The sequence below is a fragment of the Ranitomeya imitator genome, chromosome 1 (genome assembly GCF_032444005.1).
Source record: "Ranitomeya imitator isolate aRanImi1 chromosome 1, aRanImi1.pri, whole genome shotgun sequence".
Classification (NCBI taxonomy): domain Eukaryota; kingdom Metazoa; phylum Chordata; class Amphibia; order Anura; family Dendrobatidae; genus Ranitomeya; species Ranitomeya imitator.
The window spans coordinates 608,416,035-608,488,123 of record NC_091282.1 but is presented as its reverse complement, the minus strand read 5'-3'; positions in this window follow the sequence as shown (position 1 = coordinate 608,488,123).

Below are 72,089 nucleotides of genomic sequence, written 5' to 3'. Positions count from 1 at the left end.
GGCGTTGCGGAACCCCACTGACACATCAGCGAGTGTTTTTTCTGTGTAGACAACACTTCCAGGTGACAACTGACAGTGTTGAAACCCAGGGAATCAAAGAGGAGCAAAGTGTAGGCCGAAGCCTGCACTGGAGGCAGGAAAATGTCTGTTATTGTGCCAGCGTGGCTTGTGCTGGACACGTTGCCGGTTACACAGCAGAGGAACAGCTGGCGTTGCTGAACCCCACTGACACATTGGCGGGTGTTTTTCTCTGTGCAGCTAGCACTTCCGGGCAACAACTGGCGGTGTTAGAGCCCAGGGTCTGCAGTAGGAGCAGAGTGTAAGCCGAAGCCTGCAGTGGAGCAAGTTGAAAGGTAACCTTAACCCCCCCCCAGGCATTTGCTGAAAGAGCCATCTTGTACAGCAATAATACTGCACATGGAAAATGGTGGCTCTTAAAATTATGCTCCTTGAAAACACTGAAGTACACACTCATATAATGTGTCCCCTCACACCGTTAAACCGTCCTGGAGGTGGGACTTTCCTTTGTAATGTGACACAGCACAGCCGTAATTCCAACCCCCTTGGTGCCGTGCGCCACCTCCTCAACGTTGTTAGCGGTGCCCGTCTTCTGACATCATTTAGGTGTCAGGCTGGCAGTGCCTGTGCGTCCAAGCTGCCCGAGATCCAACCTCGCAGTGTCATCTAATGTAATCCCACTGCAGGCCTGGGATCCATGGGCATGCGCAGTGCATATCATCGCCTCTCACTCCCCTCCTTCCTGCTTCTTCAGACTGTGCGGCGTCACGGCCGTGGCATGCTATTAGGGATCAGCTGACGGCGCACAGTCTGAAGAAGGCGGAGGGAGATGAGCGAGAGCCCGAGGGGAAGATATGCACTGCGCATGCCCATGGATCCCAGGTTCGCAGTGTGAATCAAGCAGAAGACACTGCAAGGCGGGATCTCGGGCAGCGCGGGCGCACAGGCGCAGCCAGCCTGACACCAAATTATGTCAGAAGACAGTCAGCGCAAATTGGGCATGGACAAGGGATAACAGAACAGCGCATGGTCCGTGACAGCTTAAAACAATGCTGAGGAGGCAGCGCACGGCACCAAGGGGGTAGGAATGATGGCTGTGCTGCGCCACATTACGAAGGAAAGTCCCAGCTCTGGGACGGTATAACAGTATCAGTGAACACATTTTATAAGTGTTAAGTTCTGCGTGTGCTAGGAGCTAAACTAAACGAGCTACCTTTTCCTTGTGCAGCATTACTGCTGCACAAGGTGGCTCTTTCAGTAACAAACGCCAGGGGGGGGGGACAGGTTCCCTTACATTTATTTAGGTTGTTGTGCCAGCGTGGCGGTCGCAGGACACATTGCCGGCTACACAGCTGGTGATCAGCTGACGTTACTGAAACCCAATAACACTGGGTCGTATGTTTTGACTGTGCAGCCTGCACTTCTGAGCCACAACTGGCGGTTTTGGAGCCCAGGAATAGCAGTTCAGGTGGTAGAAAGATGAACACATCAGGAGACCTGGATGACACCCAATTACTTAATCAGGCAGAGGAGTGGCAAATTCCTGCGAGATCCAGGCCTGGTTCATTTTCAGGAAAGTAAGCCGGTCAACGTTATCGGAGAATAGTCGCATGCGACGGTCTGTTAGTACATCAACTGCGGCACTAAAGACACGTTCCGATAAGACACTAGCCGCAGGGCAAGCCAGCACCTCCAATGCATACTGGCTTAGCTCTGGCCATGTATCCAGCTTAGAGACCCAAAACTTGAACGGGGAAGAGCCGTCTGGGAGTACAGTAAGAGGGCAAGACATGTAGTCTGTCACCATCTGACCGAACCGTTGCCTCCTGCTGACTGGAGCCGCCGGTGATGGTGTAGACATTTGGGGCGGGCACACAAAAGTTTGCCACAGTTGTGCCATACTGGTCTTGCCTTGGGCAGAGGCACTGCTTCTGCTCCCTCTTTGTGCAGAGCCTCCTCCACTGCCTCGACGCACTGAGCTGCTTTGTAAAGCACTAGCAGCACTCCTCTCAGTTGGACTGGAGAAGATGATGGACTTCACCAGTGTGTCGTGGTACTCCCGCATTTTACGCTTCCGGGTCAAAGCTGGGATGAGGTTTTGGACGTTGTCCCGGTAGCGAGGATCGAGGAAGGTGAACACCCAATAATCAGGCATGTTGAGAATGTGGTCGATGCGACGGTCGTTTCTCAGGCACTGCAGCATGAATTCAACCATGTGCTGCAGACTGCCAACTGGCCCAGAAACGCTGTCCCCTGCTTGAGACATGATCTCTGCCCGCTCGTCATCACCCCACCCTCGCTGTACACACTGACCACTGGACAATTGTCTAACTCCCTCCTCTGGACGGAGCTCTTCCTCCTCCATTGACTCCTCCTCATCCTCCTCACAAAGTGGCCCCTGCGTAGCCCTTTGTGAGGAACCACGTGGCGCTGACTCTCCAGAAGCTGATGGAAAAGGTGACTCCTCATCCTCCACCTCTTCCACAACATCATCCCTTAACGCTTGCAAAGTTTGTTGAAGCAGGCAGATAATGGGGACAGTCATGCTGACCAGTGCATCATCTGCACTTGCCATCCGCGTGGAATAATCGAAAGGACGCAAAACCTGGCAGACGTCTTTCATAGTGGCCCACTCTGTGGTTGTGAAGTCTGATCGGTGCTGACTGCGACTTTTTTGCGCCTGATGCAGCTGGTACTCCATTACTGCTTGCTGCTGCTCACACAACCGCTCCAACATATGTAACGTGGAATTCCACCTGGTAGGTAGGTCACATATGATGCGGTGTTCCGGAAGGCGGAATCGGCGCTGCAGAGCAGCAATGCGGGATCTTGCCAAGCTGGAACGCCGCAAGTGAGCACACTCTAGGCGGACCTTGTGCAGCAGTGCATCAAGATCCGGATAGTCCCTCAGAAAACTCTGCACAACCAAATTGAGCACATGTGCCAGACATGGGATGTGAGTGAGGTTGCCAATGGCCAAAGCTGCCACCAGATTTCGGCCATTGTCGCACACTACCATGCCTGGCTGGAGATTCGCTGGCACAAACCACACATCGCTCTCCTGCTTGATGGCATTCCAGAGCTCCTGCGCTGTGTGGCTTCGATTCCCCAAAGAAACAAGTTTCAAGACGGCCTGTTGACGTTTGGCCACGGCTGTGTTCATGTCGGTCGTAACAGGTAAATGTTCACGGGTCCATGTGGAGGTGGACTGTGACGGCTCCTGCAGCGATGATTCTGAGGAACTTGTGTATGAGGAGGAGTCAATGCGTACAGACTGGATTCCTGTAATCCTTGGAGTGGGCAGGACACGTCCTGCGCCACTCGCACGATCTGTACCTGGCTCAACAACATTTACCCAATGGGCAGTGAGGGAAATGTATCGCCCCTGTCCATGTTGACTGGTCCACGCATCGGTGGTGAGGTGGACCTTGCTACTGACGGCGTTCAGTAGCGCGTGTTTTATGTGTCCCTCCACATGCTTGTGCAGGGCAGGGACCGCTTGCCTGCTGAAGTAAAAGCGGCTGGGTACCTTGTACTGTGGGACTGCCAATGCCATCAAGTCACGGAAGCTGTCAGTCTCCACCAGCCTGAATGAGAGCATTTCCAGTGACAGAAGTTTGGCAATGCCTGCATTCAGAGCCTGTGCTCGGGGGTGGTTGGCCGAGAATGCCCGCCTTTTCTCCCATGCCTGTACTACCGATGGCTGTAGAGTAGACTGGGAGTGTGAGGATGACTGGGAATGTGGTGCTGTGGGTGGAATTACACTAGGTCTCTGGACAACAGTGCCAGAGGTTCTTCCATGGCGATCCTGGGAGGAAGCCGAACCAGCTGTGCGTGAGCTGGAGGAAGAGGCAACACGAGCTGAAGAGGTGGTAGCTGCCGCTGTTGGTTGGCCTAGGTCTTCAGTGTGTTTTTGTAACTCCACCGCGTGCCTGGTCCGCACATGTTTCCACATATTTGTGGTATTGAGGTTGCTGACACTTTTACCTCTTTTGACTTTCTGATGACACAGCTTGCATTTGACAAAACAAATGTCATCTGCAACTGTGTAAAAAAATGACCAGGCACTGCAAGTCTTGGGAGCGCCCTTTTTGGCTTTTGAAAGAGACAGGCTCCTAACGGGTGCCAAAGTGGAGGCTACAGGCTCCGCAGTCTTCCCCCTCCCTCTCCCTCTTTGACCCGTTAGGGGAATCTCTTCCTCAGAGCTGCTCCCACCACCTTCCTGTTCCTCACGCCACGATGGGTCAAGGACCTCATCATCTCCACTACCCTCTGCCACCAACTGCTCCTCCTGGGTAGTCTCGGCAGCACAGTACGCACCAGAAAGCGGCACCTGAGTTTCATCATCAGATGCGTACTGCGCTGTGGTCACCGCAGGCACTGGCCCACCCGCCTCTTCAGAGTCAGAGAGACAAAGCTGTTGGGCATCACTGCACACTGCCTCTTCTTCCATTTCTCCAATGCTGCTTGGCTGGCCCCCTGTTTCCAAGCCAAGAGATTCAGAGAACAGAAGTAGAGACGGCTCCTGTCCTGGGCTCTCTGACTGCCTTGCCAATTTGGCAGGTGGTGAAGAGACAGATGGCTGCTCTCCAGTGGTCTGTGCCTGAGAGGATGTGGCACTAATTGAAGTCGATGCCGATGCGTTAGCTGCCATCCATCCGACAACAGCTTCAATTTGATCTTCACGCAGCAGCGGTGCACGGCACTCTCCGACAAAGCTGCGCATGAAGGACTGTTCCCTGCTGAAACTGAGTGATGATGAGTCACCGGTGCCCGCAGCAGGCACAGAATCACCACGTCCTCTCCCTGCTCCTCTCCCTGCTCCGTGCCCACGCCCACGTGCCTTACTCCCTTCCCTCTTCATCTTGGTTGACAGATAAAAATAAGCAGAAAAGTACTAAGGCCTTAGCGTGCTTATTCCTGAAATGCTCCTCCTAACAGGTGTAAGAAACACTAATGTTGTAAAGTGTGGACTAGACTCTATTATTTATAAAATGTGGCCTACACAAGTGTTAAGTGGTGTTTGGTGAACTTTACTTTTTTTTTTTTCTGCAGATCGGGCTACAGAGCGAGTCTAACTCACACGGGGACCATGCAGACAGCCGTAAACGGCGCTGCAAGGCCCAAAAACACTCCTCTAGGTTATCCTATGTAGTGTTTTTCCACAATTTAGCTGGAGACGGGTGGAAAAACACTAATAGGAAATTTTAGAAAAAATGTGCAGCAGGCTGCACTATGAGCAAAAAAGGACAATGGATAGAACTGTATGAGGCAGTGTGAACCCCCCCTGAGCTGGATACAACCGGGTATATGACTGCACACAGACTACAGAGTGAGCTGCACACACACACACACACACACACACACACACAGAGACCTTGCAGAACGCTGTTAAAACAGCGCTGCAAGGCAAGAGCAAGGTGAACACACAGCGTTTGCTAAATTAGCCTTGGAAAAGCAAAATAAAGCAATTAGCTATCTCAACTGGCCCTCAGTTAGAACACAGCGTCCTGTCCCTAACTGAAATCACAGCAGAGTGAGCGCAACATGGCGGCAGCGTTTTTTATAGTGCAGAGTGACATTATTTCAGCAGCCAATCACAGCCTTGCCAGTACTTACATGCCCACCATGCTAAACAGGATGTGCCCACACTTCCATTCATTCCTCATTGGCTGCTGCGTGCAGTTTGAATTCTGGGAACTTCCGATTCCGGTATCCGATACGCGGGAAATATCGGAATTCGGTATCGGAATTTCGATACCGCAAATATCGGACGATACCCGATACTTGCGGTATCGGAATGCTCAACACTACTGCTGACGTGCAGACACTGCTCCTAGGCCCAAAACTATTAACTGGATTAGATGCAGTAAAAATTGAGATACACAGGCGGTGTAGTTAGTTTCACAGGCGGGCTACTCTGCTGACATGCAGACACTGCTCCTAGGCCCAAAACTATTAACTTGATTAGATGCAGTAAAAATTGAGATACACAGGCGGTGTAGCTAGCTTCACAGGCGGGCTACTCAGATGACTATCAGACAATGCTACTAGCCCAAAAGGATTGGCTGAGCTAGATTACACCAAATGCTGTGACAAACACTTGCACAGCACTGGCATAGACCTGCCTGTCAAACAGTGCTATGAACTGCTGTAACCTACCCTGAAAAGGGCTGATATTTCAACTAGTTCCGACTCCTCCCGACTCCCTAAACCTATCTCTCTGAAAATTTGCTCCAAAAAAACACTCTTAGACTGTATAGCGCCCACAGCAGCAGCGGTGCCGTCTAACACTAAGCTGCAGCAGTGAGGAAATGGTGGCTATGGGGCAAATGGCTGGTTCTTATAGGGCAAGGACATGATGTGACATACACAGCCAATGACACTGCACCGCCCCACTGTAAATGCGGGAAAGAAAAAAAAATGGAGATCGGTGTTATTTCAGCACAGATCTATCCCCTGACCCCCCTCCCGCCCACTATACACTGAAACAGTCTATTAACAATGATAAACAGTTTTAATGTGCAAATCAAGTTAGGCTTTTGTTGAACGAACGGTTATCAAACAGAAACTTGAACAGCCGAATTTTAAGCAAATTGTTCGAGTTTGTCAAACGACTCGAACACCGCCCAAAACAGCTCGAATTTGAAATTGGTGAACAGTTCAACTCAAACACCGCTCATGTCTAGTTCTGACCCATATTAACACACTTTTCCAGGATGTCAACCAACGCCTTAACCATCTGGAAGCCGACCTCCAGAGACCAGCACACCATTTTTTTTTAATAAGATAGAGAATGGCATGTCGGAACACCTTACGCCTGAACTCCAGCTCAACGTGATGCAGGCTTGCAATGCTGCTTACTTTCAGTCTATGCAGCAGAGTCAGTACTTCCACCAGCCACAGGTGGTATTTCCACCTGTGCCACCAATTCCACACTTAACATCAATACTGAGTTCTGCTGCATACCACTGTGTGGCCACCACCATGTCCACTTCCTGTCGCACACCACACTGCCACCACCATGCCGGGTGCTGCTGAAATCCACTCCACCATCACCACCATGCCAAGTCCTGCTCCTGCACCGCTGACCACCACCTCCAGCAGTAGGCCGCCTACAGATCCTGCATGGCTGCCCACCGCCGCCACCACTAGACTGCCTGAAAAACCTGCACGGCTGTCCACCGCCACCACCAGTAGGCTGCCTGAAGAACCTGCACAGCTGTCCACCGCCACCACCACTAGGCCGCCTGAAGAACATGCATGGCTGTCCACCGCCACCACCAGGCCAGGTCCAGTTCATACATGCCCTGCTGACCCCACCACTCCCACCCTCCCAAGGAGACACAAAAAAAGGAGGATGAAGCATAAAACTGGACAGAAAGCTAAAAGGACTAAAGGCAGCAGAGGTGTCGTACTACCTCCACCCTCACCTCCCAATGTGTCTGTGTTGTCCTGTTTTTCTCTACCTTCCAATGTGTTTCTCCCGTCCCATGCTTCCACTATTACATTTCATGTTATTCCATAACATTTCCCCCTCATTGGTTCGTAGAAGTTATACTGTATATATATTTTTTGTTGCAAATAAATTTGTGTTTTGTTCCCCCAATCACTGCTTGATCTTTGTCTTTTTCATCGCCGGGAACACACACCGTGCATTGTCAACACACATGTTCCCGTGTATACACACTGTGGTTTTGCCACCTCATAGCTCCATGATACACAATCAGCTGCTCCTCTTTTTTATTTGCCTTACACAGCAGCTTTGCTTCTTGTGTGGTTAACACATAGAGGACTCAAAATCCTCCAAAAATATATATTAATACAGCAAAAAAGGTCTGGGGTCAACAATGCTCACCTGCCCTGGTGTCAGCAATAGTGCACTCAGGATGCAGTGTTTTCTGCATCCTGAGTGCACTAGTTCTGACACATGGGCAGGTGACTAAAGATATGAGGTGGATTAGCTCCATCATCTCTTCAGTCTGCATTAATATATAGAAATATAGAAATGCAGACTGAAGAGACGATGGAGCTAATCCAATGTCACCTACCATAACACTGACCTCAGAGAGTAGAGGTGTAGTGTAAAGCATGGGTTACATAACCCAATTTGGTTATAATCCAATCCCTGTCTCATGCAATCTGCATGATACAGCGAGTGGATTATATAAAAACTGTAGTTGTGAACAGGTGATCACCTTATTAAACTTTAAAAAAAAATTCTAATATAGAAGGCACTTGGAACATGTGTTTAACTAGAGGTGTTTTATTGTCAGCAAACATTAAAGTACATTTTAATAATTACAGGTACGTAAAATTACAAAACATTACAAGAACACTAAACCATGTAATCTTGCCAGGATAGACGTCCACTCTCAGAAACAAAGTAAGATGCAAATGTATCCCTCATTTGGGCAACTTCAACTGTTGTCCTGAGAGGCTGATTATGGTAATCTGGCAAAGGGTTACAAACAGGTTCATCAAGTTCAATGTTGGGTCGCTCTTTAGCCATTATATAGTTTTGCAGAACCACACACGCCTTGACCACCTCATCGACTTTCTCAATTTTCAGATTAATGGCTGTCCCTAAAATGTGCTATTTGGAGACAAGGATACCAAAGGCACACTCAACCGTTCTTCGTGCCTTGGCCAGTCTGTAATTAAAAATCCTTTTTGTGTGGTTCAAGTCCCGACTGGAGTATGGTTTCAGGAGGTTTCCACACATCTGAAGGGCCTCATCCCCAACCACAACAAATGGCATTGGCGGGCCTTCAGTGTTGGGACGAGGTTGTGGCAGGGGGAAATTAAAATGATTCCCATACAACCGTTGGCCCTTGTCCGAGTTTTTAAATGTCTTGGAGTCATTACCACAGCCAAAGGATCCAATGTCCACAATGACAAACCTACAGTCCGCAACTGCAATTGCCTTGAGCACTATGGAAAAATATTTTTTATAATTAAAGTACTCGGATCCAGTTCCAGCCGGTTTGGTAATCCGGATATGTTTTCCATCCACTACTCCCAAACAGTTGGGGAAATTATAAACTTCCAAAAGCTTTTCTGCAGTTTGCTGCCAGATTTTCGTGGTGGGTAGGGGGATAAATTCCGCATGGAGAAGATCCCACAAAGCTCGGCAGGTGTCTGTGACAATCCCAGATAGTGTTGAAATTCCTATCCGGATCAGGAAATGGAGCGATGATAGGATCTCTCCGGTAGCCTGGAATCTGCCGAAAAAAGAAAGAAAAAAATAAATCAGAACAATAATATTTATGAATGGGTTTTTGCAAAACAGAGAAAAAAAAGAAAAAAAGAGAAAGAACATGGCTTTTATAACAATATTATTTAGGACAGTATTTTAGCAAAACAAAAAAGGGAAAAATATTAAGTACATTGCAGAACAATAATAATTATGACAGGCGTTAATGTTTAAATATTATGTATCTTAGTGTCCCCAGCAGACGTTCCTCAGCATGAATTGCTCTACGGAGCTGGGTGTCCTGCCTCCTGATGGCTCCTTGTACACAGTCCAGCAATTCCATAAAGCTGTCTTTACACATCCTCGTATACTCTAAATATTTCTCTGGGTTTTCACGGAGCTCACTGAATAAGGAGTGGTAGGCTCCACGACTCTGTCGGAGTTTAAGAATCCGGTGCTGCCAAAAGTGCCGACGCCGTCTTCTCTGTTTTTCTCTTTTCCATTCTTGCTCACAAGCAAATGCAAAGGAAAGAAATAAGTTGACATCCAAATCCAGATTCCGATACAAACTCTCCATGCAAAGATCCATCTTGACACAGGATACAGGAGCAAAATGTGAGGATTTCATCTGTACAAGGGTTTATATAGAGAAATCCCATGAGCCACGCCCATTTGTTTCAAGGAAATTCTCCTTGAAAACATTTTTTCCTATCAATCGCATGCGCATAAAAAATGTGAACGCATGCAAACGTTGCGTTTTTTATCCGTCATGCGTAAGTTGATGTGGATAAAAAATGCAGCATTATCATACGTTTGGATGCATTTTGCCATGTGTTTGCGGTTGCGGACGCTACGCTGCAGACTCAAGTACAAATGTAAACCTAGCCTAATAGTAGAGGAAAGAAAAGGACTGAAATAAGTTGTGTACAGGGATAATCTTCCTCAGCAAACCCCCCTCCCTCCTCCATTACACTGTGCTGGAAGGAATGCTGTATACTCCTGGGCTTTTGTAAAGAGTCTTGATCTGTGCTGAACTGGGCTATCTAAAAAGACTGTTAGTCAATATGCCTCTAAGAAGCAGCTGTACTCTTTATGAAGCCTGTGCTTAAGAGACTTGAATTGTACTGAATGTGCTGTGAGTGATATTAAACTAAACTGTTCATCTGTTCATGAGGACTCAATCAATTGTATCTATGTGAGCAAGTGGATCCATCTTGTGCCTGAGGAAGCTGCAGTACATGGTAGCCCTGAGTAACGGTTCCCCCAGAGTTCCAAAGAATTCATGAGACCTGTTCTGCCCCTAACTAAACCTAGCTCGTACATGTAACATATGGATTCTGTGCATATCCCCAGAGTTGCATATAAAGGAATTTCTCCAATGTGTGGCCCACGTCTATGACCATCATGAGTGAACATCACCAGTGAATGCTGCCACTTTCCTGTTGCTATCTTGTCATGCGGTGACCTCTGTGGTGACCTTGAATAATCCTTTCACGCCAAAGAGTTTTGCATGACTTTTGGATATGGGATGGACCCACTCCTTCTTAAAACCACCATAACTACTGTAAACCTAGGTACTAAAATAAATACACAAAACACATTATTTTGGTTACAGCTTTTATTCAAATCACAGGATTAAATAATCACAGTAGGAGTCAGCTGGAGTGCTAGTACATTGGGATTCACAAATACTGCAATATCCCCAGCTGTTTGACATACAGCACCAGACAGTCATAAAGGGACAGCACTCACTGGCTTGCCATTCAAGCAGAGCCAGTAAATCCCTCCCTGCTCAGCCCCACTCATTCCAAGCATGATCACACTAGCCAGGCATTATAATTAGCAGCTCCAGTCCACTCACACTGGTCTGCTGCTTACATTGCCGCCGGCACCCAGGCTGTGTTCGGCTGTTACGTACCTCAAACTAGAAGTGAGTCCCCTCTCTCTCCCTCTCTGAACAGTGACGCTGGGAGACTCAGGAACATGGGGAAGGGGCGTGGCCTAACAAAAAAGGGGGTGTGACGGAGTTCTCCTGCTGTCTCCCGGGATGAGAGCGTCCTGCGCTGGACAGCGGGGCAAAGAATCAAATCCGGTGTAACAGGCCAGATTATACCCCCAGGCCAGACTATACCCGGGGTTAAAGTGGCCTAGGCTATTTTACACCCCGGGGTATAGTTTGGCCTAGGCCATTTTATGCCCGGGTATAGTTTGGCCTAGGCCAGTTTATACCCCGGGGTATACTCTGGCCTAGGCCAAATTATACCCGGGGTTAATCTGGGACGGGGTTACTTTGGCCTGTTACACCGGGACAATCCCGCACAATGAGGGACGGTTGGGAGCTATGTATATACCATCCCGTTACTGCTCCCTCTCACCAGTGACTAGTCCCTGTAACTGCCCAGCTCCACGCTAGCAATAGCAGACACTGTATGTGTCAATGCTCTGACCCATCATACAGATACCCAAAACTCATGAAGACTCTGTATAATACAGCAGAAATGTGACACAACAGCCATATATGTAAGGAGGTCACACAGGAGCTGTCTCTGCAGTGTGTGAGGCAACTTGTAACAGACCCATGAGCGAATATGGCGGCTACATGAATCTCTGAGGTAACATTGCTCCCAAATAAGATGTAAGAGCTGAGACTACACTAATATATGATGAATGTGGAGTAGTATATCAGCCATGTCTGCAGGGAGGTACACATGAGGGAACATGTGTACCCTAACCATGACGTACAAAGCCATCCACAACCTGTCTCTTCCATACATGTGTGACCTCGTCTCCCGCTACTTACCTACACGCAACCTCCGATCCTCACAAGATCTCCTTCTCTACTCCCCTCTTATCTCCTCTTCCCACAATCGTATACAAGATTTCTTTATCACCCCTACTCTGGAACCCTCTACCACAACACATCAGACTCTCGCCTACCATCGAAACCTTCAAAAAGAACCTGAAGACCCACCTCTTCCGACAAGCCTACAACCTGCAATAACCACCGATCGACCAAACCGCTGCATAACCAGCTCTATCCTCACCTACTGTATTCTAACCCATCCCTTGTAGATTGTGAGCCTTCGCGGGCAGGGTCCTCACTCCTCCTGTACCAGTTATGACTTGTATTGTTTAAGATTATTGTACTTGTTTTCATTATGTATACCCCTCCTCACATGTAAAGCGCCATGGAATAAATGGCGCTATAAAAATAAATAATAATAATAATAACATGGCGGCTACATGAATTTCTGAGGTAAAATTGATCCCATATATGATGTAGGAGCTGATACTACACGAATACATGATGTGTTAGGTGAATGTACTCCTATCAGCTATAATGTGAGGTGATAACCCCAGTATAATACTCCCTGAAACTGCAGACATGTTTCCTACTGTCAGGGGTGAACCTAGCCTCTCTGCTGCCTGAGGCGAACAGAAAAATGGCGCCCCCCCACAGTCCCTGCCTCACTGCCTGTGCACACACATCCCTCCACTGGACCCGGTAATCGCCGCTCGCAGTGGCATACCGGCAGAGGTGTATCTAGGGTTTCTGTCACCAGGGACAAGCAATCATTTTGGTGCCCCCCCTCCACCAAGGACATATGCGATTTGCACACTTAGTCATGTACCCACGAGCTCCTCTCCCTAATGCTCTCAATGTTCAGTGAAAAACTGAGAGAAGCAGAAGAGAAGCTCGTTGTCACAGGACCATAAGTATGAAAATCGCATATGAGTGAAGTGTCCATGTGACGACTACTGGAACCTGCAGAGCTGAATCCTGACATCGCAGCTTCTGAATTCTCACAACTAATGCACCGCACACTACTAGAATTCTCCCTTGCCGGTGGACGGTCATGTCAGCACAAGCATGTGGTTTGTATACTTCTGACCACATTCCGCCTAGACGTGCCCGGCCTCACTTAGTTCATTTTGAATGACGGAGGCTACACATGTCTAGTCAGCACGTGACCGCGTGTATGTAAATCACCAGCACGAGAGAATCCTGACAGCGAGCAGTTCGCACTGTGAGAAGTCAGAAGTCTGCAGTCACAAAGAATGACTGCAGACTCATTACAAACCTGGACATCCCCTTTAAAGCTCCTAACATAAATAAAAACATGAGAATTAGTTAGTATCACAAATAACATTTACATCCAGGTACCTTATAGATGGCGTTGACTCTGGAGCCGTTCTTCTTTTCTTCATCTTGTCCAGACCCCATGATGAGTTTTCTCAGCCACAGCCACAGCCGTCTCTGCAGACTTCCATCTTTTCTGCTCTTTTGCAGAAAATCTCCACAAGACGCCCTTTTAAAGATACAAGTGTCATTATAATGCTCCGGAATAAAAAATTGCCCCTCACTATATTGTCTGCACAAAATATGACCCCCACACTGTCCCTCTTATGGTACATGCTCTTCACACTGACCTCTCCTTTCTATACCGGCCCCCTCTTCACACTGTCCTCTCACACTGTGTCCCCCCTATAGGGCCTAGTATTTATACTCCATATTTATACTCCATCCTCCCACCCTGTGTGCATGGCTCCCCCATCCTTCTTCCCGGCATGCATGGCTCCTCTATCCTCCCACCCTGCGTGCATGGCTCCCCCATCCTTCTCCCCTGCGTGCATGGCTCCCCCATCCTTCTCCCCTGCGTTCATAGCTCCCCCATCCTTCTCCCCTGCGTTCATGGCTCCCCCATCCTTCTCCCCTGCGTTCATGGCTCCCCCATCCTTCTCCCCTGCGTTCATGGCTCCCCCATCCTTCTCCCCTGCGTACATGGCTCCCCTATCCTTCTCCCCTGCGTTCACGGCTCCCCCATCCTTCTCCCCTGCGTTCATGGCTCCCCTATCCTTCTCCCCTGCATTCACAGCTCCCCCATCCTTCTCCCCTGCGTGCATGGGTCCCCCATCCTTCTCCCCTGCGTTCACGGCTCCCCATCCTTCTCCCCTGCATTCATTGCTCCCCCATCCTTCTGCCCTGCGTGCTTGGCTCCCCTATCCTTCTCCCCTGCGTGCATGGCTCCCCATCCTTTTTCCCTGTCATACTCACCTCTCAACACGCGGCACAGAACAGAACTTCCTGGCATCTCTTCTGCAGCGTCTTCCTTCCTGTCTTCAGCGGTCACATGATATTAATTAAGGTCATGATTATGCGCATATTCATGACCTTAAATGAGCGGTACCATGTGACCACTGAAGACAGGACGCGCTGCCGGCGCTGAGACACAGTTGCAGCCACCGCTGGAGGAAGGTGAGTATTACGTCTTCAGGGAGGGCGGGCGGGAATGGGGGAGGGAGGAGGGGAGGCGGGCACTTGACCCCGGAGTTTTATTAAAAAAAAAACAAAAAAAAACTAGCAGCGCAAATCCAGTTCCTACGGAATCTGCCGCCTCCTCTCTTCTGCCGCCTGAGCCAAATGGCTCAAATTGCCTAATGGAAGCAGCGTCCCTGCCTCCTGTCCATCCTGTGAGAGAAAGAGGGAGAGCCAGAGTTGCCTCCCCTATATAAGCCCAACCCTCCTCACAGTAATACACCAGGCACAAACATCTAAACTTCCTATTAAAGCAACAACTTTCTTGTTTAAAATCTACACCGCAATACAAACAAAAGCTGCAGGAGTTCTCAGTCCACCCATCCCCAAGTCATGTCCACCTCTGTCTAGTCTCTGGTGGTTTCTAAGACTCCGAATCCAGTTGAAACAGGACATTTCATAGCTAGATCAATCCAAGCGATTGAGGTTGTGAAAATGTTCCAGTGATGGGACCTTCCTGACACACAGCTACCGGGAAAATGAGAATGTGTCTGTGCGCAGAACTGGTGTGCAGGAAGGCTGGCGCTTGCCACATATGCCGTCGACTTCAGCATTAAATCAGCAGTTTAATTTCATGCAACGCGGCCCGACAGAGCTTTCCTTGTACCGCTCACAGTTTTTTAAATTAAAATGGGTTCATCGCCCCTGCTGACTGCAGACAGGAGCAAATGGAGGATGTAAGTGTGTTCTGTACATTTTATGAGTGGCTAGGCTTTGTTCTGGAGTCATTCTTCTTGCAGCTCGGCTCGCTGACAGTGGTATACATGAATCCATTGCCAGGGTTGAGTGATAGATAAGCAGATTTTAAATCTCTGATTCTCTGTAAAGCGCTGATCGAGGGCCGCTTCAAGAAAATTTCAGATGTCTTGCCAGTCAGAGCTCTGTGATTTCATCATTGGAAGGGACATCATACAATTCAATTAGGCCAAAGTGCAGCTTCTTTCTCTTGCTGTACGTTAGACTATCAGGCGAGGAAGAATGGTAATGAATTTAAGTTGGGTCAGTCTGCTGCTAAGTGAAATAAATCTATGTGGCCTGTGTACATTGAGAAACTGTTGTGAGCTGGTTTGAGATGATCTCACTAAGTAGAACGTACTCATCTCAAGGCTGACCACTTTGGTATGATCCTTATCTCCAGGCACCGGATAGAGCAGGGTTCCCCAACCTGTAGCTCGGGAGCCACATGTGGCTCGCGGTCCCATGAATTGTGGCTCGCGACTGTCTGCCAACTTGTTGCATTACAAAAATAGGGAAAAAGGAAAAAATGGGAAGAAAATAAGTCAGCTCACCAATCCCTCAACAGTGCAATGATGTCCATGCACGGAGCCGCCTTGGTCAAGGGCGTAGTCCAGAGCCAGCAATGAAAAAGAAAAAATAATCTCCAGCATGGATCTTCTAAAAAGTCAATTTATTGGAAACACTTTAAAATGCAAACATTTGCAAAAAAGTGCCATGACTAAGACCTGATGGTCGAAACGCGTCGGCGTTGACCACCTGGGACCCCTGTTGTGAATTCTGTTATCGAACTCCCTCCTGTGGTCATGAATGGTACTTCGGCGAGTTCTGTCCATGGACTCCCTCTGGTGGCTGTGAGTGGAGCTGCTGGTTCTGAGGTTCCTTCCACAGGTGACCTAGTTTAGTCTTAGGCTGGCTGCTCTATTTAACTCCACTCTGATCGTTACTCCATGCCAGCTGTCAATGTTATTGTACTTGTTCAGTTCGCTCTTGGATCTTTCTGGTGACCTGTCTACTCCAGCAGAAGCTAAGTCCCTGCTAGTTATTTATTTGTTCAAATTTGTTTCCTTGTCCAGCTTGCTATCATGATTTTTCCTTGCTAGCTGGAAGCTCTGGGATGCAGAGTGGCACCTCCGCACCGTGAGTCGGTGCGGAGGTCTTTTTTGCACACTCTGCGTAGTCTTTTTGTAGTTTTTTGTGCTGACCGCAAAGATACCTTTCCTATCCTCGGTCTGTTAGTAAGTCTGGCCTCCCTTTGCTGAAACCTGTTTCATTTCTGTGTTTGTGACTTTCATCTTTACTCACAGTCAATATATGTGGGGGGCTGCCTTTTCCTTTGGGGAATTTCTCTGAGGCAAGGTAGGCTTTATTTTCTATCTCTAGGGCTAGTTAGCTCTTAGGCTGTGAAGAGGCGTCTAGGCCGAGTTAGGTACGCTCCACGGCTATTTCTAGTTGTGTGATAGGATTAGGGGTTGCGGTCAGCAGAGCTCCCACTTCCCAGAGCTTGTCCTGTGTGAGTTTAACCATCAGGTCGTTCCGGCTGCTCCTAACCACCAGGTCCATAACAGACCCCTATCTCTTTTTTGCAACTTGTTGCATTAGGTCCAGGTCAAACAAACAGGTATGTAGAGTACATCTCAAAATGGTGAATTTTGTGAGTAGCCCTGCACAGAAGTGCAGATCTGGATGCACATTTACTGGTCTTTGGGGTTTAGAGATGCTTTAGGGATGGTACGCTGGAGGTTGGTACTACATGTTAGAGGAAGTGCTCAAAGCTGGATGTGACAGTGTGTTGGGAGTCCTTGCTGGGAGAATACTGAATGGGGGTATTGTGGGAACCTCTAGATCTCAGTCTACTGCTTTGGAGTGATTTCGGTGGAAAAGCTTCGGTTATCATTATACCCGTAAGGGGGCATTGGTTGACCCTACTTTGAAGGGGGTGGGAGCTGGATGTGGCTCACGACCCTCTCTCAGTGCTGAATGTGGCTCGCGACCCTCTCTCTTAGCTGAATGTGGCTCTTAAGGTCAGAAAGGTTGGGGACCACTGGGATAGAGGCATAGTCAATGTGAACCAAGTTCAGGAGATGTGATCTCCCAATGAGGAACATTTTCAACTTAGGATCTGATCTCCCTGGTGTGACCCTTATCTCCATTTACTTGATGGAGGACCAGCAGATGGGAACCAGAAGAAGAAGACATGTTCTCAGCAGAGAGAATGTCCTCACATGAGGACTCTTGTGTGACCCTTATTATTGATGGGAACCAGAGAAAAAAACATATGATCTCTACAGGGAGAACAGCCTCACCTGTGACTTTGGCTGCTCTGCTGTGACACTTATCTCCATACACTTAGTAGATGCCCAGCAGCTAGGTACCAGAGGTAGAAGATCTGATCTCACCAAGAAGAAAGTCTACAGCCCAAGACCCAGGCAGCTCTGAATTGAACCTTATCTTCAGGCACTTGTTATCTCAGGGTAAAAGGGTGAAGCTGCCTCATAGTGTTGCCTGTTGTGGCATACTTGGTCCAGTCCTAAGAGGAGTCTGCACTGATTTCCACCTGTTCAAGCCACCACTCATAATCTCTGTTCTAGTAGATCTTAACTGATGCAGCAGCCTTAAGAGAAACAGCCCTGCAAATTTTTTAAGCCTTGGATGCAATCTTTTTTTATATATATGAGCGCTGATGTGTTTAGATGACCATTTTAGAGGCCATATAGAGGAGGGGACTTGTGCCATGTGAGTCTTGTCCTACAAATGTCCTTGTGGTGGCCCTCACAGTGCCCTGTGTTCTCCTGTCCATGATGGATGAGGCAGGTGTAGGATGGTAGCAGGTGCGTAGGATGCAGTGACATACAGGAGGCAGAGCAAGGGTTAACAGGTATTTTATGTATAGAAACTGTAATGGTACAAGCAGGGGGGTAAAGGATATGATAGGAGGATGGGGGAAAGTCAAATGCACAAGAATATAACAGGTTAACTTATCAGTCTCTGTGTGCTGGAGGAAGGTGACTGGAAGATCCCTCGCGGCGCCTCAGATGACATGAGATGTCTCCTATCCGGTCCTGCAGATAAGCGAAGCACTTTCTCCTTGCAACGACGAATCCTCCGGGTTCTTCGACATGCAATCTCCTGACCTGTGCACATGGTGAGGCAGAGGTGATGGTCGGCAGCACAGAAGAAGCAGAAAGTTCAATGAGCAATGTGGCAGTGGGATCACACAGTCCAGCGGACACAGCTACAGGCAAGGGCCGGTCCTCAGCAGACATCGCAAGGAAGAGACTAAGCGGTGCCTCCATGATGGTGAGCGGAGCAAAGGTCCGTACTCTATCCTGGTCACTACCCGCTGAGGAAGTCTCTCTGGCCTGAGGGTAGGAGATGTCGGCAGTTTGGCTAGCTGGGGGTATAGGCACAGTTAGTGGGCATGGGTCCATGAAGAGGGAGTTAACCATCTTACTACTCAAAAGCTCTGTCCCCACCAAATGTCCCATCTTCCCGCTCAAACTGCTATTTATGTCGGAGCCCCCCCCCCTTCAGTCAGGTACCCTGAACTGCTCCAGTCCACAATCTCTTCCCCCTGAAACACTGGTGACAACGCCGATGGTTCCAGCCCAGATATGCAGGAGAGACTGTTAGCTTGGCTCTCCACCGTACACTCCCCGCTCTTTTTCCTCGCCATCCCACGGGCGAGATTTTTCGAGAAGTGTGTTACCGTCTTCTCTTTTTCTGTACAAATTGTTGCCAGATTAAATTCTTTTGGTCATAGCAATTGGGGGGCTTGCCAGCTGTTGTTCGCTTGGAGCGTCGCAGTTGAGAAGAAGTAGTGGAGCCCTCTTGTGGGGCAGAATCCAGCTGTGGCGGTAGAGCCATGGGGGAGCTTGAATCTTCTGGTTCTAACCTCTCAGAGCTTAATCCTTCACCCCCTTCTTCGTCTTCTGCTTCTACCGGCATATGGACCATCTCAGGAGCCTCGAGCTCCTCTTCTACTCGAACAGGGTTCTTAGACAAGCAGGGTCAGAGCCAGGGCCGTATTTAGAGTTTCTGCTGCCCTAGGCACTTTTAGTGCTGCCTCCCCCATTGGTGAGTATGACACTATCTGCAGTGACTTTGGCAAGAATCGCTGATGTGAAAGTCGCCTTTTGCAGCAGATGGGGCAGTTTTTCTGCATCTGCCGCATAACAGATCACTTACGGCAACACTGTATTTGGTTTCATTCATTCCCTATGGGATTTGCGGTACTTGCTGTGATCTGGGAAATGCGGTACCATACCCCCCAACTTTTGAAGAAGGGAAAAAGGTGCAAATTTTGGGCCACGCCTCTGACCACACCCATTTCACAACTAATCACACCCATATCCAAGTCCCAACCACACCCATTCAGCACTGCTGATCACACTGTTTCATATAAAATAATTAAAACAAAAAAAATATGGCCACGCAGTGCTCCATACTGTATAATGGCTACGCAGTGCTCCACATACTGTATAATGGCCCTACATGATGCTCCATACTGTATAATGACCTCACATGATGCTCAATACTGTATAATGACCACACTTGATGCTCAATACTGTATAATGGCCACACATGATGCTCAATACTGTATAATGACCGCACATGATGCTCCATACTGTATAATGACCCCACATGATGCTCAATACTGTATAATGGCCACACATGATGCTCAATACTGTATAATGACCGCACATGATGCTCCATACTGTATAATGACCCCACATGATGCTCCATACTGTATAATGACCCCACATGATGCTCCATACTGTATAATGGCCACACATGATGATCCATACTGTATAATGACCGCACATGATGCTCCATACTGTATAATGGCCGCACATGATGCTCCATACTGTATAATGGCCACACATGATGCTCCATACTGTATAATGGCCACACATGATGCTCCATACTGTATAATGGCCCCACATGATGCTCAATACTGTATAATGACCGCACATGATGCTCCATACTGTATAATGACCCCACATGATGCTCCATACTGTATAATGGCCGCACATGATGCTCCATACTGTATAATGACCGCACATGATGCTCAATACTGTATAATGACCACACATGATGCCCCATACTGTATAATGGCCGCACATGATGCCCAATACTGTATAATGACTGCACATGATGCTCCATACTGTATAATGGCCGCACATAATGCTGCATACTGTATAATGGCACACATGATGATCCATACTGTATAATGACCTCACATGATGCTCCATATTGTATAATGGCCATGGCTCATATCCCCCTCCCCTCCTCCTGTATGCATGGCTCATAATTCCCCCCCCCCCTATGCATGGCTGATGGCTGATGGCTCATAATTCCCCCCCCTATGCATGGCTGATGGCTCATAATTCCCCCCCCTCCCTCCCTATACATGGCTGATGGCGGTCATAATTCCCCCCCCTCCCTATGCATGGCTGATGGCGCTCATAATTCCCCCCCTCCCTATGCATGGCTGATGGCGCTCATAATTCCCCCCCCCCATGCATGGCTGATGGCACTCATAATTCCCCCCCCCATGCATGGCTGATGGCGCTCATAATTCCCCCTCCCCCCCTATGCATGGCTCATCTCTCCACACCCTCCCCGCTCCTTCTCCCGGGCCATCTTGCATGGCGCGGGTGGCTTCCCATCCTCCCCCCGCCCCCCGTCCTTCATACTCACCTGTCAGCTGCCTGTCTGTCTCACACGCCGCGCCGACATCCCTCCGGCTCCGGCTCTGTCCCGCGGCGCCGCAGCGCCTTCTTCCTGAGTGAGCGGTCATGTGGTACCGCTAATTAAGGTCATGAATATGGGCATATTCATGACCTTAATTAGCTGTGCCACGTGACCGCTCACTCAGGACGCGCTACAGACGGAGACTGGGAGGTGGGTGGGACTCGGAGACTTGGAGGTGGGGGGACTCGGAGGTGGGGGCCTGGGGGGACTCGGAGGCGGGGGGCGGGCGGGGCCGTCGGGCGCGTTTTTGACCCGGGCCGGGACTTATAAAAAAAAACAAAAAACAAAAAAACACACACCCTGTTCAGGTGCCGCCCCCCACAATGTCGCCGCCCTAGGCACGTGCCCTCGCGTGCCTAGTGGCAAATACGGCCCTGGTCAGAGCATATTCTGAAGAATTTGAATGGGGGCATCTTCTTTTCCTTCAAGTTGAACTTCGTAGACAGGTCCTTCTGGACTAACTCTTCTCTTCACCCGATACGGGCCTTTCTCCCACCGCTTTTCCAGCTTGTCTTGAGGGCGCTTCTCCCATACTAAGACACAGTCTCCAGCTCGAAACTCTGTTGCTCCAGATGAGGTCCTCTCTGTATATTCTAGCTCCTGTAACCTGGTCTGGACCAACCGGTGTAAGGTCTGCAGGCGGTGTCGATGTTCTGGAACCCAAGAGGACACCCCCGTCCGTGGGAAGTCCTCTTCTGGGTCCAACGCCACCTCGGCGATCCCTTTTCCGTCTTCGCTGAACAGAAAGGAGTAAGGTGTATATCCCGTGGTTCGGTGTATTCGATTATTATACACCCACACCAGTTCAGAAGTGTACTCTTGCCACTGGGCCTTCCGATCTTCCACTAGAGTCCTTAATATCTGAATCAGTGTACGGTTGAATCGTTCACATGCACCATTACCTTGAGGGTGTTATGGTGTCGTGCAGGATTTTTCAATCCGGAACAGATGGTGCAATTCATCCATTACTTTTCTCAAGAAACAAGCTCCCTGATCGGAGTGATTTCTCTTCGGACACCCATAGGGTTGAATGAAGTTATTACATATTGCATACACAGCGGACTCTACAGTCTGATCCCATGTTGGAGTCACCATAGTGAATTTTGTAAAATGATCCACCATTACCAGGCAATAATCGTAGCCCTGATGGGCTGGGCCGATGGTTAGATAGTCTATTGTCAACAGTTCCAGAGGAGCGAAGGTTATAATTGACTGAACGGTAGCCTTCTGTTCTGGCGGCTTAGCCAGCTCACATGTCTGGCACTATCAATAAGTCTCGTCCACTTTCGCCTTCAACTGAGGATGGAAGATGAACCGTTGTAGCCATTGGAAGGTCTTCTCTGAACCAAAATGGGCTCCTTGCTCGTGTGCAGCGACAGCAATTTCAGATAATGACGTTGTTGGAATGAGGACTTGTCGGATCACATTCAGCTCAGTCTGCAGTTGCGCTTTTTGATATAATAAGTAGTGATGAGCGAATATACTCGTTACTCGAGATTTCTTGAGCATGCTCGGGGGTCCTCCGAGTATTTTTTAATGCTTGGAGAATTAGTTTTTCTTGCCGCAGCTGAATGATTTACATCTGTTAGCCAGCATAAGTACATGTGGGGGTTGCCTGGTTGCTAGGGAATCCCCACATGTACTTATGCTGGCTAACAGATGTAAATCATTTAGCTGCGGCAAGAAAAACTAAATCTCCGAGCACTAAAAAATACTCGGAGGACCCCGAGCATGCTCGAGAAATCTCGAGTAATGAGTATATTCACTCATCACTAATAATAAGCCATTTTTCATCCATAGTTTTTCCCACTGTCGTAGGATCCGCAACAAATCCTGGGACAAGGCCCCCTTTTCTGACGAGCTTGGTAGTCTCTGAGAAGCCACACATCGTCTTAACAAAGTGAGTTCGCAATCTTCATGTTGAAGCTGAACCCACTCATCTTGAGTTCGTCCCAGTATGTCGTCTTGGACTGGGGTATGTATCTGTCCCTGCGTTGCCACCACCATCCTGGTGGATCTAGGGACCTCTTCATCCTCTAGCTCTTCATCTCTGTCCCGCTCAGGTCTGGTACTCTTCCTCAGGGACAGGGCATCAGCATGGGTATTTTCTGCCCCCGTTCTGTAGGTGATGTTATAATGGAATTTCACCTTTCTGGCTACCCACTGCTGTTGTAAGGCCCCCAGTCTCACATTCTCCAGGTGCGCAAGCGGGTTGTTATCTGTGCGCACTAATACTTCAGAGCCAGACAGATATTCCGTGAATCTCTCTGTCATAGCCCACACCAACGCTAACAGCTCCAATTTGAAAGAACTGTAAGGCCGGGATCACACATGCGAGAAATACGGCCGAGTCTTGCATGTTAATACCCGGCATTGCCGCCCTCACTCAGGAGCGGAGCATACGGCCGCATAGCAATACATGCAGCCGCACGCTCCGCTCCTGAGTGACGGCGGCAATGCCGGGTATTAACTTGCGAGACTCAGCCGTATTTCTCCCATGTGTGATCCAGGCCTAATTGTCCAGATTGCGTTCGGAATCATGAAGGGACCGACTTGCATAAGCGATCACCCTTTCTCTTCCGTCCTCCATCTGCGGCAACACAGCCCCAAGTTCCAGCAGGCTCCCGTCAGTGTGGAGAATGAATGGTTGAGAGAAATCCGCATAGGCCAGGATAGGAGCTTCGGTGAGTGCCCTTTTCAGATCTTGAAAGGCTTCTTCTAGGGGCTCCTGCCAACAGATTTTCCTGTTCTTGGCACCAGAGGGTACCATTTTCAACAGTTCCTATAAGGGCTTTGTCTGTTAAGCGAAATACTTCACAAACCGTCTGTAATAACCAGTCAGTCCCAGGAATGCCAGCACATCTTTCATGGTCTCTGGAGTGGGCCAGTCTTGAATGACGGTGACCTTCTCTCTGGAGGGTTCCACCCCTTCAGCAGAAACTACATGACTCAGGTATTCAATCTGTGTACGGAACAAATGGCACTTCTGGGGCTTCACCTTTAGTCCTTGCTTCTGAAGGCTGGCCAACACTTGTTCCTGGCATTGCAGATGTTCCTCAAATGAAGCCGCAAAGACTATAATGTCATCCAGATAGATGAGTGTCAACTCAAAGTTCAAGTCCCCTAGACATCTCTCCATGAGACGTTGGAAAGTTCCAGGAACGTTGGCTAAGCCAAACGGCATGCAGTTGAACTCAACCAGACCCATGGGGAGAATAAGGGCAGTCTTTGGTCGATCTTGTTCAGACATGGGGATCTGCCAGTAGCCGCTGGCGAGGTCCAGTGTAGAGAAGAACCTGGCTTTCCCCAGAGCAGACAGGGACTCCTCAATCCGGGGCAGCAGGTACGAGTCCCTCACCCTACAGGCGTTGAGTATTTTGGTAATCCACACAAAACCGCAAGGTGCCGTCTTTCTTTAATACCAACACAATTTGGGCAGCCCACGTACTCTGGCTCTTCCAGATCACATCGGCCTGCAACATCTGATTCAACATGTTTTTCACTTCCTGGTACAACTCTGGGGGAAATTGCCGGTAATGCTCTCGTATGGGCGCGGTGCTTCCAGTTGGTATTTCGTGCGCAGTGGCCATAGTGAAGCCGAAATCATCTTCGTGGAGGTGAAGATTTCCTTATACTTCCCCAGCAGAGCTTCTACCTGTTGCACCTGAGCGGGTTCGAGTTCGGCCAGTTCAGCCGCATTTGTTCCAATATGGGTCGGCCCTCCTTGATGTTATGAGGTTCTGACACTGAAATGGAGTTCACTGTCACTGCCCAGGGGTCTCTGGGTTGTACCTCCACTGTTTGTGGGGCCATTACTTCTTCCGGTAGGTTCATGATTCGGGCCACCACACTTCTGGGAATGAAAGTAATGTCCTGATCTCCTAAGTTTATGCACCATACCAGAACAGTTCCTTCCCTTACAATGGCCAACGTATGCAGGATGGTTCGATTTGGACCTCAACCCCCTCCAGGGGGACACAAGCATGAGCAGGCAGGGACAGTGCTGTTTGTCCTGGTGGAAGTACAATTTTGGTGGAGGCCGGAACAATTAATTTTCCCAACACTCCCCCCTCACAGTTAGACTCCGGTACTAGTGCCACTCGTGCCAGTTGTTGGAAAATTCTTCTCTGTGGTGTGTGTGGGCCCCATTGTTTCAGAGTCTCGTTAGAGGTATATCGGAGGAGAAGGATTCCAAACTCCTTCAGCACATTCATCCCCAAGGTGACAATGGGTCCATAATTCACCTCTCCCTGTGTCAGTGCCATGCCTTTCCATCCCAGATCTTTCCCATAGATGGTCACTTGCATCCATACCACCCCTGCGACCAGGATGGGTAGTTGGTTGGCCACCATTAACTTTATCTTAGAGCCCCATTTGGGCCAGTTCCCCCGGGGAAAATGTTGCCAGTAGAAAGCTTCTGGCATCGTTGTCACCTGCAAGCCCATGGCCACCAGTCATTTCACTACACGTCCGTCCATTTCTACCCATCTCAGAGGGCATGTTGACACTAAACTTGCTGGACTTTCACTACTCTTCCTCACTTGTTCTGGCTCTGGGCGGCGTTCCCCCGGCTCTGAGCCCTCTAGTTTAAGAGACGTCTCTCTTCCGCAGCAAGTGCAATGTGTCCGCTCTCTCCGCAGTTGTAGCACATGATAAGCCTCAGCAGGCGAAATATTCTGGAGTCACGGCAGAGCTCTGGACCTTCCCTCCCCTCTGGAGAGTTACTGGTAGTCTCGATTTTTCTCTTGATGTCAGCCAGTTCTACTTTCACACTCAGAAGCTCTCTCCTCAGTTCTTCCACCCAATGGGGTTCACCAATAGCATTTACAGACACCCCCATGCTCTGGACCTTCCCCACAGGACTGTCACCCCCTGCTTCTGTTCATGCATGTGTGCCTCACCTCTTACTTCAGGGAAAGTCATTTGGGGGTTCACCCGTACACGTTCACGCAGGGCTTGTTTTGTCAGCACATCTCTCAAGCCTGTCACTAGGAGGTCTTGTAGCATTATGTCTGTGGGTCCAACTCCCCTGCTGCGTTTTCTAATGATTGCGGTGTGTAGCTCTTGCAAGGCATTCATATATTTGGTCACGGTCTCCCCTCCTTCTGCATCCTACTAAAAAGTTGTGTTCTCAGTTCCCCTATGTCTGTAGGGTCACTGTGGGTCTCCTCCAAGATCTGTAGCACCTTATTAAAGGTATCCCAGTCTCGTGGGGTCCGTAACATTATGGAATCCCTGGTTTCTCCGTCCAGGGCCATAATGGCCACCTCAGCCTCCATTATAGGGGTCATGGGGTGCATTCTCATCATGCTTCAAAGGCGCTCAGTCCAGCTCCAAAGCATAGTGTTGCTCCCCGTGAAATTGGGCAAATTACTCAGCATGGCCCAAAGGAAAGGCTAGTCCTGGGGCCACCCCCAACTGCTTGGTCTGCTGCCTGAATGCTATTGAACTGCATCCTGCCGACTATGCAACCTGTAGGATGCTAGTAGGTGCATAGGATGCAGTGACACACAGGAGACAGAGCAATACTATATGAACTATAATGGTACAAGCAGGGGGGTAAAGGATATGATAGGAGGATGCGGGAAAGTCAAATGCACAAGAATATAACAGGTTAACTTATTAGTCTCTGTGCGCTGGAGCAAGGTGGCTGGGAGATTCCTCAGTGGCACCTCAGACGGCGCTATATGTCTTCGATCCGGTCCCACAGATAAGCAATGCACTTTCTCCTTGTGACGACAAATCCTCCGGGTTCTTCGGCACGCGATCTCCTGATCTGTGCACACAGTGAGGCAGAGGTGATGGTCGGCGGCACAGAAGCAGAAAGTTCAGTGAGCAAGGCCGCAGTGGGAGCACACAATCCAGCGGACACAGCCACAGGCAGGGGCCGGTCCTCAGCAGGCACCTCAAGGATGGGACTAAGCGGTGCCTCCACGGTGGTGAGCGGAGCAAAGGTCCATACTCTATCCTGGTCACTACCTGGTGAGAAAGTCTCTCTGGGCTGAGGGTAGGAGGCAACGGCAGTCTGGCTAGCTGGGTGTATAGGCACAGCTAGTGAGCGTGGGTCTGTGAAGAGGGAGTTTACCGTCTTACTGCTCACAAGCTCGGTCCCCGACAAATGTCCCGTTTTCCCGCTCAAACTGCTACTTATGACGGAGCCGCCCCCATCAGTCAGGTGCCCTGAACTGCTCCGGTCCACAATCTCTTCCCCCTGAAACACTGGTGACAGCCCCGATGGTTCCAGCCCATATACGCAGGAGATACCGTTAGCTTGACTCTCCACCCTACACAGGCTTCAGCTTTTTTGATTTTGTTGACTTGTTAGGAATTACTAGCCTGGAGCTGCAGGTTGAAAGCTTTATCTGGCCAAGGCTGAGCTTCCCCCCTAGCATCACTCAATGGAAGGCTTCACTCTGATCACTGATTATATAAGATCTTGTTCCTCTCTTTAACATGGGAGGAAACCACGCTTCCACCACTTGTCTCTATAGTACAAATTGGGATACAGTTGTGCTATTCCATCAAATGCACATCATAATGACCAGTCTTGTAGTTCTGTTGTCCGACTGATCAGCATGGAACAACAAGAGTTAGGGTACCGTCACACTATACGATTTACCTACGATCACGACCAGCGATACGACCTGGCCGTGATCGTAGGTAAATCGTAGTGTGGTCGCTGGGGAGCTGTCACACAGACAGCTCTCCAGCGACCAACGATGCCGAGGTCCCCGGGTAACCAGGGTAAACATCGGGTTACTAAGTGCAGGACCGCGCTTAGTAACCTGATGTTTACCCTGGTTACCAGCGTAAAAAAAAACAAACAGCACATACTTACATTCCAGTGTCCGTCAGGTCCCTTGCCGTCTGCTTCCCGCACTGTGACTGCCGGCCGTAAAGTGAAAGCACAGCACAGCGGTGACGTCACTGCTCTGCTCTGCTTTCACTTTACGGCCGGCAGTCACAGTGCGGGAAGCAGACGGCAAGGGACCTGACGGACACCGGAATGTAAGTATGTGCTGTTTTTTTTTTTTTACATTTACGCTGGTAACCAGGGTAAACATCGGGTTACTAAGCGCGGCCCTGCGCTTAGTTACCCGATGTTTACCCTGGTTACAAGCGAACGCATCGCTGGATCGCATCGCTAGATCGGTGTCACACACACCGATCTAGCGATGACAGCGGGAGATCCAGCGACGAAACAAAGTTCCAAACGATCTGCTACGACGTACGATTCTCAGCAGGATCCCTGATCGCTGCTGCATGTCAGACACAGCGATATCGTAACGATATCGCTGGAACGTCACGAATCGTACCGTCGTAGCGATCGAAATGGCAGTGTGTGACGGTACCCTTAGAGGGCAAATCCCAGATACTTGCACCATCACTACTCAAAGAGTAAATCCCAGATAACTGCCATATCACTGCTCAGAAAGGAAATTTCAGATTCCTGCTCTATCTATGCTCAGAGGGTTATCCAAGATACCTGCTGGGTCACCCACCGCTCAGAGGGTAAATCCAGCATACCTGCTCCATCACCAATCAGAAAGGAAATCCTAGATACTTTAACCACTCATCACTCGGAGAGGAAATCCTAGATACCTGCCCCTGTCAGTACTCAGAGAGGAAGTCCTACATACCTGTCCTGTCAGTACTGTAAGGTTTCATTCTCTCAGCTGCGGTTTTAGGTAGGCATGGGAACTGGTTCCATATGAAAATTTCCTGCCAGATTTATAAACTTCATAAACCTGTTTGAGTATGAGCAAACAAAGACTATCCTTCTCCGGCACAAACTGAAACTGAAAACAAATAAATAGTCAATATAGCACTGTGGTTCTACCCGCTCAGGTCAGTGTCTTTAGCAAACACACTGGAGGCCTCCACACCTCCAGCCACAGACCCTGAATGAGACATTCGGTCTCCATTTTATCTGCCAAATCACGCCCCTGGGGTTGCAATATGTGAGCAGTCATTCCCACCCGTCTCTTATGACTGCTTGTAAAACCCATCCCTGGAATGGCCTAATAACTCTCTCAGCATTATATGTGCTGGAGCATGCTTCCGAGCTCACATCACCGCACCTAATAACCATGATGACACATATCTCCCTTCAAGGACTCATTTGGAGGCCGTCTTACAGTACTCAGAGAGAAAATTTTACATACCTGATCCGTCACCACTCAGAGAGAAAATCCTACATATGCGGCACCCCAGGAGTCCAGTTGCCACAGTGGCATTGCCGCCCTCACAGGGAGTAATGTCATGCCTGGAAGCAAGGAGGGTCCCCTTACCAGGTGTCCAGGTGTTACCAGTAAAAGAGAAGTAGAGCAGAACCTGGTGAGTGGATGAGTGGAAATGTGATTAAACTCACCCAAGAGCTGAGCCCTGGGAACTGGATACCGAAGTCCGTGGATGCATGGGCACTGAAGTCCTGGCAGCTATATCTGGAGGGCAGGGGACTGCAGGTCTCCTGACCCTATCTAATACCCAGTGGCACAGCAGCATACCAGAGCTTGGAGCCGACACAAAGGAATGGCACCAGTAATAGGCTCGAACTGCCTGCCACGCGGGCAACAGTTTGTTTTTAAAAACATAGTGTGACAGTTAGCTGCAGGAGGATGAGCGGTGAGGCAGCAAGGAAAAAGGGAGGACAGTGCAGAAGGAAGGCCTTCGTACCTACCTGGCTAGGTGTATCCAAAGCTTCCAGGCTGCCTGGCTCTCCATCATGATCTGTTACCAGTGCTCCGGTCTGTACTGTCAACCATCAGTCCTGCACTACAAGGTATACAAAGCCTGACATAAACAGAACTGGTAAACATGGGGTCCCGATCCACCTGTGGGGAGCAGAACCATCCCAACTGCGTCACCATCAGCTCCAGAGGTCTCCTTTAGCAGCATTGGTCATCTGTTGCTAAACACCACAAGTGGCTTCACCTTAAATCCCATATACATATGCCCCATTTTACGCACAGCCAGAGCCACGTTTTCAGGTCACGGCCCCGCGACTTCACCATAGAACTAAATGCAATAGTATAATTTTATTATTTGATGTACGGACTAGTCATACAATGTGCCATCGTTTCAAAAATAGTTTAAAAAAAATGATAAATAGATCAATACATTAACTGGTCACTTATAAATCAGAAGTGAACAAAAAATAATAATAACAATAACAAAGGCATATACAATACCTATATCATTACATTACACAATGTGCATATGTACATATAAATGTCAAAATTAATAACATTGTATATGGCAAAACACCAATAAAGAGAATGCATCCGGAGATATCAGGAGATTTATATAGACACATATGACTGCATGTATCAAAGTATATATCAAAAACACACATATATCATAGTGTATAAATTTCAAAAGGGAAGTAGTCCAAGATCCATAATGTAGATGGAGAGTGCCCAGCTGTCCATAGAATAGTAGAAAATGGCATATCGATAATAGTCTCTTATATCTATAAGGTGAAATAACAATAAGTAGAGCCCATGATTACCTGTATGATGGTACTAAACTGTAAACAATGAAATAAAACCATGGTAAGTGCCACAAATAAGTACAGGAAAGTGAAAGAATTCACAAGAGAGATGGAATAATACCTGATGAAAAGGCCGTGCAGGATATCGGATAAAGCCGCTGTGGTGATGAGGTGCCGCATGTTCTATATTAGCGCCTTTTTATGGCGTCAGCAAAGTGCTGAGGCCGGAAGAAGGGCAAGTGTGCTCAGAGCCAAACGCGCAGGCACAGAAAAAAAAAGACGTGCATGCGCATAGAGGACCAAACGGACGGAATGGGGCAGCTGAAAAGGATAAATGACTGCAGCGTTACAACCGATAATGAATAGAGGGCACGGATATGGCTTAAAAGAGAAGTTCACTTCTTTCTTGTCTGATATGGCCATTGAATATGGAGACTTGTTGTATCATACCGAGGTCAGATGGTTGAGTCGGGGAAGAGTGTTGAAAAGATTTTTTGCTTTGAGACAGGAGATAGCACTGAAAGATAATGACGCTTTCCAACTTTCTGACCCAGCTTTTCTATCTGACTTAGCGTTTCTAACAAATGTCACAGAACACCTCAACACACTCAACTTGAAGCTCCAGGGCCCAAAGCAGATGATTAGTGATGTTTGATAATATAACAGCATTCAGATGTAAGCTGTCTTTGTGGGCCCAGCAACTGCAGTCTGGCAATTTGGCTTATTTCTCACCTATGCAGTCGCTAATTTCTAATTTCTCAGTTACTACAAGAGTTTGATTGACGTTTTCATGAGTTTCAGGAGCTTGAAACTGAATTTGCACTCTTCGCCACCCTGTTTGCAGTAGACATTGCTTGTGTTTCAGAAGATCTGCAGATGGAGATTGTGAACTTGCAATGCGACACTGTTCTTAAAGGGACACTGTCACCTGAATTTGGAGGGAACAATCTTCAGCCATGGAGGCGGGGTTTTTGGGTGTTTGATTCACCCTTTCCTTACCCGCTGGCTGCATGCTGGCTGCAATATTGGATTGAAGTTCATTCTCTGTCCTCCATAGTACACGCCTGCGCTGTGCAAGATTGCCTTGTGCAGGCATGTACAGTACTACGGAGGACAGAGAATGAACTTCAATCCAATATTGCAGCCAGCATGCAGCCAGCGGGTAAGGAAAGGGTGAATCAAACACCCAAAAACCCCGCCTCCATGGCTGAAGATTGTTCCCTCCAAATTCAGGTGACAGTGTCCCTTTAAACAGAAGTATATGGACATTGGTGTTCCAGATTTCTATATGCTTGTCGCACGAGAAAAATTTCCAAAACTTCTTAACCCTGCTGTTCTGTTCGCATTTGCTATACACTTGTACTGTTCCCGGGTCAATATGACCCGACCTATTAATTCTTTATTTTTAGCTACTCCAAGTGTTTTATTTGAATACTTTTTTCATTATTATACTGTATGTGAACATGGTTGATCATAAACAAATGAAAAATTTAAATTTAAACTTAATTTATTTTTTTTCATAATAAGGTTACACAGGCTTTTTACAATTATCTTTGATTGTTGACATTCTGCACACAAATAACAAAGAAGCTTTACATTACTATTACTAAAACATGAAATTTAACTTTTTGAAAACAATATTTATAAATCAACAAATGAAAAATCATAAAAACTTCAACCTTTTTAGAAAGAAAAATGAAAAACTGAACATGTTCATGCGTTTTTACACTGAACACAATAATAAGACACTTGTCCTTTACACAGATATTTTGAACATCCAGCACATGTCAGATTAGTCTTATTGTCACAGGAAGATGGACAGAAGCTACATCTCTTCCTTTTTTTGCTGGTCGCTGTGCTGCTGGTAGCTGTGCTGGTGGAGGCCGTGGATGTGGAGTCTCTTTCTTGAGCATGCTGGACACTTTTTACAATGGCTGTTGCTCCTTCACTTCTGGGGGTCACTGTTCTGCTCTCAATATATGGCCTAACCAGGGATTTGCCCAATTCCTCACAAAATAATCTTCTTTTATGCAGCTTATTCCGGTTCCAATCGGGTGAAACCCCCAGCCTTTGAATGATAGACAACCAGTCTCCTCCCTCACAAACAGCAAATGGATAATACTAGATAATTACTTGTTTACTGATAGAAAAATATTTAGAATTGAGAGTCCTCAGTGTTGGCATATGCAACAGATTGGGACTTATTATAAGTGAAAGGAGGACTTTATACTAACATAGTAACATAGTAACATAGTAACATAGTTAGTAAGGCCGAAAAAAGACATTTGTCCATCCAGTTCAGCCTATATTCCATCATAATAAATACCCAGATCTACGTCCTTCTACAGAACCTAATAATTGTATGATACAATATTGTTCTGCTCCAGGAAGACATCCAGGCCTCTCTTGAACCCCTCGACTGAGTTCGCCATCACCACCTCCTCAGGCAAGCAATTCCAGATTCTCACTGCCCTAACAGTAAAGAATCCTCTTCTATGTTGGTGGAAAAACCTTCTCTCCTCCAGACGCAAAGAATGCCCCCTTGTGCCCGTCACCTTCCTTGGTATAAACAGATCCTCAGCGAGATATTTGTATTGTCCCCTTATATACTTATACATGGTTATTAGATCGCCCCTCAGTCGTCTTTTTTCTAGACTAAATAATCCTAATTTCGCTAATCTATCTGGGTATTGTAGTTCTCCCATCCCCTTTATTAATTTTGTTGCCCTCCTTTGTACTCTCTCTAGTTCCATTATATCCTTCCTGAGCACCGGTGCCCAAAACTGGACACAGTACTCCATGTGCGGTCTAACTAGGGATTTGTACAGAGGCAGTATAATGCTCTCATCATGTGTATCCAGACCTCTTTTAATGCACCCCATGATCCTGTTTGCCTTGGCAGCTGCTGCCTGGCACTGGCTGCTCCAGGTAAGTTTATCATTAACTAGGATCCCCAAGTCCTTCTCCCTGTCAGATTTACCCAGTGGTTTCCCGTTCAGTGTGTAATGGTGATATTGATTCCCTCTTCCCATGTGTATAACCTTACATTTATCATTGTTAAACCTCATCTGCCACCTTTCAGCCCAAGTTTCCAACTTATCCAGATCCATCTGTAGCAGAATACTATCTTCTCTTGTATTAACTGCTTTACATAGTTTTGTATCATCTGCAAATATCGATATTTTACTGTGTAAACCTTCTACCAGATCATTAATGAATATGTTGAAGAGAACAGGTCCCAATACTGACCCCTGCGGTACCCCACTGGTCACAGCGACCCAGTTAGAGACTATACCATTTATAACCACCCTCTGCTTTCTATCACTAAGCCAGTTACTAACCCATTTACACACATTTTCCCCCAGACCAAGCATTCTCATTTTGTGTACCAACCTCTTGTGCGGCACGGTATCAAACGCTTTGGAAAAATCGAGATATACCACGTCCAATGACTCACCGTGGTCCAGTCTATAGCTTACCTCTTCATAAAAACTGATTAGATTGGTTTGACAGGAGCGATTTCTCATAAACCCATGCTGATATGGAGTTAAACAGTTATTCTCATTGAGATAATCCAGAATAACATCCCTCAGAAACCCTTCAAATATTTTACCAACAATAGAGGTTAGACTTACTGGCCTATAATTTCCAGGTTCACTTTTAGAGCCCTTTTTGAATATTGGCACCACATTTGCTATGCGCCAATCCTGCGGAACAGACCCTGTCTCTATAGAGTCCCTAAAAATAAGAAATAATGGTTTATCTATTACATTACTTAGTTCTCTTAGTACTCGTGGGTGTATGCCATCCGGACCCGGAGATTTATCTATTTTAATCTTATTTAGCCGGTTTCGCACCTCTTCTTGGGTTAGATTGGTGACCCTTAATATAGGGTTTTCATTGTTTCTTGGGATTTCACCTAGCATTTCATTTTCCACCGTGAATACCGTGGAGAAGAAGGTGTTTAATATGTTAGCTTTTTCCTCGTCATCTACAACCATTCTTTCCTCACTATTTTTTAAGGGGCCTACATTTTCAGTTTTTATTCTTTTACTATTGATATAGTTGAAGAACAGTTTGGGATTAGTTTTACTCTCCTTAGCAATGTGCTTCTCTGTTTCCTTTTTGGCAGCTTTAATTAGTTTTTTAGATAAAGTATTTTTCTCCCTATAGTTTTTTAGAGCTTCAATGGTGCCATCCTGCTTTAATAGTGCAAATGCTTTCTTTTTACTGTTAATTGCCTGTCTTACTTCTTTGTTTAGCCACATTGGGTTTTTCCTATTTCTAGTCCTTTTATTCCCACAAGGTATAAACCGCTTACACTGCCTATTTAGGATGTTCTTAAACATTTCCCATTTATTATCTGTATTCTCATTTCTGAGGATATTGTCCCAGTCTACCAGATTAAGGGCATCTCTAAGCTGTTCAAACTTTGCCTTCCTAAAGTTCAATGTTTTTGTGACTCCCTGACAAGTCCCCCTAGTGAAAGACAGGTGAAACTGCACAATATTGTGGTCGCTATTTCCTAAATGCCCAACCACCTGCAGATTTGTTATTCTGTCAGGTCTATTAGATAGTATTAGGTCTAAAAGTGCTGCTCCTTTGGTTGGATTCTGCACCAATTGTGAAAGATAATTTTTCTTGGTTATTAGCAGAAACCTGTTGCCTTTATGGGTTTCACAGGTTTCTGTTTCCCAGTTAATATCCGGGTAGTTAAAGTCCCCCATAACCAGGACCTCATTATGGGTTGCAGCTTCATCTATCTGCTTTAGAAGTAGACTTTCCATGCTTTCTGTTATATTTGGGGGTTTGTAACAGACCCCAATGAGAATTTTGTTACCATTTTTCCCTCCATGAATTTCAACCCATATGGACTCGACATCCTCATTCCCTTCGCTAATATCCTCCCTTAAAGTGGACTTTAGACAAGACTTTACATAGAGACAAACCCCTCCTCCTCTCCGATTTTTACGATCCTTTCTAAACAGACTGTAACCCTGTAAGTTAACTGCCCAGTCATAGCTTTCATCTAACCATGTCTCGGTTATTCCCACTATGTCAAAGTTACCTGTAGATATTTCTGCTTCTAGTTCTTCCATCTTGTTTGTCAGGCTTCTGGCGTTTGCGAGCATGCAGTTTAGAGGATTTTGTTTTGTTCCAATCTCCTCACTGTGGATTGTTTTAGAAATGTTCTTACCTCCCTTCTGAGTATGTTTTCCTGGGTCGTCTTTGTTCGAGTCTAATGTTTTTCTTCCCGTCCCCTCTTCTTCTAGTTTAACGCCCTCCTGATGAGTGTAGCGAGTCTTCTGGCGAATGTGTGTTTCCCAGGTTTGTTGAGGTGTAGTCCGTCTCTGGCGAGGAGTCCATCATACCAGTAATTCACACCGTGGTCCAGGAATCCAAATCCTTGTTGTCTGCACCATCGTCTTAGCCAGTTGTTTGCATCAAGGATCCTGTTCCATCTCCTGGTGCCATGCCCGTCTACTGGAAGGATAGAAGAAAAAACTACCTGTGCATCCAGTTCCTTTACTTTCTTCCCCAACTCTTCAAAGTCCTTGCAGATTGTCGGTAGGTCCTTCCTTGCCGTGTCATTGGTGCCAACATGTATCAGAAGAAATGGGTGGACGTCCTTGGAGCTGAAGAGCTTTGGTATCCTATCGGTCACATCCTTGATCATCGCACCTGGAAGGCAGCATACTTCTCTTGCAGTTATGTCCGGTCTGCAGATGGCTGCTTCGGTGCCTCTCAGTAGTGAGTCTCCCACCACCACCACTCTTCGTTGCTTCTTGGCTGTACTTTTTGCTGTCACTTGTTGCTGTGTGCCCTTTTCTTTTTTGCTTGCTGGTATTGCTTCATTCTTAGGTGTGCCATCTTCATCCTCTACAAAGATTTGATATCGGTTCTTCAGTTGTGTGGTTGGTGATTTCTCCATGGTCTTCTTGCTTCTTTTGGTCACATGCTTCCACTCATCTGCTTTTGGAGGTTCTCTGACACTTTTTGCACCTTCTGTGACCAGTAGAGATGCTTCTGTTCTGTCTAGAAAGTCTTCATTCTCTTTGATGAGTTTCAAAGTTGCTATTCTTTCTTCCAGACCCCGCACCTTTTCTTCTAAAAGGGCCACTAGTCTACACTTCTGACAGGTGAAATTTAATTCTTCTTCTGGTCGATCTGTGAACATGTAGCATATGCTGCAGCTCACCATGTAGGTTGTCACATCTGCCATGTTGCTCCTAGATCCTGCTGACTTGCTGTGTGTTTTCCTTCTTGTGTAATCTACTCAGCCAAGCTCTCTTGCAATAATGTCCTACAGGCAAAAATTCGCGCGCCGTAAGGCGCGCGGTTTGGTGATGCTTTCGAAGCAGCTGGTCCCGGCTGTACCCAACGATCTTCTAGCTTAGGGAGACTTCGCTTCTCCCAGAAGGCACCTGGAATGTGCAAATTAGCCTCCTGAAGCTTGAATCCCTGGTTTGGTGATGCTTTCGAAGCAGCTGGTCCCGGCTGTACCCAACGATCTTCTAGCTTAGGGAGACTTCGCTTCTCCCAGAAGGCACCTGGAATGTGCAAATTAGCCTCCTGAAGCTTGAATCCCTGGTTTGGTGATGCTTTCGAAGCAGCTGGTCCCGGCTGTACCCAACGATCTTCTAGCTTAGGGAGACTTCGCTTCTCCCAGAAGGCACCTGGAATGTGCAAATTAGCCTCCTGAAGCTTGAATCCCTGGTTTGGTGATGCTTTCGAAGCAGCTGGTCCCGGCTGTACCCAACGATCTTCTAGCTTAGGGAGACTTCGCTTCTCCCAGAAGGCACCTGGAATGTGCAAATTAGCCTCCTGAAGCTTGAATCCCTGGTTTGGTGATGCTTTCGAAGCAGCTGGTCCCGGCTGTACCCAACGATCTTCTAGCTTAGGGAGACTTCGCTTCTCCCAGAAGGCACCTGGAATGTGCAAATTAGCCTCCTGAAGCTTGAATCCCTGGTTTGGTGATGCTTTCGAAGCAGCTGGTCCCGGCTGTACCCAACGATCTTCTAGCTTAGGGAGACTTCGCTTCTCCCAGAAGGCACCTGGAATGTGCAAATTAGCCTCCTGAAGCTTGAATCCCTGGTTTGGTGATGCTTTCGAAGCAGCTGGTCCCGGCTGTACCCAACGATCTTCTAGCTTAGGGAGACTTCGCTTCTCCCAGAAGGCACCTGGAATGTGCAAATTAGCCTCCTGAAGCTTGAATCCCTGGTTTGGTGATGCTTTCGAAGCAGCTGGTCCCGGCTGTACCCAACGATCTTCTAGCTTAGGGAGACTTCGCTTCTCCCAGAAGGCACCTGGAATGTGCAAATTAGCCTCCTGAAGCTTGAATCCCTGGTTTGGTGATGCTTTCGAAGCAGCTGGTCCCGGCTGTACCCAACGATCTTCTAGCTTAGGGAGACTTCGCTTCTCCCAGAAGGCACCTGGAATGTGCAAATTAGCCTCCTGAAGCTTGAATCCCTGGTTTGGTGATGCTTTCGAAGCAGCTGGTCCCGGCTGTACCCAACGATCTTCTAGCTTAGGGAGACTTCGCTTCTCCCAGAAGGCACCTGGAATGTGCAAATTAGCCTCCTGAAGCTTGAATCCCTGGTTTGGTGATGCTTTCGAAGCAGCTGGTCCCGGCTGTACCCAACGATCTTCTAGCTTAGGGAGACTTCGCTTCTCCCAGAAGGCACCTGGAATGTGCAAATTAGCCTCCTGAAGCTTGAATCCCTGGTTTGGTGATGCTTTCGAAGCAGCTGGTCCCGGCTGTACCCAACGATCTTCTAGCTTAGGGAGACTTCGCTTCTCCCAGAAGGCACCTGGAATGTGCAAATTAGCCTCCTGAAGCTTGAATCCCTGGTTTGGTGATGCTTTCGAAGCAGCTGGTCCCGGCTGTACCCAACGATCTTCTAGCTTAGGGAGACTTCGCTTCTCCCAGAAGGCACCTGGAATGTGCAAATTAGCCTCCTGAAGCTTGAATCCCTGGTTTGGTGATGCTTTCGAAGCAGCTGGTCCCGGCTGTACCCAACGATCTTCTAGCTTAGGGAGACTTCGCTTCTCCCAGAAGGCACCTGGAATGTGCAAATTAGCCTCCTGAAGCTTGAATCCCTGGTTTGGTGATGCTTTCGAAGCAGCTGGTCCCGGCTGTACCCAACGATCTTCTAGCTTAGGGAGACTTCGCTTCTCCCAGAAGGCACCTGGAATGTGCAAATTAGCCTCCTGAAGCTTGAATCCCTGGTTTGGTGATGCTTTCGAAGCAGCTGGTCCCGGCTGTACCCAACGATCTTCTAGCTTAGGGAGACTTCGCTTCTCCCAGAAGGCACCTGGAATGTGCAAATTAGCCTCCTGAAGCTTGAATCCCTGGTTTGGTGATGCTTTCGAAGCAGCTGGTCCCGGCTGTACCCAACGATCTTCTAGCTTAGGGAGACTTCGCTTCTCCCAGAAGGCACCTGGAATGTGCAAATTAGCCTCCTGAAGCTTGAATCCCTGGTTTGGTGATGCTTTCGAAGCAGCTGGTCCCGGCTGTACCCAACGATCTTCTAGCTTAGGGAGACTTCGCTTCTCCCAGAAGGCACCTGGAATGTGCAAATTAGCCTCCTGAAGCTTGAATCCCTGGTTTGGTGATGCTTTCGAAGCAGCTGGTCCCGGCTGTACCCAACGATCTTCTAGCTTAGGGAGACTTCGCTTCTCCCAGAAGGCACCTGGAATGTGCAAATTAGCCTCCTGAAGCTTGAATCCCTGGTTTGGTGATGCTTTCGAAGCAGCTGGTCCCGGCTGTACCCAACGATCTTCTAGCTTAGGGAGACTTCGCTTCTCCCAGAAGGCACCTGGAATGTGCAAATTAGCCTCCTGAAGCTTGAATCCCTGGTTTGGTGATGCTTTCGAAGCAGCTGGTCCCGGCTGTACCCAACGATCTTCTAGCTTAGGGAGACTTCGCTTCTCCCAGAAGGCACCTGGAATGTGCAAATTAGCCTCCTGAAGCTTGAATCCCTGGTTTGGTGATGCTTTCGAAGCAGCTGGTCCCGGCTGTACCCAACGATCTTCTAGCTTAGGGAGACTTCGCTTCTCCCAGAAGGCACCTGGAATGTGCAAATTAGCCTCCTGAAGCTTGAATCCCTGGTTTGGTGATGCTTTCGAAGCAGCTGGTCCCGGCTGTACCCAACGATCTTCTAGCTTAGGGAGACTTCGCTTCTCCCAGAAGGCACCTGGAATGTGCAAATTAGCCTCCTGAAGCTTGAATCCCTGGTTTGGTGATGCTTTCGAAGCAGCTGGTCCCGGCTGTACCCAACGATCTTCTAGCTTAGGGAGACTTCGCTTCTCCCAGAAGGCACCTGGAATGTGCAAATTAGCCTCCTGAAGCTTGAATCCCTGGTTTGGTGATGCTTTCGAAGCAGCTGGTCCCGGCTGTACCCAACGATCTTCTAGCTTAGGGAGACTTCGCTTCTCCCAGAAGGCACCTGGAATGTGCAAATTAGCCTCCTGAAGCTTGAATCCCTGGTTTGGTGATGCTTTCGAAGCAGCTGGTCCCGGCTGTACCCAACGATCTTCTAGCTTAGGGAGACTTCGCTTCTCCCAGAAGGCACCTGGAATGTGCAAATTAGCCTCCTGAAGCTTGAATCCCTGGTTTGGTGATGCTTTCGAAGCAGCTGGTCCCGGCTGTACCCAACGATCTTCTAGCTTAGGGAGACTTCGCTTCTCCCAGAAGGCACCTGGAATGTGCAAATTAGCCTCCTGAAGCTTGAATCCCTGGTTTGGTGATGCTTTCGAAGCAGCTGGTCCCGGCTGTACCCAACGATCTTCTAGCTTAGGGAGACTTCGCTTCTCCCAGAAGGCACCTGGAATGTGCAAATTAGCCTCCTGAAGCTTGAATCCCTGGTTTGGTGATGCTTTCGAAGCAGCTGGTCCCGGCTGTACCCAACGATCTTCTAGCTTAGGGAGACTTCGCTTCTCCCAGAAGGCACCTGGAATGTGCAAATTAGCCTCCTGAAGCTTGAATCCCTGGTTTGGTGATGCTTTCGAAGCAGCTGGTCCCGGCTGTACCCAACGATCTTCTAGCTTAGGGAGACTTCGCTTCTCCCAGAAGGCACCTGGAATGTGCAAATTAGCCTCCTGAAGCTTGAATCCCTGGTTTGGTGATGCTTTCGAAGCAGCTGGTCCCGGCTGTACCCAACGATCTTCTAGCTTAGGGAGACTTCGCTTCTCCCAGAAGGCACCTGGAATGTGCAAATTAGCCTCCTGAAGCTTGAATCCCTGGTTTGGTGATGCTTTCGAAGCAGCTGGTCCCGGCTGTACCCAACGATCTTCTAGCTTAGGGAGACTTCGCTTCTCCCAGAAGGCACCTGGAATGTGCAAATTAGCCTCCTGAAGCTTGAATCCCTGGTTTGGTGATGCTTTCGAAGCAGCTGGTCCCGGCTGTACCCAACGATCTTCTAGCTTAGGGAGACTTCGCTTCTCCCAGAAGGCACCTGGAATGTGCAAATTAGCCTCCTGAAGCTTGAATCCCTGGTTTGGTGATGCTTTCGAAGCAGCTGGTCCCGGCTGTACCCAACGATCTTCTAGCTTAGGGAGACTTCGCTTCTCCCAGAAGGCACCTGGAATGTGCAAATTAGCCTCCTGAAGCTTGAATCCCTGGTTTGGTGATGCTTTCGAAGCAGCTGGTCCCGGCTGTACCCAACGATCTTCTAGCTTAGGGAGACTTCGCTTCTCCCAGAAGGCACCTGGAATGTGCAAATTAGCCTCCTGAAGCTTGAATCCCTGGTTTGGTGATGCTTTCGAAGCAGCTGGTCCCGGCTGTACCCAACGATCTTCTAGCTTAGGGAGACTTCGCTTCTCCCAGAAGGCACCTGGAATGTGCAAATTAGCCTCCTGAAGCTTGAATCCCTGGTTTGGTGATGCTTTCGAAGCAGCTGGTCCCGGCTGTACCCAACGATCTTCTAGCTTAGGGAGACTTCGCTTCTCCCAGAAGGCACCTGGAATGTGCAAATTAGCCTCCTGAAGCTTGAATCCCTGGTTTGGTGATGCTTTCGAAGCAGCTGGTCCCGGCTGTACCCAACGATCTTCTAGCTTAGGGAGACTTCGCTTCTCCCAGAAGGCACCTGGAATGTGCAAATTAGCCTCCTGAAGCTTGAATCCCTGGTTTGGTGATGCTTTCGAAGCAGCTGGTCCCGGCTGTACCCAACGATCTTCTAGCTTAGGGAGACTTCGCTTCTCCCAGAAGGCACCTGGAATGTGCAAATTAGCCTCCTGAAGCTTGAATCCCTGGTTTGGTGATGCTTTCGAAGCAGCTGGTCCCGGCTGTACCCAACGATCTTCTAGCTTAGGGAGACTTCGCTTCTCCCAGAAGGCACCTGGAATGTGCAAATTAGCCTCCTGAAGCTTGAATCCCTGGTTTGGTGATGCTTTCGAAGCAGCTGGTCCCGGCTGTACCCAACGATCTTCTAGCTTAGGGAGACTTCGCTTCTCCCAGAAGGCACCTGGAATGTGCAAATTAGCCTCCTGAAGCTTGAATCCCTGGTTTGGTGATGCTTTCGAAGCAGCTGGTCCCGGCTGTACCCAACGATCTTCTAGCTTAGGGAGACTTCGCTTCTCCCAGAAGGCACCTGGAATGTGCAAATTAGCCTCCTGAAGCTTGAATCCCTGGTTTGGTGATGCTTTCGAAGCAGCTGGTCCCGGCTGTACCCAACGATCTTCTAGCTTAGGGAGACTTCGCTTCTCCCAGAAGGCACCTGGAATGTGCAAATTAGCCTCCTGAAGCTTGAATCCCTGGTTTGGTGATGCTTTCGAAGCAGCTGGTCCCGGCTGTACCCAACGATCTTCTAGCTTAGGGAGACTTCGCTTCTCCCAGAAGGCACCTGGAATGTGCAAATTAGCCTCCTGAAGCTTGAATCCCTGGTTTGGTGATGCTTTCGAAGCAGCTGGTCCCGGCTGTACCCAACGATCTTCTAGCTTAGGGAGACTTCGCTTCTCCCAGAAGGCACCTGGAATGTGCAAATTAGCCTCCTGAAGCTTGAATCCCTGGTTTGAAGCTTGAATCCCTGGAAACCAGACAGTAGATGGTGATAGTGTGTAAAGTCATATACTTGCTGTAATGTGGGGAGGGAAGCTCTCAGTGGTTGGTTGTTTTCTTACTTTCGGTTTTGCTTTTCTTCATGAATGTGTTGTCTTCAGTGCACGGACTGTGTGACACTGAATTGTATCTCATGTTTATCCAGTATGAAGTAAATACTGTTTACTCAAGATATCTTGCTGATTGAAGCTTTCCTATGTACAGCGGTCACTGCAAGAAGACGCACTCTGCAACAGGTTATGGGCCCAGATAACCCCAGATAAACCCAGATAACCCCAGATAACCCCAGGCAACCCAGGCACTCCAGACACTACAGGTCTGCACTACAAGCTCGGGCAGAAGGATCCTGGTTTATAGCCCAGATAACGGAGCACACAGATAAGCTCTGTAAACAGAAGGAACTAAATCCAGATACAGAGTGACAGAGGAATTCAGCATCCCAGGAGCTGGATATAATTGCAGAGAATTCACAGGACATACAGGAGAATATCTTCAGTACAACTCTCTAAACAAGTAAGACTATATAAAGATGATGAGTAACACAGAACTGAAATTTACAGTAGCTAAACTGAATAGTGAAAATTATCAGTTATGGAAATTCAAAGTAGAGATGTTGTTATCTAAGGATGATCTATGGGAAGTAATTGTTACAGCAAGACCAGATCAAGATAATCAGACATGGGATAAGAAGGATATAAAAGCTACAGCCACCATTAGCTTATTAGTGGATGATGCTCAATTAACACATATAAGAAATGAAGAAACAGCTAAGGGAATGTGGGAAGCATTAAGAAAACTGTATGAAAGACCTAGCTTGAATCACAAGTTGTTTTTATTAAGAAAGCTGTACAGTATGAGATTGAGTGCAAATGACGATATGCAGAAGCACATATTCTCAATGATGGAAGTGATATCACAGCTAAGATCTATTGGTGAAGATATTAAAGAAAGTCATGTAGCAGCTATATTGTTGTGCAGTTTACCAGATTCGTATACAGCCTTGATAAATGCCCTTGAGACGAGACCAGAAACTGATATTACATTAGATTTTGTGAAAACAAGACTAATAGATGAATATCAGAGAAGAAAAGAACAAAGAAATGATTCTTCTACTGAAAAGGACAGTGAAAACGCTCTTAAAGCTACAGAATTCCAAAAACCCTATAATAAAGAGACAAGAGAATGCTTCAGATGTAAGAAAAAAGGTCATTTAAAGAAAGACTGTACCATATGGAAAGCAGAACAACAAAAATTACAACATAAAAAGCATACAGAGAAAGTAATAAAAACACAATTTCCGATTCATGTGAGAATAATTGGAATGGCACATTTAAAGTAACAGACAAGAAATCATCACTTGGTTGGTTTATTGATTCAGGAGCAACGAGTCATATGACAAGTGACAAGAATTTCTTTACTGATCTTGATTTAGATAAGAAAGAAGCCATTTATCTCGCAGATGGAAGCAAAATAACCGCAGAAGGTATCGGACAAGGTATGCTAAATTGTTCAAACAAGTTCGGGCAAGATTCAAAGATACTTGTACAAGATGTGTTGTATGTTCCAAAATTGGAAGGCGGATTATTATCTGTGAAACGTTTAACAGCAAAAGGACTTACAGTGAAATTCAAAGACAATGAGTGTGCAATTATTGCAGGAAACAAGGTGATAACCAAAGTCAAGGCAGATGAACAATTATATCATTTTGACACACCAAAGGAACAGATGAAGGTATGTACACATGATCACAAAAACTGTATTCACATGTGGCATAGACGTCTAGGACATAGACACCCTGACAGTATAAGGGAACTACAGAGAAAAGAATTGACAAAAGATTTAAAGATATCAGATTGCTCAATTACCATAAGATGTGATTGTTGTATAAAATCCAAAGCCACAAGGATATCTATTCCAAAAGAAAGTGAGATGAAAAGCGAAAGACCACTTGATTTGGTGCATACTGACGTATGTGGACCCATGAAAGTGACTACATCAGGAGGCAATAGATACATGTTGACTTTTATAGACGATTACTCAAGATACACAGTCACATACTTAATTAAAAACAAAAGTGAAGTTTTTGATAAACTTGTAGACTATGTAACAAGATCAAGTAACAAATTTCAAAGGAAGCCAATTGTCATCAGAAGTGATAATGGAGGTGAATTTACAAGTCACAGAATAGAAGACTACTTAAGACAAAATGGGATAGAACACCAGAAAACTGTTCCATACACACCTGAACAAAATGGAGTAGCAGAAAGGAAAAACAGAACTCTAACAGAGATGATAAGATGTATGCTGACTGATTCCAAACTACCAGAGAAATATTGGGGTGAGGCAGCAATGACAGCTACTTATCTACAGAACAGACTTTTTTGCAGAAAACTGACGAAAACTCCATATGAACTGTGGCAAGGTATGAAACCAAGTGTCAATCATTTAAAAGTTTTTGGATGTAAAGTTTTCATATTCATTCCAACAGAAAAACGTTCCAAACTTCAAAACAGATCCATGGAAGGAATATTTGTTGGATATAGTGAAAATTGCAAAGGATACAGAGTCCTAGATCCCAAAACAGACAGAGTTACGGTGAGTAACAGTGTGACATTCATTGAAGATTTGAATGAAGACATTATGATTTCAGTTGAAACAAAAAATGAGAAAACCAATAATGACACAACTGAAGAAATATCTGATGAGAAAGAAGTAGAAATTAATGAAGAACAAAATACTGAAAGTGAAGAATCACAACTACAAACAGACACAGAACCAAGACGTTCAATGAGAGAGAACAAAGGAAAACCACCAAAACATCTCTCATACAAGACAAGCACAAGAAAAATCTATGAGCCTACTTCTTGGGAAGAAATATCTAAACTGCCTGTTGGAGAAGACTATGATGAGACATTTGCTCCAGTTGTCAAACACACTATCTTCAACAGAAGCAGAATATGTTGCCGCAGCACATGCGAGTCAAGAAGTACTGTGGTTAAGACTAGAGTTGAGCGACCTTGACCTTTTTAGAGTCGAGCCAGGTTTCGCGAAACCCGACTATCTCAAAAGTCTGGTCGAGTGAAATCGGCCGATTATGGCAAAAAGTCGGGATCGACCGAAACACGAAACCCAATGCAAGTCAATGGGGCAGCATAGTCGGCAGTGAGTGGGGGCCAGGAAAACACCTAGAGTGCCCATTTTAATGTCAAAACCATCCATTCTTCTTAATGAAGCTTGTCAAGCGTAATTTACCTTATAATAATTGGAAGGCATTTGAAATTGGGGGTCATTTGGCTAAAGTTGTGTGGGGTAGGGCTGGTTCAAGTAATTAGTGGGCCCAGGAAATCTGGACCACGTCACGGCAGTGGAGCAGGGAGAGGTAAGTATTTCAACTTTGCAAGTGCTGTGATCCTGAGCAAGCAGGGGGGGCCCACTTGTTGGCATTGGCACTGGCACAGGGCCCCTCAAAGTACAGCGGTGTGTTTGCACGGCGGGGGCGCCTCCCACCGGCAGCAACACTTTTGCGTACTATGAGAGGCCCTGTGCCAGTGACGTCGCCAACTAGTATTCCTCCCCCCACCTGATGAAGGAACCTGCACTTTCATCTGCACCTTCCTCTTTGTCCCCGTGTAAGGTGGTATGGTATGCGGGAAGAGCAACCTGACTTTCAGCAGGGTCACAATGTTGTTGTGTAGCATGCACGGGGAATGTTGCGTTATGGGTCAATGTACCAGCAGACTCATCTATCACTGGCTGGGCAATGGGCACGATGAAGTGGAAACACAGATATAGGCCCAAAGAATAAAGTGGGCTAAATGCAGTTCAAAATTGGTAACACAGGAATAACCAGGGGGCATTGCAGTGGAGGACAACTGGAATGAGAGGCTGACACAGAGAGTAGGGCCAAATCAGTAAGTAGTCGAAATGCAGTTCAAAATTGGCAACCGTAGTAAACAGGCGGCACAGCTTTGTTCAGTGGAGGAGAACAGCAAGGAGTGGCAGACACCGATAGTAGGCCCCAACCCAACTAGTAGGCCAAATGCAGTCTAACATTAACAACTACTTAACGAGAGCCTGAAAATGGAATTTCAGGACAGGAAACCAGGAGAACAGCAAGGAGTGGCAGACACCGATAGTAGGCCCCAAACCAACTAGTACGCCAAATGCAGTTGTTCCATTTAACCACAATTTAATGAGAGCCTGAAGATAGAAGCTCAGGAAAGGCAACCTGGGGAACACCTTGGAGTGTAACACACCATCTCTCTCCACCCCATACCCATTTTGTAGGCCTAATGCAGTGTACTTTTCTACAACTACTAAACGAGAGTCGGAAGACCGAAGCAATGGCAAGGAAACCTGGGGAACACCTTGGAGTGTAACAAACCCTCTCTCTACACCCCATACCCAATTTGTAGGCCTAATGCAGCGTAGTTTCCGACAACTACTAAACGAGAGCATGAAGATCGAAGCTCAGGAAAGGCAACCTGGGGAACACCTTGGAGTGTAACATACCCTCTCTCTACACCCCATACCCAATTTGAAGGCCTAATGCAGTGTAGTTTCCAAGAACTACTAAACGAGAGCCGGAAGATCGAAGCTCAGGAAAGGCAACCTGGGGAACACCTTGGAGTGTAACACACCCTCTCTCTACACCCCATACCCAATTTGAAGGCCTAATGCAGCATAGTTTCCAACAACTACTAAACGAGAGCCGGAAGATCGAAGCTCAGGAAAGGCAACCTGGGGAACACCTTGGAGTGTAACACACCCTCTCTCTACACCCCATACCCAATTTGAAGGCCTAATGCAGCGTAGTTTCCAACAACTACTAAACGAGAGCCGGAAGATCGAAGCTCAGGAAAGGCAACCTGGGGAACACCTTGGAGTGTAACACACCCTCTCTCTGCACCCCATACCCAATTTGAAGGCCTAATGCAGTGTAGTTTCCAAGAACTACTAAACGAGAGCCGGAAGATCGAAGCTCAGGAAAGACAACCTGGGGAACACCTTGAAGTGTAACACAACGTCTCTCTACACCACGGAAGGGCTGATTCTTAGGAAGGAAGGCTGTTGGAAAAAACATTTCAGTTAAATACTTGCAGGATAAAGTAATTGTAGCTGGTGGCCATTTTTAGTACTGTACCAGATTTTAGTTGTGTGTTTGTTTTTAATGTTAAAATGTCTGCATTTGATATCTCACCAGTATTTTCTTTTTTATAAGCAAAATACTTTTTTTTTATTTTATGATGTTGGTTCAAGGGGTACACGGGCAGCAGTAGACAGGTCAGTGGAGGCCTAGTGGAAGGAGGGACCGCAGACAGGCTTCGAAGCCCTAACACAATAAATTGGGCTGCCTGTAGGCAGTTTAAAATTGGTTCCAGGGGAACACGGGCAGCAGTAGACAGGTAAGTGGAGGCCTAGTGGAAGGAGGGACCGCAGACAGGCTTCGAAGCCCTAACATAATAAATTGGGCTGCCTGTAGGCAGTTTAAAATTGGTTCCAGGGGAACACGGGCAGCAGTAGACAGGTCAGTGGAGGCCTAGTGGAAGGAGGGACCGCAGACAGGCTTCGAAGCCCTAACATAATAAATTGGGCTGCCTGTAGGCAATTTAAAATTGGTTCCAGGGGAACACGGGCAGCAGTAGACAGGTAAGTGGAGGCCTAGTGGAAGGAGGGACCGCAGACAGGCTTCGAAGGCCTAACATAATAAAATGGGCTGGCTGTAGGCAATTTAAAATTGGTTCCAGGGGAACACGGGCAGCAGTAGACAGGTCAGTGGAGGCCTAGTGGAAGGAGGGACCGCAGACAGGCTTCGAAGGCCTAACATAATAAAATGGGCTGGCTGTAGGCAATTTAAAATTGGTTCCAGGGGAACACGGGCAGCAGTAGACAGGTAAGTGGAGGCCTAGTGGAAGGAGGGACCGCAGACAGGCTTCGAAGGCCTAACATAATAAATTGGGCTGCCTGTAGGCAATTTAAAATTGGTTCCAGGGGAACACGGGCAGCAGTAGACAGGTAAGTGGAGGCCTAGTGGAAGGAGGGACCGCAGACAGGCTTCGAAGGCCTAACGTAATAAAATGGGCTGGCTGTAGGCAATTTACAATTGGTTCCATGGGAACACGGGCAGCAGTAGACAAGTCAGTGAAGGCCTAGTGGAAGGAGTGACGGCAGACAGGCATCAAAGGCCTAACATCATAACATTGGGCTGTTGGCAATTTAAAATTGGTTCCAGGGGTACACGGGCAACAGTGGTCTGGTCAGTGGAAGTCTAGTGGAAAGAGTGACGGCAGCCAGGCATCAAAGGCCTAACATAATAACATTTGGCTGTTGGCAATTTAAAATTGGTTCCAGGGGTACACGGGCAACAGTGGTCTGGTCAGTGGAAGTCTAGTGGAAGGAGTGACGGCAGACAGGCTAAGAAGGCCTAACATAACAAAATTGGGCTGGCTGTAGGCAAGTTTAAATTGGTTCCAGGGGAACACGGCCAGCAGTGGCCTGGTCAGTGTAGTAGTTGTAGGAAGAACGGACCGCAGACAGGCTTCGAAGGCCTAACATAACAAAAATGTCAAAACAATGGTATTGTCAGTGCCAGGCATTGAAGGATGTCAGCGCATAGACTAAACATTGGTGAAGCTGTGAGAGATAATTTTGCTAGTGGTAGAGCACTGTTTGAGCTGGGGGGGGAACTGTCTTGTGGCCGGCGGTACAGGCCCAGGGCCCCTCATATTACAATGGTGTGTCTGACGTTGGGTGCGCACCACCACCGCCAGAGACACTTTATTGTACTATGAGGGACCCAGTGGCAGTGCCGTCGACCAAAAGCGGGCACACCCACCTCTTCAGACAAACAGCACTCTCACGGGTGCTGGCGCAAAGTGGCGATACCACGGCCCCGTGTGGGGAGTTTGGCCATTTTGTTAGGAGTAAACATGTCGTATGCTGGACAATCAGGTGCAGAAAATTACGAGATTGGAAAAGTCATTCAGAAGAGTCCACAGGCAAGACCTTTTCATAGGAAAGTTAGGTGTCAGCCGGGCAAGGTGGGGCAAAAGATTTCGAAATCCAGTTGTGGTTCATTTTAATGAAGGTTAGATCATCTACATTTTGGGTAGCCAGACGAGTCCTTTTTTCAGTTAGTATTGAACCTGCAGCACTGAATACTCTTTCTGATAGGACACTAGCTGCCGGGCAAGCAAGCTCCTGCAATGCATATTCTGCCAATTCTGGCCAGGTGTCTAATTTGGATGCCCAGTAATCAAATGGGAATGACGGTTGAAGGAGAACGTCGATAAGGGATGAAAAATAGTTTGTAACCATACTGGACAAATGTTGTCTCCTGTCACTTTGAATTGATGCTGCAGTACCTGTCCTGTCTGCGGTCATAGCAAAATCACTCCACAACCTGGTCAGAAAACCCCTCTGGCCAACGCCACTTCTGATTTCTGCCCCTCTAACACCTCTGGTCTGCTGGTCCCTGGAGCTCGTGTGAGAACGATCACGGGCGCTGTGTGCAGGGAATGCCAGAAGCAAACGGTCAACAAGAGTTGATTGTTTTGTTGCTAATATTAGTTCCAAGTTCTCATGTGGCATAATATTTAGCAATTTGCCTTTATAGCGAGGATCAAGGAGGCAGGCCAACCAGTAATCGTCATCGTTCATCATTTTTGTAATGCGTGTGTCCCTTTTGAGGATACGCAAGGCATAATCCGCCATGTGGGCCAAAGTTCCAGTTGTCAAATCTGCGGTTGTGCTTGGTTGAGGGGCAGTTGCAGGCAAATCTACGTCACTTGTGTCTCTCAAAAAACCAGAACCCGCCCTTGCCACGCCACCAATTTCCAATGACCCCGGGAAAGCTTCCTCATTAAAAATATACTCATCCCCATCATCCTCCTCATCCTCCACCTCCTCTTCGCCCGCTACCTCGTCCTGTACACTGCCCTGACCAGACAATGGCTGACTGTCATCAAGGCTTTCCTCTTCCTCTGGTGCAGACGCCTGATCCTTTATGTGCATCAAACTTTGCATCAGCAGACACATTAGGGGGATGCTCATGCTTATTATGGCGTTGTCTGCACTAACCAGCCGTGTGCATTCCTCAAAACACTGAAGGACTTGACACATGTCTTGAATCTTCGACCACTGCACACCTGACAACTCCATGTCTGCCATCCTACTGCCTGCCCGTGTATGTGTATCCTCCCACAAAAACATAACAGCCCGCCTCTGTTCGCACAGTCTCTGAAGCATGTGCAGTGTTGAGTTCCACCTTGTAACAACGTCTATGATTAGGCGATGCTGGGGAAGGTTCAAAGAACGCTGATAGGTCTGCATACGGCTGGAGTGTACAGGCGAACGGCGGATATGTGCGCAAAGTCCACGCACTTTGAGGAGCAGGTCGGATAACCCCGGATAACTTTTCAGGAAGCACTGCACCACCAGGTTTAAGGTGTGAGCCAGGCAAGGAATGTGTTTCAGTTGGGAAAGGGAGATGGCAGCCATGAAATTCCTTCCGTTATCACTCACTACCTTGCCTGCCTCAAGATCTACAGTGCCCAGCCACGACTGCGTTTCTTGCTGCAAGAACTCGGACAGAACTTCCGCGGTGTGTCTGTTGTCGCCCAAACACTTCATAGCCAATACAGCCTGCTGACGTTTGCCAGTAGCTGCCCCATAATGGGAGACCTGGTGTGCAACAGTGGCAGCTGCGGATGGAGTGGTTGTGCGACTGCGGTCTGTGGACGAGCTCTTGCTTCTGCAGGAGGACGAGGAGGAGGAGGAGGAGGAGGGGGTGCGAACGGCTACAGCCAACTGTTTCCTAGACCGTGAGCTAGGCAGAACTGTCCCAAACTTGCTGTCCCCTGTGGACCCTGAATCCACCACATTTACCCAGTGTGCCGTGATGGACACGTAACGTCCCTGGCCATGACTACTGGTCCATGCATCTGTTGTCAGGTGCACCTTTGTGCTCACAGATTGCCTGAGTGCATGGACGATGCGCTCTTTATACATGCTGGTGGAGGGCTGGGATGGCTTTTCTGGAAAAAAAGTGTCGACTGGGTAGCTCGTAGCGTGGTACAGCGTAGTCCATCAGGTCTTTGAAAGCTTCGCTTTCAACTAACCGGTAGGGCATCATCTCTAACGAGATTAGTCTAGCTATGTGGGCGTTCAAACCCTGTGTACGCGGATGCGAGGCTAAGTACTTCATTTTTCTAACCATAGTCTCATGTAGGGTGAGCTGGACTGGAGAGCTGGAGATCGTGGAACTAGCGGGGGTGCCGGTGGACATGGCAGACTGAGAGACGGTGGGAGATGGTATTGTTGCCGCCGGTGCCCTAGATGCAGTGTTTCCTACTACGAAACTGGAGATTCCCTGACCCTGACTGCTTTGGCCTGGCAAAGAAACCTGCACAGATACTGCAGGTGGTGCAGAAAATGGTGGCCCTACACTGCCGGAAGGGATGTTGCGTTGATGAGTAGCTTCATTGGCCGAGGGTGCTACAACCTTAAGGGACGTTTGGTAGTTAGTCCAAGCTTGCAAATGCATGGTGGTTAAATGTCTATGCATGCAACTTGTATTGAGACTTTTCAGATTCTGCCCTCTGCTTAAGGTAGTTGAACATTTTTGACAGATTACTTTGTGCTGATCAATTGGATGTTGTTTAAAAAAATGCCAGACTGCACTCTTTCTAGCATCGGATACCTTTTCAGGCATTGCAGACTGAGCTTTAACCGGATGGCCACGCTGTCCTCCAACAGGTTTTGACTTTGCCACGCGTTTTGGCCAAGATACGGGCCCGGCAGATGGAACCTGTTGCGATGTTGATGCCTGCTGCGGCCCCTCCTCCTCCGCTTCAGAACTGCTGCCGCCTGCACCCTATTCCCCCAATGGCTGCCAATCGGGGTCAAGAACTGGGTCATCTATTACCTCTTCTTGTAGCTCGTGTGCAACTTCGTCTGTGTCACCGTGTCGGTCGGTGGTATAGCGTTCGTGATGGGGCAACATAGTCTCATCAGGGTCTGATTCTTGATCAGCACCCTGCGAGGGCAATGTTGTGGTCTGAGTCAAAGGACCAGCATAGTAGTCTGGCTGTGGCTGTGCATCAGTGCACTCCATGTCAGATTCAACTTGTAATGGGCATGGACTGTTAACTGCTTCACTTTCTAAGCCAGGGACGGTATGTGTAAAGAGCTCCATGGAGTAACCCGTTGTGTCGCCTGCTGCATTCTTCTCTGTTGTTGTTTTTGCTGAAGAGGACAAGGAAGCGACTTGTCCCTGACCGTGAACATCCACTAACGACGCGCTGCTTTTACTTTTACCAGTTTCACGAGAGGAGGCAAAAGAGCTAGAGGCTGAGTCAGCAAGATAAGCCAAAACTTGCTCTTGATGCTCCGGCTTTAAAAGCGGTTTTCCTACTCCCAGAAAAGGGAGGGTTCGAGGCTTTGTGTAGCCAGACGACGAACCTGGCTCCACAGCTCCAGACTTAGGTGCAATATTTTTTTTCCCACGACCACCTGATGCTCCACCACTACCACTACCCTCATTACCAGCTGACAATGAACGCCCCCGGCCACGACCTCTTCCACCAGACTTCCTCATTGTTTTAAAAACGTTACCAAACGAACGGTATTTGTTGCTGTCACACAACTTACACGGTGAGCTATAACTTCAGTATGATTTAGCTACCCCTTTACAGGTGGGTGAGACCACAACGAAAATCAGCCACAATGTTACACACTCTGTTGTTGTTGGCAACAAATGAGATGGCACACACGCAGGACTGTCACTGAAGCGCAAATGTAAATATTTATCTCCCACTGATTTGTGTTTGTTTTTTTTAAAAGGGAGACTTCAGAAAAAAAAAAAATTAAAAAAAAATTATTTTTTACAGAAGAATTTATAAAACAAATAAAATGAAATGATTGTTTCAGGGAGAATTTAGGAAAAAAAAAAAAAAAAAAAGGCTTTGTAGGGCCCACTGAGTGAGAGAGGACGCACACAGGAGTCAGGAGTGGCACACAAGCCCAGAGGCCAATATTAATCTCCCGCTGATTGATTTAGTTATTTTTTTTGGTAGATTTTGGAACCCAAATCAAGCAAAAAAATTAATAGGCTTTCTATGGCCCACAATTGGGGAGAGAGAGAGAGATGGCACACCCAGGAGTCAAGACTGGCACACAAGCAGAAGGGGCAATATGAATCTCCCACAGATTTTTTTTTTTTTTTTCAGGGAGACTTGAGAGAAAAAAAAATACAAAAAAAATGATTTTTTTCAGGAATAATTTAGAAACCAAAGAAAATAAAATGATTGTTTCAGGGAGAATTTAGAAAACAAATAAAACAAAAAATAGGCTTTCTAGGGCCCACTGAGTGACAGATGACGCACACAGGAGTCAGGAGTGGCACACAAGCCCAGAGGCCAATATTAATCTCCCACTGATTGAATTAGTGATTTTTTTTGGTAGATTTTGGAACCCAAATCAAGCAAAAAAATTAATAGGCTTTCTATGGCCCACTATTTGTGAGAGAGATGGCACGCTCAGGACTGGCACACAAGCCCAGAGGCCAAAATTAATCTCCCATTTTTTTTTTTTCAAGGGAAAATTTATAAACCCAATAAAAAAAATAATAATAAATAGGCTTTCTATGGCCCACTATCTGAGAGAGAGAGATGGCACGCTTAGGACTGGCACACAAGCCCAGAGGCCAATATTAATCTCCCACTGATTGATTGATTGATTTTTTCAGGTAGAATTATGAACCCAAATCAACCAAAAAAATAAATAGGCTTTCTATGGCCCACTATTTGTGAGAGAGATGGCACGCTCAGGACTGGCACACAAGCCCAGAGGCCAATATTAATCTCCCACTTTTTTTTTTTCCAGGGAAAATTTATAAACCCAATAAAATAATAAAAAAATAGGCTTTCTATGGCCCACTATCTGAGAGAGAGAGAGATGGCACGCTTAGGACTGGCACACAAGCCCAAAGGCCAATATTAATCTCCCACTGATTGATTTAATGATTTTTTCAGGTAGAATTTAGAACCCAAATCAAGCAAAAAAATTAATAGGCTTTCTATGGCCCACTGAGTGAGAGATGGCACACACAGGAGTAAGGAGTGGCACACAAGCCCTGAGGCCAATATTTTTCTCCCACTGATTGATTGATTGATTTTTTCAGGTAGAATTATGAACCCAAATCAACCAAAAAAATAAATAGGCTTTCTATGGCCCACTATTTGTGAGAGAGATGGCACGCTCAGGACTGGCACACAAGCCCAGAGGCCAATATTAATCTCCCATTTTTTTTTTTTTCCAGGGAAAATTTATAAACCCAATAAAAAAAATAATAATAAATAGGCTTTCTATGGCCCACTATCTGAGAGAGAGAGATGGCACGCTTAGGACTGGCACACAAGCCCAAAGGCCAATATTAATCTCCCACTGATTGATTGATTGATTTTTTTAGGTAGAATTATGAACCCAAATCAACCAAAAAAATAAATAGGCTTTCTATGGCCCACTATTTGTGAGAGAGATGGCACGCTCAGGACTGGCACACAAGCCCAGAGGCCAATATTAATCTCCCACTTTTTTTTTTTTTCCAGGGAAAATTTATAAACCCAATAAAATAATAAAAAAATAGGCTTTCTATGGCCCACTATCTGAGAGAGAGAGAGATGGCACACTTAGGACTGGCACACAAGCCCAAAGGCCAATATTAATCACCCACTGATTGATTTATTGATTTTTTCAGGTAGAATTTAGAACCCAAATCAAGCAAAAAAATTAATAGGCTTTCTATGGCCCACTGAGTGAGAGATGGCACACACAGGAGTAAGGAGTGGCACACAAGCCCTGAGGCCAATATTTTTCTCCCACTGATTGATGTTGTGATTTTTTCTGGTAGATTTTGGAACCCAAATCAAGCAAAAAAATAAATAGGCTTTCTATGGCCCACTGAGTGAGAGATGACACAGACAGAGATGGCACTCTAGCAGAAATGTCAATCTTAATCTCCCACAAAAAAAAAAAAAAAGGAACTGTCCTTCAATTACTATCTCCCTGCAGTAATCTCAGCCAGGTATGGCAGGCAGCAATAAGGAGTGGACTGATGCACAAATTAAATAAAAAGTGTGGACAAACAAACAAGATAGCTGTGCAGAAAGGAAGGAACAAGAGGATTTGTGCTTTGAAAAAAGCAGTTGGTTTGCACAGCGGCGTACACACAGCAATGCAGCTATCAGGGAGCCTTCTAGGGCAGCCCAATGAGCTACAGCGCTGAGGAAAAAAAAAAAAAAGGAGCTTCCACTGTCCCTGCACACCGAAGGTGGTGTTGGGCAGTGGAAATCGCTACAGCACAAGCGGTTTTGTGGTTAATGGACCCTGCCTAACGCTATCCCTGCTTCTGACGAAGCGGCAGCAACCTCTCCCTAAGCTCAGATCAGCAGCAGTAACATGGCGGTCGGCGGGAACTCCCCTTTATAGCCCCTGTGACGCCGCAGACAGCAAGCCAATCACTGCAATGCCCTTCTCTAAGATGGTGGGGACCAGGACCTATGTCATCACGCTGCCCACACTCTGCGTTTACCTTCATTGGCTGAGAAATGGCGCTTTTCGCGTCATTGAAACGCGACTTTGGCGCGAAAGTCGCGTACCGCATGGCCGACCACGCACAGGGGTCGGATCGGGTTTCATGAAACTCGACTTCGCCAAAAGTCGGCGACTTTTGAAAATGTTCGACCCGTTTTGCTCAACCCTAGTTAAGACAATTGTTGACAGAATTAAGACAACCACAGTTGGCACCAACAAAACTGATAAAGGACAATCAAGGATGTATTGTTCTTGCTCAGATGGAAAGAGTCAATCCAAGAACCAAACATATTGATGTGAAATATCATTTCTTGAGAGATCATCAGGAACAAGGAGTCTTGAAGTTATAGTACTGTCCTACTGAAGAAATGACAGCAGACATTTTCACGAAGGAGTTGAATGCTGATAAACATCAGAGACTAATAAAAAAGTTGGGTTTGATTGAATAAGTCCTTACTGTTGAGAAAGGGTGTTGGCATATGCAACAGATTGGGACTTATTATAAGTGAAAGGAGGACTTTATACTAACCAGACAGCAGATGGCGATAGTGTGTAAAGTTATATACTTGCTGTATTGTGGGGAGGGAAGCTCTCAGTGGTTGGTTGCTTTTCTTACTTTCGGTTTTGCTTTTATTCATGAATGTGTTGTCTTCAGTGCACGGACTGTGTGACACTGAATTGTATCTCATGTTTATCCAGTATGAAGTAAATACTGTTTACTCAAGATATCTTGCTGATTGAAGCTCTCCTAAGTACAGCGGTGACTGCAAGAAGACGCACTCTGCAACACTCAGTGGTTGATACCTTTTAATGGCTAACTGAAAAGATGGTAACAAATTGCAAGCTTTCAAGACTACACATGTCTCTTCATCAGGCAAAGACTAAAACAAATTCTGAAGAATCACATATTTATGCACAATATAGTATAGGAAAAAAAAAAAAAAAAGGAGGGGACAAAAAACCATGGATAAGCCAGGTGACATGAAGCAGAATTACCATGGGTGATAAACAGTTACGTCCATAAATATTGGGCCAATTCTTAGATAAGGATTGTTTTATTGTCCTGTGATTAGGGTCTCTGTTGTAATGACCCTTCATGGTCTGAGGGGCAAGTTCCTTAGTTGATGTAAAAAGACATAAATCCATGTGACACATTCATTCCTACAGTTAGAGTGTTAAAGGTCGTCATCAGTTTATATTCCCAGACTCTTCTGTCTCTCTGCGATTTGAAGTTTCCTTTCAATACAAGTAATTTCATGTCCATAATGTTATGATTTGGGAGACAGAAATGTATTGCCACCGGTAGATCCATTCTTTTTTCTCTTATTGTATGGCGATGGGAGTTCATTCTTGTTCTAAGCTTTTGCCCTGTCTCCCCCACATACAGACCCCCAGTTGGACATTTAGTACAAATAATTAAATACACCACATTAGAAGTGATGCAGCTGAAAGTACCTAGGATCTTGTAGTCCTGATGTGAATTGGGGATCTTTATCTTGTCCGTGGTCATTATAAATGGACAGGTTTTACATTTTTTCTGGTTGCAAGGAAAGGTACCTGCAGCTGTTGGAGAGGACAGGGAGCTCTTGACAATGATGCTTCTTAGATTTGGGGGCTGCCTAAAACACAGTAGTGGGGGGTCTGGAAAAATGGATTGTAAGCGGGCATCTTTTTGCAGTAAAGGTTGCAATTTCCGTGCAGCTCCCCTTAGCACCTCCAGATTTGGATTGTAGGTAACCACTAGAGGTACCCGGTTATTTTCTTCTTTAGTTTTGTAATGTAGCAGGTGATTCCTTGATATTCTGGTGGCTCTTGTGATCTGATTTTCAATTGTTCTTGGATGGTAGCCCTGATTCAAAAAGGTCTTTCTGAGGCGACCAAGGTGTTCATGCCTATATTATATTTGTTTACTGATAAGAACAGTGAAACCACCACTATTTTGAGATGAAGTACACATAAAAAAACATAACTTTTGCAGTCAGAAATAATCAGAGACCTGTAGAACAGTATAAAATGCTATTGGGTCATATTGACCCGAACAGTACAAGTGTAACAATCAGCGTGTAGCAAAAAGTAAACAAAAAACAAAAAAAATATATAGAGCTCCACAAATGAGGAGAAGTCAAGATACCACTAGTTTCAAATACTCATATAAAAAAATCTACAGGGTCTCAAAAATCACTTCGGGTCATATTGATCCGAACAGTACAGCAGGGTTTTAAAGCCACTGCCAGGATCATGGCCATGTTTGGAAGTACATACGTATGCGAATAGTTTTTTTCTTCAATGACACTTAACAAATCAGCACTAAGGTCAAGACTTACAGATGAACATTTTCATGCAACATTGCGATTGGTGATTTCAAGCCCAATCTTGACATTCTCGTATCTGGCAAACGCTGCCAACTGAGCAGCCAGACTTAATTTTGCGACACTTGAACTGGAAAACTGGATTGTTAAAATAAGCATGTGGAGTAAGTCTGCAAATTTTCGTTAAGTTTAAACCTAGCAGTATTATAGTACAGTAATATAGAATTGTTATAGTAGATCAAATAAACAATTGTTTAACAATAATTTTTTACTGTATTAAGTTTTTTTATGTGCGGCCCATTTACTCTGCCGAGTTTGAGACCCCTGATTTAGAGAGTGGATGACCCAGGAATTTTTGTTTTATGTTTCGAATATGCTCATTAATCCTTGTTTTGAGTGGGCTTTTAGTGCGACCCACATAAAGTTTGTCACATGGGCATTTAATTACATATATAACACCCTCTGAGGAACAAGTAATAAAATTCTTAATTGCATAATCTGTGCCACCTTTGGTGATTATCAATTTTTTGCTGGTTCGTGTCTGCAGGCACATTGTACATTTGCGACATGGAAAAAAAAACATTCATATTTTTTTGAAAAAATGTAGTGGGTCTGTGAGCAAAAGTGTTCTGTACTGTAGGTGCAATCAAACTGCGAGCTTTTTTATATATTAAGCTAGGAAATGTGGGAATCTGACCTCCCAAAATGTTATCATCTTTAAGTATACCCCAGTGTCTGCTCACTATTTTTCTGAGGATATTCGAGTTAGAGTTGTACTGTGTTATGATTGGTTTTCATTTGCGCAAATCTACTAAATTTTATTAGGAAATCTTTAGATACCTGAACCGTCAGTACTCAGATCAGAAATTCTAAATTCAAGCCCCGTCTCCACTCAGAGAGGAAATCCTACATACCTGCCCTCTCACCATTCAGACAGGAAATCCTAGATACCCGCCCAGTCACCACTCAGAGAGGAAATCCTAGATACCTGTGCTATCAGTACTCAGATCAGGAGTTCTAAATTCCTGGCCCGTCACCACTCAGAGAGGAAATCCTATATATCTGCCCCATCATTACTCAGAGAGGAAGTCCTAGATACTGGCCCCATCAATACTTAGAGAGCAAATACTAGATACGTGCCCCGCCACCACTTAGAGAGGAAATCTTAGATACCTGCCCTCTCACCACTCAGACAGGAAATCCTAGATACCTGCCCCGTCATTAATCAGAGAGGAAATCACAGATACCTATCTCGTCACCACTCAGAGAGGAAATCCTAGATACCTGCTTCGTCACTACTCAGAGGGGAAATCCTGGATACCTGCCCTCTCACCACTCAAAGAGGAAGTCCTAGATAACTGCCCTCTCAACACTCAGAGAGGAAATCCTAGATACCTGCCGAGTCATTGTTCAGAGAGAAAATCCTGCCTTGTTACCACTCAGAGAGGTAATCCTAAATACCTGCCCCATCATTACTCAGAGAGGAAATCCTAAATACCTGCCCCGTCACCAGTCAGACTGGAAATCCTAGATTGCTGCCCTTCTCCCACTCAGAAAGGAAATCTTAGACACTTGCTCTGCAGCGCCCCAGAGTCCTGGTCGTTGCAGTAATGTTGCTCTTCCACCAGGGGGAGTGATGTTACATCTGAAAGCAATGAAGGAGATCTTCTGTCCAGGTATCACAACCACAAAACACACTTCACACTCCAGGCCGCCAGGGGAAGCCATGCTTCTATCTACTAGGGCACTCCTCACGCTTGGGTAAAACTGGTGGGTTGGTCAAGAAGTTAGGCAGAAGCTGACTGGAGGGAGTAGGAGATAGTCAGTGAGTCCCGACCGAGTTTGGCAGAGGCTGGTTGGAGTGGGTTCCAGCCAGCTCCAGACTGCGGCCTGCAGAAGGAGAGGGTACACGGAGCTGCGCCTGCATCCCATGCGGCAGCATCCCAAGAAAGAGACATTGAAAGGAATTGTGTTGCAGTGAGTGAGAAATGAAGTCATAGCAACAGGAGAGGAACATCAGCGGGAGACCAGCTAGAAGCAGGCTGCCTCCTTCTGAAGTGCAGTACCGGTAGCCAGAACACCGAGGGAGTAAGGATCTCTATGCCATTACTTCAGAGACTGGCAGGACAGTTGATTCCACGTTGGCTGCCCGACCATATACCCAGGAGGCAGGGTGGCAACTTGTGGGGGCCGGGGCATCTCTAGGGTCCCTATAAAAAGCCTCAGGCCACCAGTCATACGGGTTTGTCCTATCCGTCAGGGGGGACAGAGAGAAAGAGACTTAACATCTACAATAGTTGTGAGGACCTTACCGAGTTGCTGAGCAGGGAGGGACTACAACGCCCAGGTGCTAGAGGAAGGCTATTGAATTCCACCTGGATAAGGGGACTCTGGATTTGCCTTCAGACCGGCTGGACTCTGCCTGCCCTGTGGTCCCTACCCTGGACTGTGGATGCTGAAGCCTTCAGTAAAGGTAAAGAGACTGCAACCTTGTGTCCTCGTTATTCACTGCGCCTTACATCATCCACCATCCACCATCTACACTCTGGGAAGCCCTGGGGACATACTTCACCTGTGGGAAGGTATACCATCTAGCTGCCATAACATCACCCCAGCGGACCCCTAAGCAGCGTCAGTCACCCTGACCGAATACCACAGGTGGTGTCACGAACATTATCCCTTTAAAGACCTTTCCTCCATTTCATCAACGGACGTCCCGAGGGCCACGGACCGGGTCCGCCACCATGACATCCCCCACTGAGAACCGAAGGGGTTTGGCTTCGAGTACCCCACAGCCCTTGGGGGTGTTCCAGCTCCATCACCACTCAGAGAGGAAATCCTAGGTACCTACCCAGTCAATACTGAGAGAGGAAATCACAGAAACCTGCCTTGTCTCAACTCAGACTGGAAATCTTAAAAACTGTCACGTCACAACTCAGAGAGGAAATCTTAGATACCTGCGCCGTCAGTACTCAGATCAGAAATTCTAAATTCCAGCCCCGTCTTCACTCAGAGAGGAAATCCTACATACCGGCCCTCTCACCACTCAGAGTGGAAATCCTAGACTTCTGCCCTCTGACCATTCAGAGAGGAAATCCTAGATACCTGCGTAGTCAGTCCTTACATTAGAAATTCTAAATTCCTGCCCCATCACTATTTAGAGTGAAAATCCTAGATATCTGCCCCGTCACCATTCAGAAAGGAAATCCTAGATATCTGTCCTCTCACCACTCAGAGAGGAAATCCTGGATTCCTGCCCTGTCAGTACTCGGAGAGGAAATCATAGATACCTGCCCTGTCTCCACTCAGACACGAAATCCTAGATAGCTGTCCTGTCACCACTCAGGGAGGAAATCCTATATACTTGCCCAGTTAGTACTCAGAGAGGAAATGATAGATTCCTGCCCCATTACCACTCAGAGATGAAATCCTAGATACCAGCCCTGTCACCACTCAGAGAGGAAATCCTAGATATCTGTCCTCTCACCACTCAGAGAGGAAATCCTGGATTTCTGCCCTGTCAGTACTCGGAGAGGAAATCATAGATACCTACCTGCCCTGTCTCCACTCAGGGAGGAAATCATATGTACTTGCCCAGTCAGTACTCAGAGAGGAAATGATAGATTCCTGCCCCATCACCACTCAGAGAGGAAATCCTAGATACCAGCCCTGTCACTACTCAGAGAGGAAATCCTATATACCTGCTCTGTCACCACTCAGAGAGAAAATTGTATGTATGCAGCGCCCCAGAGTCCTGGTTCGTTGCAGTAATGTTGTTCTTCCACCAGGGGGAATGACGTTACGTCTGAAGGCAATGAAGGAGATCTGCTGTCCAGGTATCACAGCCAAACACACACTTCACACACCAGTCCACCAGGGGGAGCTAAGGGTTCTATCTATTAGGCCACTCCTCACATAGGGTAAAAATAGGGTAAAACTGGGGGGTTGGTGAGGAAGTAGTCTGAGAGTCAGTCAAGGAGGAGAGGAGAGTTCCTAGCTGGGGACCAACGAGGAAAGGTCTCCCGGTCAAACTCGCTGGGGTGATCCCTGGTCAGATCCAGACTGAAGTCTGAGGAGAAAAGAGAAGGAAGGACACGGAGCTGCGCCTGCAACTGGGCAGCACGGTGGCGCAGTGGTTAGCACTGCAGCCTTGCAGCGCTGGGGTCCTGGGTTCTAATCCCATCCAGGACAACATCTGCAAAGAGTTTGTATGTTCTCTCCGTGTTTGCGTGGGTTTCCTCCGGGCACTCCGGTTTCCTCCCACATTCCAAAGACATACTGATAGGGATTCTAGATTGTGAGCCCCATCGGGGACAGCGATGATAATGTGTGCAAAAACTGTAAAGCGCTGCGGAATATGTTAGCGCTATATAAAAATAAAGATTATTATTATTATTATTAACCCATGCGGCAGTATCCTAAGAAAGGACACAAAAGGAATTATGCTGTAGTGAGTGAGAAATGAAGTCATAGCAACAGGAGTGAAACACCAGTGGGAGACCAGCTAGAAGCAGGCTGCCTCCATCTGAAGCGCAGATCTGGTGGCCAGAATACCGAGGGAGTAAAGAGCTCTATGCCGTTACTTCAGAGACTGGCAGGGCAGTTGATTCCAAGTTGGCTGTCCGACCTTTATACCTAAGAAGATACAGTGGCAATTTGTGGGGGTCGGGGCGTCTCTAGTGTCCCTATAAACAAGCCTCAGGCCATCAGTCATACGGGTTTTGTCCTATCCGTACCATCTGGGGGAGAGAGAGAGAAGTAACAACAGTGAGGACTTTATGGTAGCTTATGCAAGTAGGGACCTACTACGTTACTGTGCACTAGGGGAAGGCTATTGAATTCCTCCTGGACAAGGGGACTCCAGAATTGCCTTCAGACCGGCTGGACTCTGCCTACCCTGTGGTCCCTACTCTGGACTGTGGATGCTGAACCTTCAGTAAAAGGTAAAGAGACTGCAACACTGTGCTCGTTATTCATTGTGCCTTGCACCATCCACCACCTACACTCTGGGAAGCCCTGGGGACATACTTCACCTGTGGGAAGGTATACCATCTAGCTGCCATAACATCACCCCAGCGGACCCCTAAGCAGCGCCGGTCACCCTAACCGAATACCACAGGTGGCGTCACAAACATTATCCCTTTAAAGACCTTTCCCCCAAAATCTACAACGGACGTCCCCCTAGGGCCAAGGACCGGGTCAGCCACCGTGACATCCCCACCGACTACAGAAGGGCCCGGATCAGAGTACCCCATTGCCCTAACATGGGGGCGATCCATATACATGCACTGTCACCACTCAGAGAGGAAATCCTAGATAACTGCCCCATCACCATTCAGAGAGGAAATCCTAGATACTTACCCCATCAGTACTCAGAGAGGAAACCACAGATACCAGCCCCATCACAAATCAGAGAGGAAATACTTGATACCTGTATTGTCAGTACACAGAGAGGAAATCACAGTTACCTGCCCCGTCAATACTCAGACAGGAAATCTCAGATACCTGTCCCGCCACCTCTCCAAGAGGAAGTCCTATATACCTGCCCCATTAGTACTCAGAGAGGAAATCCTAGATACCTGTCCCGTCATTACTCAGAGAAAAAATCTTAGCTACCTGTCCTGTCACCAGTCAGAGGGGAAATCCTAGATACCTGGCCTCTCACCACTCAGAGAGGAACTCTTAGATACCTGCCCTCTCACCACTTAGAGAGGAAATCCTAGATGCCTGCCCCGTCACCACTCAGAGAGGAAATACTAGATAGCTTTTTGACTTTTCAACGTGCAAATCCCAGATCCGCTTCGCTGTTTGGATGGTAAAGAATAGATGATACTTGTCTTTTTTTTTTGGAAGCTAAATCCTAGATACCTGTTCAGTTGCTGATCAAAAGGATAAATACCTGCCCTCTCAATGCTTGGAGGGTAAATCATAGATACCTGCCCTGGAGAATACATCCTAGATTCCTGCCCTGTCATTACTCAAAGGGTAAATGCTGGGTCTCTGCTTCGCCGTCAGTTTGAATGAAAATCCTGTATCCATTACTGCTCGGATGGTAAATACTATGTTACTACCCTGTTGCTGCTCAGAGGGTAAATCTCAGATACCTCCCCAAAAAATGTGAACAGTAGCCGTGTGTTCTTCCTCCTGGACGTGGCCTCTGGTTTTTGAGTCATTGATCTTTTAAGAATTATGAACTTCAATAATTCTGCACTGCGCTGAGTGTGGCCGTACAGTCACAAGGACGCTGCCCCAGGAGAAGAGTGGGACTTAAATCGATGGATCCATTTTGCTACAGAATAAAACTTGTTTGCTACGGATTTAATCAATTAACTTTTTTCATTTTTGCAGCCATGAAAGAGAAAGTGAGGACAGAATATAAATCACTTTAGCAAGAAAAATTTGTGCCCCCGGCCATAGAAAGCCAAGCATGGTGGAAATAAGGAGGCAGGGGACAGTTATAGATCTTAAAGGGAACCTGTCACCCCCCCAGGCGTTTGAAACTAAAAGAGCCACCTTGTGCAGCAGTTATGCTGCATTCTGACAAGGTGGCTCTTTTAGTTATTGGTGCTGTATATGCAGAAATAATCCGTTTTGTAATTTGTCCGAAATACCTGTCTTCAGTCCTAGAGGCAGGCCTTTCCCCCCCTGCTGCAGACTCCTCACAGCCGTTACTTGGGTCTTCTTGGGCCTCCTCAGCGCTGTTTGTTTTGAAATCTGCCGGCGCCTGCGCTCTTTTGTCTTGCCTGGGGCAGGCGCAGTGAGCGCTGCCTGTCTGTCCTCATATGCAGTCTCGCTGACTGCGCCTGTGCGGCCGCCCTGCTTGTGAATCCCAGCCCCTCAGTGTCTTATGATTTATTCACACTGCGGGGCTGGGATTCCTGGGCATGCGCACTGCGTGTCTAAGCCACTCAACCAGGTCGCATATGACCTATATTTAGCTTCATTCGCCGGGGTTTTGCAGAAATGAGCAGCCTGCATTAGCGGAGCTCGTGTCTGCAAAATAGTTTAACCCCTTCAGATGGATCTACATCGTTGGACGTGCCAGATCCTCGGAAGGTATGTATATTGTTGGTTTATTATGTTTTTTTGATTTACAGATCGAGGGTCTTCAGTGAGTGGATTGAGAGTAGAATAAATTAATACAACAACCTTTGTGTTTATTTCATTAAATTAATTTTTAATAATGTGTTTGTGTATTTTTTTAACCCGTTACTAGTATTGGATTAATAATGGATAGGTGTCATAATTGACGCCTCTCCATTATTAATTTGGCTTAATGTCACCTTACAATAGCAAGGTGGCATTAACCCTTCATTACCCCATATCCCACCGCTACACGGGAATGGGAAGAGAGTGGCCAAGTGCCAGAATAGGCGTATGTTCCAGATGTGCCTTTTCTGGGGTGGCTGGGGGCAGGTGTTTTTAGCCAGGGTGGGGCCAACAACCATGGACCCTCTCCAGGCTATTGATATCTGCCCTCAGTCACTGGCTTTACTACTCTGGCGGAGAAAATTGTGCGGGAGCCCACGCCAATTTTTTCCGCCATTTAACCCCTTAATTTAATAGCTAGAACGGCCAAATTTTGCATAGACACACTACTGACATTAGTAGTGTGGAATATGCAAAACAAATGGGGAGAAGACATGGTTTACTGTATGTAAACCAGGTCTCATATCATGTCGGGTTTTAGGAAGGAGAAAGCAGAAGCCGGTAATTGAATTACCGGCTTTCTGCTATATCGCGCAGGATGAAATATTAATATATATACATATATGTGTCTACTGACATATATATATATATATATATATATAGACAGTATATTTTTTTTTTTTGTCACATGGATCCCTTGTATAGCCGTATGTTGGTTTTGCAAGCCTGCGATAAAAACACGCAGTACGGATGCCATACGGATGTCACACGGATCATTTGATGCGAGAAAATCTCATCCTTGCACTGCACACGGATCAATGTTTTGGTAACATTTGTGCGATTCTCGTCCATCAAAAACGGTCCGTTTTTTTATACGTTGTGTGTGTCCCCGGCCTAATGAGGATTTCATTATCACATTCACTTTATATGATATAGCTTCATTGTGTGGTGTTTTTGCTTTGCTACCTGTTTTTGCTTGAAGGGTACCACTAAAGGTAGTGTCTTTAAGAGAAACATAATTTACAGTTTTCTATTATTTTTTGTATTCCAGTTGGGCATACTTCCTTATTTAACTTCCTGCACTAGTTTCAATATTATATATTTTTGAAAGTTAACTGATACTATAGAAGAAATGCTTGTGCCAGTATAACTATGTAAACTGCTGTAGGAAAAAATGCAGGCAGCACTCCATAGCTTAAAGGTGAAAAAAATGTGGTTTTGACATGGTGCATGTCAAATGTTGCATGTCGCATGTTGTCGCATGTCGCAGCATGTCGCATGTTGTCGCATGATGCATGTCGCATGTTGTCGCATGTTGCATGTTGTCGCATGTTGCATGTTGTTGCATGTTGCATGTCGCATGTCGTCGCATTTTGCATGTTTCATGTTGCCACATGTTGCATGTCGCATGTTGTCACATGTCACATGTTGTATGTCGTCGCATGTCGTCACATGTTGCATGTTGTCACATGTCGCATGTTGTCACATGTTGTATGTCGCATGTCATCGCATGTCGTCGCATGTTTCATGTTGCCACATGTTGCATGTCGCATGTTGTCGCATGTTGCATGTCGTCACATGTTGCATGTTGGCGCATGTAGCATGTTGTCGCATGTTGCATGTCGCATGCTGTCGCATGTTGTTGCATGTTGCATGTCATCGCATGTTGCATCTTGTCGCATGTGTTGTATGGTGTATGTTGCATGTTCTATGGTGCATGTCATATGTTGCATGTCGCATGTTGTCGCATGTCGCATCTTGTCGCATGTTGCATGTTGTCGAATGTTTATCGCATATTACATGTCACATGTCATCTTATGTCACAAGTTGTTGCATGTTGCATGTCGTCGCATGTTGTCACATATTTGTCGCATGTTACATGTTGTGTGTTGTTGCATGTCGCCGCATGTTGCATGTTGTCGCATGTCGCATGTTGTTGCATGTTGTATGTCACATGTCGCATGTTTTCGCATATTGTCGCATATTGCTGCATGTCGCATGTTGTCGCATGTCGCATGTCACAGCACGTTGCATGTTGTAGCATGTTGCATGCTGTTGCATGTCAGCGCATGTTGCATGGCGTCGCATGTTGCATATCGCATGCTGTCGCATGTTGCATGTTGTCGCATGTTGCATGTCGCATGTCGTCGCATGTTGCATGTCACATGCTGTCGCTATGTTTAATGTACTGTATGTCTATATGTATGTACTGTATGTATGTGTTGTATGGTGTATGTTGCATGTTCTATGGTGCATGTCAAATGTTGCATGTCGCAAGTTGTCGCATGTTGCATGTTGTCACACGTTGCATGTTGTTACATGTTGTCGCATGTTTGTCACATGTTACATGCCGCATGTCGTCGCCAGTCGTTGCATGTTGCATGTCACATGTTGTCACATGTCGCATGTTGTCGCATGTTGTATGTCGCATGTTTTTGCATGTTGTCGCATGTTGCATGTCACATGTTGCTGCATGTCGCATGTTGTCGCATGTCGCAGCATGTTGCATGTTACATGTTGTCGCATGTTGCATGTTGTCGCATGGTGTATGTTGCATGGTGTATGTTGTATGTTGTAAGTGTATACAGTCTAGACGAGTCCGGCTCTGCTACATCTGGATGCCTGACATCCAGATGTAGCACAGCCTGTAGATGATCGCCGGAGATAACTCTCCAGCGATCACCTACACGCAGCGTTCTCACAAACAGCTGATCATCTGTTTGCGATAACCAGACTAGTGACCGGAGATAACTCCTGGTCATGTGCACGGCAGTTCTCACAATAACATAAGTTATCGCGAAAACTGCAGTGGATGAGGGACTTCCGGGGCGGGACAGGTGAGCCGGCAGACATGCATAGTAAGCTGCGTGTACACAGTTTCTACGCATGTGACTATCATTAGATGCCATTTTATCGCATTTAATGATAGTCTATGGTAAATTTATGGCGCGGTGATGGAGCGTCGCCGCCTTGTAAACAGACATGCTGCGTTCTGAAAAGATGTGCTGCATGTCCGTTTACGTGGGTCTGCCGCCTGCATGTTTTACCGCATAGTGGAGATGGGATTTCATGAAATCCCCTCCACTATGCTGTAACATCTGGACGCTGCTTGTTTGATGCTGCGGCTCTATGCAGCGTCAAACACGCAGCGTTTCCTGAACGTGGAAACATACCCTAACATGGGCGACCAGGGCCACGGACCGGGTCGCAGCCACAGTGACATCCCCATGTGAAACAGCAGGACCCAGTACCGAGTACCCATTGCCCACGGGGTGACTCAATTGCACTTTGATATTTATGTCTTGGAATTTGTTTTTTAACACGTTTTTGAAGGATTTTAAATTAATAAGTATTGTCCAAGAATAGTGTTGAGCATTCCGATACTGAAAATATCGGGTATCGGCCGATATTCGTTGTATCGGATTTCCGATACAGAGTTCCGATACTTTTAAGATATCGGATACTGGAATCGGAAGTTCCTATAGTGCAATGATGCACTATAATGAAGTGTGGGTGGTGGGTGGGCGGAGACTGCATGTCTGTGTGTGCGGGCGGGGTCTGTGCGTGACCGTGGGGGGTCTGTGCGGGCAGCCGGGGGTCTGTACGGGCCTGCCGAGGGTCTGTGCGACCTGCCGGAGGTCTGTGCAGGTCTGCAGGGGATCTGTGCGGCCTGCCGGTGGTCTGTACGGGCCTCTCGGAGGTCTGTGCGGCCTGCCGGGGATCTGTGCGGCCTGCCGGGGGTCTGTACGGGCCTCTCGGGGGACTGTGCCGCCTGCCGGGGGTCTGTACGGTCCTCTCGGGGGTCTGCACGGCCTGCTGGGGGTCTTTGTGTTTGTGCATGCATCGTCCGATGGGACTACAAGTCAAGTCCCATCAGGCTATGTCTGCTACAGTGACAGTGATTGACACATTAGTCAATGATGGGACAGTAGTAGTCCCATCATCCGGCCAATGTGTTGAATGTAAAAAAAATACATACTACATACTGCATACATACTACATACATATTACATACATACATACTACATACAGTTAGGGCCAGAAATATTTGGACAGTGACACAAGTTTTGTTATTTTAGCTGTTTACAAAAACATGTTCAGAAATACAATTATATATATAATATGGGCTGAAAGTGCACACTCCCAGCTGCAATATGATAGTTTCCACATACAAATCGGAGAAAGGGTTTAGGAATCATAGCTCTGTAATGCATAGCGTCCTCTTTTTCAAGGGACCAAAAGTAATTGGACAATGGACTCTAAGGGCTGCAATTAACTCTGAAGGCGTCTCCCTCGTTAACCTGTAACCAATGAAGTAGTTAAAAGGTCAGGGGTGGATTCCAGGTGTGTGGTTTTGCATTTGGAAGCTGTTGCTGTGAGCAGACAACATGCGGTCAAAGGAACTCTCAATTGAGGTGAAGCAGAACATCCTGAGGCTGAAAAAAAAGAAAAATTCCATCAGAGAGATAGCAGACATGCTTGGAGTAGCAAAATCAACAGTTGGGTACATTCTGAGAAAAAAGGAATTGACTGGTGAGCTTGGGAACTCAAAAAGGCCTGGGCGTCCACGGATGACAACAGTGGTGGATGATCGCCGCATACTTAATTTGGTGAAGAAGAACCCGTTCACAATATTAACTGAAGTCCAGAACACTCTCAGTGAAGTAGGTGTATCTGTCTCTAAGTCAACAGTAAAGAGAAGACTCCATGACAGTAAATACAAAGGGTTCACATCTAGATGCAAACCATTCATCAATACCAAAAATAGACAGGCCAGAGTTAAATTTGCAGAAAAACACCTCAAGAAGCCAGCTCAGTTCTGGAAAAGTATTCTATGGACAGATGAGACAAAGATCAACCTGTACCAGAATGATGGGAAGAAAAAAGTTTGGAGAAGAAAGGGAACGGCACATGATCCAAGGCACACCACATCCTCTGTAAAACATGGTGGAGGCAACGTGATGGCATGGGCATGCATGGCTTTCAATGGCACTGGGTCACTTGTGTTTATTGATGATATAAGAGCAGACAAGAGTAGCCGGATGAATTCTGAAGTGTACCGGGATATACTTTCAGCCCAGATTCAGCCAAATGCTGCAAAGTTGATTGGACGGCGCTTCATAGTACAGATGGACAATGACCCCAAGCATACATCCAAAGCTACCCAGGAGTTCATGAGTGCCAAAAAGTGGAACATTCTGCAATGGCCAAGTCAATCTCCAGATCTAAGTAAAAAGGGCAGCACACTGCAGCGCCAAAACATGCAAACTTGAAAACACGAAATTTGAACTGCATTACTGCACTAGAAATATGAAAAATGAGAGCTTTTAGCGCACAAAAATGGCCATATTTATGTGTACCTCGTAGCCACTTTACGGCATCTCTCTTATACGAGGTCCTACGCTTGACCTACCTCACCAAGAATAAACGTCTCCATCTGAATGGGTACATGTGAAACCTCTTCTTGGACTCAAATTCTCTCTTTCTGTGGAGGGGTATTGGACCTACTATAATTAAAACACCTGTGGCTAGGAGGCGGGGAGTGCACGATCAGAAGGCTAAAGAATACATTTCAAAAACCTGACCTGCACATCCAAACATAGACTGAGTGTGAACAGGTGCTGAACCCAGAGTCGCCAACTCGTATATAGTTAATTAAAAAGGGCTGCACACTGCAGCGCCAAAACATGCAAACTTGAAAACACGAAATTTGAACTGCATTACTGCACTAGAAATATGAAAAATGAGAGCTTTTAGCGCACAAAAATGGCCATATTTATGTGTACCTCGTAGCCACTTTACGGCATCTCTCTTATACGAGGTCCTACGCTTGACCTACCTCACCAAGAATAAACGTCTCCATCTGAATGGGTACATGTGAAACCTCTTCTTGGACTCAAATTCTCTCTTTCTGTGGAGGGGTATTGGACCTACTATAATTAAAACACCTGTGGCTAGGAGGCGGGGAGTGCACGATCAGAAGGCTAAAGAATACATTTCAAAAACCTGACCTGCACATCCAAACATAGACTGAGTGTGAACAGGTGCTGAACCCAGAGTCGCCAACTCGTATATAGTTAATTAAAAAGGGCTGCACACTGCAGCGCCAAAACATGCAAACTTGAAAACACGAAATTTGAACTGCATTACTGCACTAGAAATATGAAAAATGAGAGCTTTTAGCGCACAAAAATGGCCATATTTATGTGTACCTCGTAGCCACTTTACGGCATCTCTCTTATACGAGGTCCTACGCTTGACCTACCTCACCAAGAATAAACGTCTCCATCTGAATGGGTACATGTGAAACCTCTTCTTGGACTCAAATTCTCTCTTTCTGTGGAGGGGTATTGGACCTACTATAATTAAAACACCTGTGGCTAGGAGGCGGGGAGTGCACGATCAGAAGGCTAAAGAATACAAATAGCCCTTACACAGCCTGGAGGTGTGTTTGGGGTCATTGT